General features: G+C 38.1%; 3 protein-coding genes across 3 annotated transcripts in view; 2 read left to right on the top strand and 1 right to left on the bottom strand.

The window, feature by feature from the left end:
• The window catches only part of LOC145785964 (uncharacterized), a 10,173-nt gene extending 2,504 nt beyond the window's left edge, over positions 1 to 7,669 (top strand). Inside the window, exons 5-8 of the mRNA XM_082597656.1 lie at positions 279 to 422; positions 2,096 to 2,169; positions 5,029 to 5,158; positions 6,625 to 7,669. Of these exons, the coding sequence (XP_082453782.1) occupies positions 279 to 422; positions 2,096 to 2,169; positions 5,029 to 5,158; positions 6,625 to 7,248 (972 nt within the window). The 3' untranslated portion in view covers positions 7,249 to 7,669. The remainder of the gene's footprint in view (positions 1 to 278; positions 423 to 2,095; positions 2,170 to 5,028; positions 5,159 to 6,624) is intronic.
• A 15,799-nt stretch (positions 7,670 to 23,468) lies between these two features.
• On the top strand, positions 23,469 to 36,558 carry LOC145785647 (uncharacterized). Its single transcript, XM_082597328.1, has 17 exons — positions 23,469 to 23,582; positions 24,726 to 24,813; positions 25,190 to 25,297; positions 25,538 to 25,626; positions 25,832 to 25,921; positions 26,554 to 26,628; positions 27,172 to 27,283; positions 27,636 to 27,766; positions 28,341 to 28,479; positions 30,406 to 30,482; positions 30,745 to 30,898; positions 31,506 to 31,582; positions 32,245 to 32,310; positions 32,468 to 32,720; positions 33,785 to 33,879; positions 35,011 to 35,377; positions 35,670 to 36,558. Exons 1-17 carry the CDS (start codon positions 23,520 to 23,522, stop codon positions 35,846 to 35,848), a joined length of 2,163 nt encoding a protein of 720 aa, XP_082453454.1. The 5' UTR covers positions 23,469 to 23,519; the 3' UTR covers positions 35,849 to 36,558.
• Positions 36,559 to 43,248: 6,690 nt separating this feature from the next.
• On the bottom strand, positions 43,249 to 63,013 carry LOC145785504 (E3 ubiquitin-protein ligase TRAF7-like). Its single transcript, XM_082597155.1, has 19 exons — positions 62,959 to 63,013; positions 62,604 to 62,642; positions 60,143 to 60,261; positions 58,581 to 58,632; positions 57,886 to 57,968; positions 56,058 to 56,201; positions 55,488 to 55,649; positions 55,038 to 55,183; positions 51,606 to 51,740; positions 50,937 to 51,089; positions 50,149 to 50,213; positions 49,572 to 49,694; positions 49,154 to 49,275; positions 48,746 to 48,868; positions 47,994 to 48,110; positions 47,317 to 47,439; positions 46,060 to 46,179; positions 44,990 to 45,121; positions 43,249 to 44,620 (listed from the first exon to the last, which is right to left on the bottom strand). Exons 2-19 carry the CDS (start codon positions 62,614 to 62,616, stop codon positions 44,489 to 44,491), a joined length of 2,064 nt encoding a protein of 687 aa, XP_082453281.1. The 5' UTR covers positions 62,617 to 62,642; positions 62,959 to 63,013; the 3' UTR covers positions 43,249 to 44,488.
• Between the last annotated feature and the right edge of the window lie 9,076 nt (positions 63,014 to 72,089).

The raw sequence follows: 72,089 nt of genomic DNA, 5'->3' as shown, positions 1-72,089 counted from the left end.
CTGCAGTCTGGCACATTCGTATAAGAAGCTGCCGGATTAAAGCTTTCTCAGTCCAAGGTCTAAGATTCTCACAATCAATCAACGGCCTTAAATCGAAGAGTATTATGATTAGACCACATGTTATCACTAATCTATCAATCAATCAATCAATCAATCACTAATCACTAATCTATCACTAATCAATCAATCAATCAATCTGACAGCAACAAAATTATGCAGTGAGACAACATTATTTTACAGTGAATGTATTAATCCTTGTATAAACTTTGCTCTTGTAGAGTTTGCGGAATTACAAAGTTGTGCCTGCTGATGTGTCAAATGTCACTATTACCAGTTCAATTCCGTCATGGTCAAGGTTATGCATCAGTGTTCGATTCATTGATGACGAGATTACAAAAGAATTTAAAACTTCCTTCTCAACGGTAAGAAAAATCTAGGATTATTGACAAAGTTTGGGTTAATAAGGAATGTTTTACCTTGTAAATAAACACAGTTCACAACGAAAAAAAAAACTTTTGCTTTGTTGTAGCGGATCGAGATGGCGGAACCAGTAGGGGTTTAGTAGTTATTTTCAAAAGCCTACACGGAATACTACAGTGTGATATTGTTTTTAAGGACATCTGTGTCTCTGAGCACAATCTTTGTATTAAACGAGCAGCCACTGCCATTTAGAGAGTTTTTTTTTTGAACAACACTTTATCATTGGTCAATGGTCATGGCAAGGCGGTGATTGCTTCCCGCAAAAATTTAAATGAGGCTAGATAATAAATATGATTAGCTGTCAATAGTAGCGTTCACAGGGGGGCCCAGGGGGTACTTTTGGACCAAGACCTAAAATGGTTTAAGGGCCCGGAACCTTCAAGGGGCCTGGGAACTTGAAAAAATCATCACGTATTTTTTGGATATACTAGGCTACGTTTTTCTTGGTAGTGTCTTGATTGATGAGTCCGAGGATTACATTGGTACCTGGTCGAGATCATACTCTTTACGGCCCCAGCTGTCGATAACAATAGCTTGTCTTCATTATGGTTAGAGTTTTCTTTATTTCTTTACGGAAACGGCCTGGTTAGCCTATGATAAAAAGATTATTGCTTAGAAATTAATAAAATATACTATTAATTGTTAATTGAAACCAATTTGCTGGTACTGTACAATAAGTTTCAAATATCTTTGCTTGATGTCTGAAAGATTAATTTGTTGCCACATGCAGTAAATGAGCTTGTGGGTAAGATAGCATTCATTGCAGACACAGTAGCCCGACACAATCATGCAGCGCGATAGCACCATATTGTTGCAGGTTGCTCTGTTTGTGCATCGGTAGCAAAAAATTTCTATGAAATTCTTCAACGATCGTACAGCTTGTTGTGATTGTGCAACTCTGCCAAAACATGCAGCTTACATGACATGACATGCTAGAATCAAATTTCGTTTATGCGACACTAATTCAGTCTGTAACAAGCACTTACCGTCAGCAAACCTGACGACACAAACGATGACTGCTAATTTATTTGACAACCAATTCACAGGACATCTTGTTATGATAATTGTAAAAATACGCAAAGGTCTTTCACTGATGGTTAATGATACCAATGCTTTTTTCTAAAAACATGCAGTGATATTTGCTTATAGGAGAGATATGTGCTAGCCCTACTATAGTCAGTAGCGTTGACAGGAGGGTCCAGAAAGCATTTTTAATCCGGTAACGGAATGATTTCAAAGGTATGAAATTTTTCCGGAAGCCCAAAATCTGGAAAGCTCAAATTTTTTCCAATAGCCTTGAAATTTGAAAAAGATATTGCGTATTTTTGGAGTTACGTATTTTTAAAGACGACTTTTTTTCGGAAAAGTATTTTTTTCCTGAACGATTATCCTGGGAATTTCCTCTTCTTTGAGTTAACATACCATAGACTATTATTATTTGTGTGTTTATTATGTTTGAGGAACTGGAGGCCTCCATTGGTAACGGATCCAAATCATTTTTTCAACTGCTTTGACTGCAGTCACAGTACAAATTCAACAGTAGCGTGGAGTTTCAATGTAATTATGAGACCGATTCATTTTCTTAAAGCTGGATATATTGATGTTTTAATTACAGAAGTGCCTTTCCCCAGAAGCTCCTCCGGCTGGGAATGGTGAAAATCACTTGGTTTCAGATAGAACTAACATGATGTAAGAAAAATTTCATCTTAATAAAAAAAAATTTAATTTTAATAAAAAAGCATAACAAAACTAGCCTACATAATATATTCCAATTTTAAAGGTACCGTAGCCTACTGTACCTTAAATCAATGCTTTCCAACATTGTCCGATTACAGTCAAAAGTGGCAAATGTTCTTAACGTAGCAGTAAAATTAAGAGCCTTTTTAGGGTAGTGAGATCATATGGCGATTTTGACGGTTATAGTTTAGCCCAGTGGCTCTCAACCTTTTTCGGCTTACGGCACCCTGCAAACAACCAAATAATTTGGCGGCACCCACAGTCAAACCAAAACGTTTCTGCATTAAATAAAAATAATTTTGAAAAGAGTTTTCGCAAAAACCAAACTAACTATACATCTCCGTATTATATAATGTACAATTTAATGAAGGTCGTTTCAAACAAAGTCAGTGCGAAATTTGCGCTGAATTTTAGCGCAAATCCTTTCGATGTCTGGGCGCATATTTGATAATGCTAGGCTACTCTAATAACTTGCGGCACCCTTGCGAAACGTAAATGGCACCCCGGTTGAGAACCAATGGTTTAGCCTATACTTTAACACATCCGTTTTTAGGGGGCAGCAAATAAGGCGTTGGCTTTCCAATCTTCTTCGTCGTATGAGCTGTTCTTCGGGACTATATGTTTGGGCATGATGTCATCAGCCACTCGACAGTCTCGTCATCCAGGGTCTTCAGTCTAAGCGTTCCACGTGGTGGTTGATGGATTGGGAAGTCATGGACGACATGATCTACTGTCCGGTCTGTGGCGCCACACTCGCATCCCGGTGAGAGAGCCAGGCCCTATCTGCACATGTCTGAACGAAAGCGACCGACGCCGGTTCGTAGGCGGTTAAGCCGGACCCACGCAAGTCTTGCGAGGGACATTCCCGGAGGGTGGAGATCGACGTCGGGTAGGAAATTATGGAGTCGGGAGGTGTTGTTTTGCCACTCCGTGTTCCATGTGTAGTTCGTCCAGTGTGCCGCACTTATTCCAAGATCTTCAACGTTGTTCAGAAGCTGTTGTGCGGCGGGCACAAATGGGCGTCTTGATTTCAGTCGCTGCTGTCCTCCAGGTAGGCGCTGGAGTGTACTGTGGAGGAGGTGGTCGGGGTCCAGTGCGCGACGAGCAAGGGAAATCATGGCTCCTTTAAGGCGAAGCTCAGCAGGTTGGATGCCTGCAAGGATGGGAAGGCAGTCCGTTGGAGTGGGACGCAGGCATCCAGTCACTGTGCGTAGTGCGTCGTTGATGGCGGTGTCAATGTGGCGGGTGTGAGAGCTGCGCACCACACTGGTGCGCGGTAGAATGGACGAGGGCCAAGGTAGCTGTGCGAAGGGTTTTCGCATCAGCTCCCCAGCTGGAACCCGCCAGCCGCCTCAAAAGTGCAACGCGCGCCGATAGTTTTTTGCGCAGTGACTCCAGGTGTCGTCGGTACGTGAGTGACCTGTCCAGGGTTACGCCGAGGTAGGTGGGTTCGGCACAGTATGGCAGGCGTTCGTCATCGGTGGTAATTTTGATCTCACGTTTTGCTTCCTTGTTGTTTAGATGGAAGGCCGCCGACACTGTCTTTGCCTTGCTGAGCTGTAGCTTCCATTTCTGGAGATATATTAATATAGTTGACATGTCCTGGCTTAGGTAGCTCTCCATTGACTGCCAATCTCGGGCTGGATGTAGGACAGCCAGATCGTCTGCGTAAGCATACTTCCTGGAGATGGTGTCAGGCAGGTCATAGATGTAAGTGTTAAAGAGGAGGGGAGCCAGGACAGAGCCCTGTGGGACGCCGTTCCTGAGTCGACGTAGTCTACTTCGTCGGCCGCTACCGGTGGAAAGGGTAAAGCTGCGGTTTTGCACAAGTTCCATAATCATATGGACCATGTGCCTGTCAGGAAGGAGACGGAGTAGTTTGCAGGTAAGGCCGCTGTGCCATACAGTGTCGTAGGCAGCCGTGAGATCGACAAACACGGCGCCAGCCTTCTTTTTTGCCGAGAAGCTGTCCTCGATGTCTTCGGTCATCAGAGTGACCTGGTCTACAGTTGATCTACCGTGGCGAAAGCGGGCTTGTTCCCGAGGGAGCTGAGGATCTATTATCGGTTCGACACGGGCGTAGATAAGTCTTTCGAGTATCTTGAAGGGGATACAGAGCAGAGAGATGGGACGGTAGCTCTTCGGATCCCCTGGGGGCTTCTTCGGCTTTGGGACTGCAACCACTAGGGCTCTTCTCCAGATTCTTGGGATGCGCAGGTGACGCAAGCAGCAGGAAAGGAAGTCTTTTAACCAGGACCTCATAGAGGGGGCAGCTTGGAGTATTAGTTCCGGGCATAGGTGGTCAAGGCCCGGGGATTTGCCTGGCTTTAGGTGCTGGAGGGCGGAGGCAAATTTCTCTGGGGTAAACTCACCAGAGATGTTAAACTCATGATGTTAAACTGATTAAACTCAGAGATGTTAAACTGATGATAAACTCACCAGGCTTTCCAATGATTGATGATTACAGTTGTCCGCCCCGATAGCTCAGTTGATTAGCGCGTGACTTCGTGAACAAAGAAGCTGCAAGATCAAGCGGCGCTGGTTCGACTCTCGGGGTATGCGCTTGAGCAAAGCATTGTGAGGACTGCTCTCCATTCAGCGGCACCAAATGGATGGAATAATTTTCCGGCAATAACACTTCAATAATAATCGGAAGCTTCACTCCGTCAATCTCGGTAACCGCCGAGCATAATGAAAACCGCTATTTTATCTGTAGGACTAATAGCGTATACTGAGTCGATAAATGCATAAAAGGTGTTCACGGTTTGCACACCCTTGCTGCTGTATAAAATCTATTGGTTGTGTTTTTAGTTGGTTGTACGTGCTGTTTGGCGTGGCTTCCTTTGTGTTCATCGTCATTGCCGTACAGTGTTGTCGCAAGGGACCAAAAACAATCAAAAAAATATTTTCTATCCAACCTATTCACATACCAGAAGTAACGGTAAGGGTTTCAATTTGTTTCAATTCACTATAATTGAATTTTACCTAACAACAATTTATGTTGGAAAAAACAACAAAACAATAGCCTGTTATGTAGTAGTAGTTTACATAAACAAAACCAAGATATTGGTTTACAAGTAACTGTTATTCAAAGATCAGATAGCCATGTTGTAAACACCTGCTAAATTCGCGGAAAATTGTGATATCAAAGCGGTGTTTAGCTTGCATTCAAATGAAGCTTTTTGACAGCTGTCATCGTCCTTTTTATGGCCTGTTTACTTATACAGAAGCCCATTGTGCTTTTTGCTTATTCCTGGAAATAACGTAGCCTATAGGCCTAACATACCCAAAGTTATTAGAAAGTGATAAAATGAATTTTGTATCGTAATGTAAATAAGTCGCTTTCACCAACAGACGGCAAACCAGTTGTTTTTTGCATTGATTAAACGTCTACAGACGAACGTGTAAAAAACGACTAATTTGCTGGCGGGGTCTCATCAGTTCCGTAGGCCCAACCCTAACTCACGCTAGTTTGAAAATTTTGGAAAATAAGTGAAATCTTTCATTGACTCAAAACTGGTTGGTCTATTTTTATTCGTTTTGTTTCAAGTGAAGTTCTTGTAAGAAAACTGATTTTATTTTGTTTGTTTTGAAATTCGAATAAAATTTGTTTCAGTAAGTAAGAAAGTAACTCAAGAAAAAAGTTTAAAAGCAGAAATTGTTCCACATTCTTCAAAATTTAAATAATTTTTGACAAATTAATTGGCCTAAAGCTTTTTTTTAAAGGAAGGTGTGGACGTCGTTATACTAGCAGTAGGCCTACTATAAATGCCATTATAGCGACGTCTACGCACGAGGCTACGAGACCGAATCTCTAATTTTTGCTTAAAAGCCTTTAGAGCACAGAGGTTCCCAAACCGGGCGCTCTGGTGCGCCGCAAGGTTTTACCAGTAAATCTGCGAACGCTATTGCTATATTTGTGTTTTATTTGCATATACAAGAACGTGAATCTAAGTGTATACTGTAATTAGGCACTAGGCTTTTTTTAAATAAGCAATTCAAACTCTGGATAAGTGTGTTTTATAAGCGATTGCACGATATTTGTTACGCAATACTACGGCTCCACGTTATTCCATGGGATGTTATGCTTGTTCATAACAAAGACAATGACTTTATCTTGAAAACAATTTCCAAAATTACCTGTTCCACGGTTTTCTCGTAGAGTCTAATTCTTGTTCACTTGAAATATTTGCAATTTTTGACTAATCTAGGGCGCCGTGAATGTTTATAAGCTTTTAAAGAACACAGTCAGTAATAACAGTTTGAGAATCACTGCTACAGAGAATAGGCCCGTTTTACGCAATACAGGCTGCAGTAAACGGTAGAAATAGCACACTGCACAATAGATCTATTGTCTTTAACGTTTACAGTAGATATTGCTTATGACAAGCTCTTTTGCATTTTCAGAATTATATCATAAAAGAAGAACCAAAATCCAATGCTCGTTTAATCTTCAGTGGAGTGCCAGACGTTGACGAAGTAATTGACGTCATAAAACCTCTTCACAAAAACGATGACGTATTTCACTTCAGATCTCGTTCGCCTTCAAATACTGAACCAAAGCAAAAGAGACTTTCATCTGACAGTGGCAATTTATCATCAAAGACACGTCAACGTTATGAAACAGGCTCCAGAAATAAGGAAACTAATTTACTTGACATTCAGAAGATTTCATCCTGTTCTCCTGACGCTCCCATTTCTTCTCCAAAGGAATCAGCAGAAGATTATCTAGATATGAGTGTGTCTCCGTCTTCAAAAGTTATTGTCTTCGAGCATTTGCTTGGACCTTACGTTGCTGATTGTATTTGGGATACCAATGATGAAATTGAAGTAGTTTCCGCTTCAGATACAAAGATACAAAAGAAGGACTCCATGCTGGATCAGACAAGCATCTGTTCAGAAAACAAAGCCTCACAAATAAAAAGCCGAGGAAGAGTCCCTAAACAACGGTTCCTCAGTGAAGATTCAGCATTTTACGACGATTTTCCACCAAGTACCTTTAATGGTAAAGAAGATGCCTGTTATGACTGATTGAGAGCAAGGTCTAGACACTTATTGTGACGAATAGCTGGGAGTCAGAGCAAAATGTAAATCTACAGCATTTGAAAGCTACAGCACAAACATTAGCCCACAGCAAAAGACAAGTTATTTTCTATCTGCGTGTGGTTTCAACTTTTTAAACAATTTTAGATGTATAGTTCATAGCGATCTCTATAAAGGTCGCTATGGTTTATATACTTATAGACCTGGTTATAAAACTGTAATTGTAAATTCTTACAGCAGTTAAATTTAGTAGGTAGCCTATGGCCCACTTCATTGCGTCTAACCGTCAACGTTGAGGAAAGAATTAATGTTCGAAGCAAACTATAGTGCACACAGGCCCGGATTTAGGGGGGGGGGGGGCAGAGGGTGCATGTGCCCCGCCCCCCCCCCCCGACTTTTGAAGGGCCCCCCTACGTGGAAAAATGTGGTTTTATGTTATTATTATTTTTTTCTTTCAGCCTTTGAAGTTTCTGCAAAATGCTGCGCAGTGCAGTGCTGGATTATTGTTACTGCAGACGTAGAGGTGTTTTTTTTGCGTCGTAGGAGCAACAATTTTTTTTGCGCCGAGGCCCAAAGATCTAAAAGTGCCCCGAGCCCCCCAGCAGCTAAATCCGGCCCTGAGTGCACAAACCATTTATGAAAAGGAAATTTGAAGTTTGGACATAGATCCTTCTCCCCAGACGATGGTTTCAACTTTAGAATAGGCTATAGGCTATGATCTATAGCTATACGTTCAAGCAGGAAATTACTGCAGATTATTTCTTCTTGAACAATTCACAAAAACTTTGTTAGGATTTTGTGGCCTGCTGATTCTGTCTTAAAGTTTCGTGAAGCTTTCTTTGCACCTGCTGTGGCGGGCAATGGACATTTAGTGCTGCTGCCTTGTATAGGGCTTCGTCATGAAAAGAATACAACCGCCTAACCACTATAGCAATATTGGTGATAAACAACAGCCAGTGTTTCAAAATTGCTAACTAAATATTGCATTTAAAAAAGAAAAAGTTGCCTTGTAAAATTTCTAGAAATAGCTCTCTCTTATTTATTTTGAAAGCCGTTCAAAGCAGTGAAAAATTCCTCTGCCTACAAGATTACTACGACAAAGAATGGAGACGCTCTGTGTGTGAACCTAGCTTCCTGGACAAAAGTAATCAAGCTAGGCTCTAAGAAAAAGAAATTTAGGCTACATCTACAGTAGGCTATTGGGCATGTCTATCGCAAGCGTGGGATCAAAAATTTAGTAGGCTAATGCTGGAACGACATCCTGGCCAGAGGCATCAAGGGCCTCCACGTCCAATTTTTTTTTTTAATTTAGAAACATAGACTGATAAGGCCTTCGTAAATATGGTGAGAACAATGGACGGTCCATCGTTGTGAAGAACCATGGTAGCCGACGCTTTATCTAGTCAGGGCCGATGATGTCTCGATGGATAGATAACTAATCGCACGGTACCGTACCAAAATAAATAATTGAAATTAACGTACCTTACGTCTAGTGACGACGCCAGTTCAGTGCTGGTCACAACGACTTCATTTTAATTGTTTTTTGTTTCATCATGTGCATCCTTCTATGCTCAACAAGCTCTAGAACACAAAACTTTTCTTTAAAAATTGTAGCCTACACTCTGGATATCTAGCTTTAGCATGCCGAGAGAGTCTTTTTCAAGTCAACGGTTGTGAACTGAGCACATGGCAGTTGAGCAAGTGGCAACTGAGCTAGTAACATTTCAGCAAGTGCCTAAAAATTGATAAATGATGAAGGTGAGCAAGTAACAACTGATCAAGTCAAAACTCGGCATGTCGCAAGTCAGCAAATTCTGTTTTAACAAGCGATGATCAAGTAGCCTAAGTCCGATGCTAGGTAAAAATCGCATTTGTTGACTTGAACAGTAGCTGAAATGCAGGCTTACTTGCTAAGTTGTCGAGTAGCCTAGTCCGACGATCACGTCAAGAGACATTGCGTTAAAAATCTTTCTAAGGGTTAGAAATGAATTTTATAAAACATCGCCTATCCTAATCAACAGCCAGTGATGGTCACTCTGACAGAAAACCTGTTCTGTGTCTTCATTTGCATCTAAATTTAAAACAGCTCCATGTGTTGTCTTTACAAAAGGTAGTAGGCTATAGAGAGTTTGTCACGGCCATGTTGTTTCAATAGTACAGTATCACCTGGTTTAATATCAACTTGAACTGCACCACGTCTAAGATCAGCATATGGCTTTCCCTTTTCGTTCATTTCTGAATTGCTTTCGCTGTGATGGTGTTACGGACAATCGTTCCCACATCAAACATAAAACCGTAACTAGTCAAAATTTACCTGGCGATATACGTCATGGAATATCTCTGTAAACGATGAGGTGTTGCATCATCTTGAATTATGAACTATTGCATCAGCCTGATTCACCTCGTGTGAACTTACTCAACAAACATCTTGACTGTTACAGAAGCAAGTTATGTGCGTTTGAAATATGGCAATTAGTTTCGTTATTTTGTAGATTGTCGGTGATAAAGCTGGTCAGATATTTTGTCTGTTGCGACAATAGTACGGTACAATTATACACAATACGAATAAAATAGTACCATAGCTATCTAAATACCACAACAGACAGGAAGCAGCGAAAGACTATATCAGTCATCGAGTCAGCTGCTTCCCAGTTCTTAATGTGACAAATGTCAAGCATCGGCAAATTACGTTGAAACAAGATAGGCTGATGTTCAGTAATATTAATGAAAGAAAGAAAACGTACGTAGCAGTAGCGTAGCTAGGTATTTTGAAAGGGGATGGGGTGGTTTGACAGTCGGTGGGTGAAGCCTGACGGCGTGATCGCCGAAAGCGACACCCAGCAGCGGGGGGTCTGGGGCCCCCCCACAAAATTTTGAAAAATTACTTTGAATTTGGGGCATTCTGAGAGCATGTTCAACAAAAATTTGGGTATAAATATTAGGCTACTGTAAAATGGTGCAGTCCAGTGGCATGGCAAAACGATAATTTCATGCTTTGGCATTTTTCGGAAATAAAGCTAGGCTATAATTAGCCTATGTCTTTATGTTGAGTCTGGAAGCAACCTATTTCGTCCCCTAAAAAACTCGTACCCTGAAATCGGAGTAACAAAATCAAATTTCGACCTATTTCGTCCCCTGAAAAGATCGAGAGAAGTTTTGAAATGTTTGCAGCAGCTCCGATCAGCGACTTCAGCTCTGTTGTTTTTTTTTCTCGATCTTTTCAGGGGACGAAATAGGTTGCACCAGTTGAGTCTCTATGTTTTCTTGTTGCTAATTCCTTTGTTGAATTTTTCCATTGGAAATGACAAAATTACTGCATTTTCTGAGTAAATTGCGGGCACTGTGCGATCGCACGGTTTGCACACCCCAAAGACCGACACTGCTATGGTTTACCGCTGTGACCAGATGGTCAGAAATAAAAAAAACAACTAAACTGAATCTCTGTCACGAACAGATTGTATATCACTCTTTTGCTACAAACTGCACATACTCATGCATGTCAGCAACATGTTCGCACAGCACTTTTGAAGAAAATAAGCGAGATAGGCCTAAGCAATCGGTAATGTTTTGCCTTCCTGAGACATAGGCCTACTTCCCTTCAATCTTAAAATCCAGCGTTCAATTCTAGCAATCGGCTTCGAGCGGGAAGTGAAAATGAATTTTAACGGTTTATGATCGGTCAATAGCCTAAGAGGCCCTAAGTCAAAACTGCTCCCATATAAATAAACGTGAAATCTTTCGCATGCCCATACAATAGCTAAAGCCTCTTTTTCCTTTTGCGAATATTTACATTCAATTTCGGTTAAAGTAGGCTACGGCTAGCATAGGCTAACTAATGACATATTTTTTTCATTTTGGTTTTGCACCAGCACTCCAGCTAAACCAGAAAGACTAGCATCAGCAATTACTTGAGTTTTAGCATGTTTGTCATAATAACCCAAAGTTACACAATTGCACAATAAAGATTTTAGCTTTTCAAAAGATTGCTGTTGAGTTTTACCCCAATAAAAATCAACATCCTTTATGAGTTAACATATGAAGCGGTTCCGACACCGTGGTTAAATCAGAATCAGGTATAAATCTAGCACTATAATTTACCAGTTCTAGTCTAGAAAACTTCTTACTTCCGCAGCATGTTCTGATGCTCTTGCTTGCTTGTCGGCTTTAACTTTTGCCTCTTCCGGATCAATTCCTTTAGAACGACAACACATGTCCCAGAAACACAAGCTGGTCTTTGTTGAATTTGCACTTTTCTTTGTTCAGCGTAAAACCACTATACCGGTACGGTATCTCGAACTTTTTAAGTACCGTACCTTATCGAGTCTTCGGTCATGCTCTTCTTGAGTTGACCCGGACACGATAATGTCGTCAAAGATATTCTTGACTCCTGCACAGCCTGTGACGTCTTGATCTCTCAAGATATTGGTTCTTATTATAATTACTGAATGATAGCTTCATGAAACTCGGGTCTTGCGCATAGCCTACATTATGAACTCGTGAGAATGTATATTACGTCATCGTAATGGTAACCGCACATAGGCTACATATAGGCTAGGGCGGGGGTTCCCAACACATGGGTCGCGACCCAAAGTTGGGTCGCCTGATTATTTTTTTGGGTCGCTTGTTTTTCAGGCATATTGTATCTTCGAAGAAAAAATAACAATAAAAAAAAATTAAAACGTGAAGAGATCGATCACAAAACTGGAAAATACAGTATAGACACAAGTCATGAAGCGTTTCATGTCGAGACATCGGAAAGCTTTGTAGCATGATCGTAGTGCAAGAAGTTTTAACAGTTTTCGTTTTTATTATTGTTAATATTATTATTAAATGTAAACCCAACAAAAATTTCAGTCTCAAACATAAGTTAAATTAACTTGCCAAAATTACGGGATATAGGCTACATTGTAACGTGCACTATATGTCACGAACACTATGTAGGACAAACCATGACAAATTTTTCCACACGTTGGACCACACAATGTCATAGTCTGATATGGTAAAACGCATCAAAGACAAAGCCCCAAGTGCTGTATGGACTCATTGCTTTCTTCACAGTGAGGCCTTTGCTGCAAAAAGGCTGTCTCAAGAGCAGCACGAAGTGTTGAATGATGTTGTAAACTTCATCAAAGCAAGCAAGTCCACTAAATAGGCGTTTGTTTTCGTCTTTGTGCACTGACATGGATTTTGATTATTATCAAGCATTGCCGCTGCACACAGAAGTGCGATGGTTGTCACGAGGTCGTGTCTTGAAGCGAGTTTGTAATTTGTGGGAGGAGATTGCTATCTTCCTGAAGCAACAGAACTTGTGAGATTAGCCGAGAAGTTTTTGCAAGAAGATTTCAACGCAAAAGTTGCTTACCTTGCCGATATATTTGACTCTCTGAATTCTCTAAATTTATCTATGCAAGGCAACGGTTTAGCGGTGATTGATCGCGCCGCCAAAGTTTCTGCTTACGACAAAAAACTCATATTCTGGAAATGTTATGTCACTAGAGATGAGTACGATATATTTCCTCAGCTAACGCAATATGTTTGTGGCAAGAAAGTTGATATTACGCAAACCATAATTGGACACCTGGAACAGTTTGTCAAAAAGTTTGTGCACTACTATGGAGAATTTCTAACACTTAATAGCCAAAATGATTGGATAATTGATCCATTTGTTGGAAAAGATCTGCCTCAACTTCCCATCCATGTTGCAAAACAGTTTATGGACATAACGACAAAAGCAGCAAATCGTATTTCTTTTGCGTCCTTCAAAGACAAATACCCCAAAGATTCTGCAAACATCCACTTTTGGGCTTCCATGTACAAAGTGTATCCTACAATTTCAAACTTAGTGATTCAAAAACAGATTCCATTTGCAACAACTTGGCTTTGTGAGACTGAATTTAGCGCCATGTGTGTATTGAAAACTAAACAGCGAAACCGGCTGGAAGTTAAAGCCGACAAGTGGCCAAGCAAAATAACGCCTCGATTTCAAAAACTCAATGATAGCAAGCCAGCACAGCTACAGCTATCTCATTAGTAATTTTGGAGTGAAAAATGGAGTGCACAGAACGAAAGACCGTGAATCAGACAAGTCCGTCCTCAAGGAAATGACGGACCTCTGGAAGGTCTCAACACCTGTCGAGGGCAACATCTCTGGTGAGTTTACCCCAGAGGAATTTGCCTACGCCCTCCAGCACCTAAAGCCAGGCAAATTCCCGGGCCTTGACCAGCTATGCCCGGAACTAATACTCCAAGCTGCTCCCACTATGAGGTCCTGGTTAAAAGACTTCCTTTCCTGCTGCTTGCGTCACCTGCGCATCCCAAGAATCTGGAGAAGAGCCCTAGTGGTTGCAGTCCCAAAGCCGAAGAAGCTCCCAGGGGATCCGAAGAGCTACCGTCCCATCTCTCTGCTCTGTATCCCCTTCAAGATACTCGAAAGACTTATCTACGCCCGTGTCGAACCGATAATAGACCTTCAGCTCCCTCGGGAACAAGCCGGCTTTCGCCACAGAAGATCAACCGTAGACCAGGTCACTCTGATGACCCAAGACATCGAGGATAGCTTCTCGGCACAAAAGAAGGCTGGCGCCGTGTTTGTCGATCTCACGGCTGCCTACGACACTGTATGGCACAGCGGCCTTACCTGCAAACTACTCCGTCTCCTTCCTGACAGGCACATGGTCCATATGATTATGGAACTTGTGCAAAACCGCAGCTTTACCCTTTCCACTGATAGCGGCCGACGAAGTAGACTACGTCGACTCAGGAACGGCGTCCCACAGGGCTCTGTCCTGGCCCCCTCCTCTTTAACACTTACATCTATGACCTGCCTGACACCATCTCCAGGACGTATGCTTACGCAGACGACCTGGCTGTCCTACATCCAGCCCGAGATTGGCAGTCAATGGAGAGCTACCTAAGCCAGGACATGTCAACTATATTAACATATCTCCAGAAATGGAAGCTACAGCTCAGCAAGGCAAAGACAGTGTCGGCGGCCTTCCATCTAAACAACAAGGAAGCAAAACGTGAGATCAAAATTACCACCGATGACGAACGCCTGCCATACTGCGCCGAGCCCACCTACCTCGGCGTAACCCTGGACAGGTCACTCACGTACCGACGACACCTGGAGTCACTGCGCAAAAAACTATCTGCGTGCGTTGCACTTTTGAGGCGGCTGGCGGGTTCCAGCTGGGGAGCTGACGCGGAAACACTTCGCACAGCTACCTTGGCCCTCGTCCATTCTACCGCTGAGTAAGGGAAGTGTGGGACCTATGGAATGCCGGGACCTATGGGACACCAGATTTGCTCCCAAACCAAAAGTGGATTTTAAAAAATATTTATATTTGGAAACACCGTTTTGACATGTAAGCAGAAATCAACTTCGAAAATTCTGGAAAAGGCTGTTTTGAAAGACGCAAACGCTTTTTTATGTTTTTAAGCTTGAAAATGTACCTTTGAGGTCTAACTTTGTAAGAATTCTTAAGGAGTTTAGGGCAAGCAGGACTCTTAGCGCAGAATCTCCGATGAAACCATTTATTTAAACAGTATATAGACAAGAATGCAGCACAGTGAAGTGCATCATTTCAAAGTTACAACCAGTTATCTAAACATCATGGCTATGTGGGACCTATGGAACACTGTTTCACATAGGTGTTCCATAGGTAAGAGGCGCTATCATTATTCTGGCTGGATTTGTCATTTAAATGGTAAAAAACTAAGAAAGAGACACTGCGGTTTTAAATAAGCTCTGCATGCAGTCGTTGCCGAAATGTTACTGTTCAATGTGAACCCTATTACCCAAAATTTGTTAGTGGCAACACTGTTCAATATATAATGTTCGTTGCACAGTGTTTCTACTGAAAACTTCGGAATAAGGAATTCACTTTGAAAGGTGATAACTTGGAAATGCCTGCACTTCAGTAAGAAAGTTTAAATTTGGAGGGGTAGAGTTTTTAGGTTTTTAATATTTTTAGTAGCCTAACAACTTTACCACGTGACTTTATTTTGTGGGTTTCATTTTTTGTTATTTTTCTGTGTATTCGTTTTTTTCGATTGGTGTTGAATGTTTTCCGTGGTGCTTTGTTGAAAATCTAGATTTTGCTTGACAATGAGCAGTGCTTTTGGCTCTAATGCAATAGCGTTCCATAGGTCCCATCGGGTGTTCCATAGGTCCCATCGGGTGTTCCATTGGTCCCATAGGGGTGAGACCAATGGAACATTTCGCAAAATTTTTGTTTTTTCTCGTAACAAGCTAACCAATCAACATATTTTTATTTCGCTTTATCATAAATTAAAACCACCCACCAGCAAAATATAATCCAAAATTTAGGTTGTTTGAAGTTAAAATACATAAGTTATGACCATTTCAAAAAAAGTGTTCCATAGGTCCCACACTTCCCCTACTGCGCACCAGTGTGGTGCCGCAGCTCTCACACCCGCCACATTGACACCGCCATCAACGACGCACTACGCACTGTGACTGGATGCCTGCGTCCCACTCAGAGATGGGCAAGATCACCAGTATTAGTGATCTTGAAGATCAAGATCAAGATCACCAAGAATAGGTGATCTTGAAGATCAAGATCAAGATCACCAAACTATGTGATCTTGAAGATCAAGATCAAGATCGTGATCTTGAAGATCAAGATCAAGATCGTGATCTTGAAGATCAAGATCACTTTCAAGATCACTTTTTGTGTACGGTACTTGAAAAAAATGAACTTTTTGATCAATGATGTCGCAAAAAATAATTACTATAGCCTAAGCAACCTGGGTAAAGGTATATAGTTGGTATTACTAACTTTTACTTTTAACTACTCGATCGCTGGCCTAAGAACTGTAATAAGTTAGTGACTGTTGCTATTAATTAAGCTTACCAATTTTTGACGTAGTTTGCGGAGAATTGCAACGTCACACCCAAGGCCGAGGTTAATTACAGCAGTACTGAAAAGTCGCAAAATTTGCAATTAGTTTTATACTTTTTATTTATAATAAATAAATAAAAATAAACTTTGAACTGCATCATTTTTGACCAAATGTTTGTCTGATTCATGTGGGAGTTTTTATACGTGTTATTAAGTAGTTTTAACTTTCACTGTATTTTGTTAAAGTTTATTGCACCATTTATCCATCTGGCAACGTTGATACTGTTGTCTGCTATCAAAAAAGTTCAGAGGTTTGCGGTCAGACAAACCGCTCCATACTCAGACCGTAAACAAGTCTTGGTCTGGTTGAGTTATCAAGATCACGATCTTGATCTTCAAGATCACTTGTGATCTTCAAGATCAAGATCACGCCCATCTCTGGTCCCACTTCAACGGAATGCTTTCCCATCCTTGCAGGCATCCAACCTGCTGAGCTTCGCCGTAAAGGAGCCATGATTTCCCTTGCTCATCGCGCACTGGACCCCGACCACCTCCTCCACAGTACATTCCAGCGCCTACATGGAGAACAGCAGCGACTGAAATCAAGACGCCCATTTTTGCCCGCCGCACGACAGCTTCTGAACAAAGTTGAAGATCTTGGAATAAGTGCGGCACACTGGACGAACTACACATGGAACACGGAGTGGCAAAACAACACCTCTCGACTCCGTGATTTCCTACCCGACGTCGATCCCCACCCTCCGGGAATGTCCCTCGCAAGACTTGCGTGGGTCCGGTTTAACCGCCTACGAACCGGCGTCGGTCGCTTTCGTTCAGACATGTGCAGATGGGGCCTGGCTCCCTCACGGGATGCGAGTGTGGTGCCACAGACCGGACAGTAGACCATGTCGTCCATGACTGCCCAATCTATCAACCACCACATGGAACGCTTGAACTGAAGGCCCTGGATGATGAGACTGTCGAGTGGCTGATGACCTCATGCCCAAACATATAGTCCGGAAGAAGACAGCTCAAAATTGTCAGGCTTTGTCGATATTTTCAGGGATTGGCAGACATTTTAAAAGGTTGTCGGACCCTTACCTACATTGCAGAAAGAAGATGAAGTACATTATAAAACGCGTAACTATTGGAATAATGCTGTTATTTCGAATGTATGCAATGAGCCAAGAAACTAAAGAAAGCAATTTTGAACCTAAAGTATGCAAAGAAACTAAAGCTTTCAGTAATGCGAACGGGGTCTGGGGAGCGACCTTCCAGAAGTATATCTGATGCGATAATCCAATAAGCCCCTTTAGATGTCAAAATATCGTTCCCGCCCCTGCTTAAATTACCCCCCCCCCCCCCCACTCTCGGGAAGTGTCCGGAGCCCCTGCTGACAATAGGTATTGAGAGGTAGGCCTAATTTTTCCAAAAAAAAATTAATAAAATGTGTGGCAACTCTGGTATCTCCTGGGCTGCTGCGCCTGTGCGGCTGCGGCCTGCAAGGATGCCAGAGCTTGGTTTTTCCCCCTAGATCTGGGTTTTTTTTACCACATCTGGGTTTTAAGTTGTTTTTTTTTTCAAATTTAGGTAAATCTAAGTTTTTTGGTTTTTTTAACTTTGTACAGAGCTTGCACGGTATTAAGGCACTGGGATCCTCGATAAATGGTCCACACTGCAACACAAAAATGATAAGGTAATGTTTTTTGCATCAGCTACTGCAGTCAGTGAGGTAGGCTACAGGATGTTGAAGAAATGGATGCAACCTAGTTCGTACCATGAACAGTTCGTACCGTCAGTTCGTACCTTGAAAAGATCGAGAAAAAAAAACAAAAAAAGCCGAAGTCGCTGATCGCAGTTTTCGCAATCGCTTTAAAATTTTCCCCCTGAAAAGATCGAGAGAAAAAATAGCTCAAAACCGAAGTCCGCTGATCGCAGTTTCCGCAAACATTTTTCCGCAGTTTCCGCTAACCCTAACCATAGAGTAATCTATGCTCTAACCCTAACCCTCGCTGATCGCAGTTTCCACAAAAATTTTCCGCAGTTTCCGTTACCCCTTACCCTAATTCTAATTTCTAACCATAGAGTAATCTATGCTCTAACCCTAACCCTCGCTGATCGCAGTTTCCACAAACATTTTTCTGCAGTTTCCGCTTTTACCCTAACCATAGAGTAATCTTTGCTCTAACCCTCGCTGATCGCAGTTTCCGCAAACATTTTTCCGCAGTTTCCGCTAACCGCAGTTTCCGCTTACCCTAACACTAACCATAGAGTAATCTATGCTCTAACCCTAACCCTCGCTGATTGCAGTTTGCGCAAACATTTTTCCGCAGTTTCCGCTAACTTTTACCCTAACCATAGAGTGATCTATGCTCTAACCCTCGCTGATCACAGTTTCTGCAAACATTTTTCCGCAGTTTCCGCTTACCCTAACTCTAACCATAGAGTAATCTATGCTCTAACCCTAACCCTCGCTGATCGCAGTTTCCACAAACATTTTCCCGCAGTTTCGCAATTTCCGCTAACCACAGTTTCCGCTAACCCTCGAGTTTGTTTCAAATTGTTTGGGGAAACTCCGATCAGCGACTTCGGCTTTGTGCTATTAAACTGCGATCAGCGACTTCGGCTTTTTTTAATTTTTTCTCTCGATCTTTTCAGGGTACGAACTGACTGTACGAATGGTTCAAGGTACGAACTAGGTTGCACCCTGAAGAAATGATCCAACTTTATGTAAATATGGATGACTAAAAATTGGAGTAGTACAACTATTTGTGTTACTGAACATTTATTTATTGTGAATTTGAGTTATTCTTTTCAACATTATGTTCAAATGAAAAAGGCTAAGCAGGGTGTATTGCTACGGACCAAGTTACCGTACCGTAGTTGTACACCAAACTGTAAGCACTAAGCAGGCATGTTGATTCTCCTCAGCCGCAGTCTACAACTCACACAGCAAAAAGTTTAGTTCAAAAATCAAAATTAACCTTAATGGCTAGCTGATACACTCATACATCTAGTCAGTTTTAAAAATTTTGGTTAAACACACATAGCCTACTGAACCTTGCTAGCTAGACCCTTTAGGGGACGTTCAAATATTACGTAACGCCTTCGAGGGGGAGGGGGGGTTATGCAAAGCGTTACGTTAGCGTCATATCGGGGGAGAGGGGGTTCAAGCAAAACGTTACGTAACGCTTTCGAGTACGGAATGGTAGTTTTTTGTGCTGAATTTGTAGTGAAAAAGCGTTACATGGGGGAGGGGGGGATTGAAAAAAGCGTTACGTTGGCGTTACATGGGGGAGGGGGGGGGGGTCAAAAATTCGGAAAAAAGTATTACGTAATATTTGAACGTTCCCTTACCATAAAAGCAATTTTGAACCAAAATCTTTGCTGTGAGCCCATATAGGCCTACCAAGCTCTTGTTTTTGTATATACGGTAGTCATATTCCATATATATTAATACCATTGCCAACATAAGCCTGTGCCTGTGTTACATTGCTTTGCATAGGTGAGATCTTCTGCTTTGCAGGGCTGGTTCAATTGTAAAAATTGAAGCAGAAACAAGCAAATCACAAATAATTTACTAAAGGCGGACACTTGCATGCTTTTTATCGTCATGATTGACTGATTTCACCCCACTTTTGTACTATTTTTATGGTGGATACCTCTTCCGTGACGTCATTGCCTTTTTAACCAAGTGGGAAGCTTGTAAACCAGCTCCAAATTGTATATACGGTACGTGTTACTATTTGTAGCTTTCTGAGGCTTCTGTGTAATGATTTAAAATGGTGCTAAAAGCACATGCAGGTTTTTTTAACCGCTTTACTACATATTTTCTGGACCTGTTTTTTTTTTTGCCTCATCTGGGTTTTTTTAGCACACAATCTAAGTTTCTTGCAAGTTTGTCGCTGGCATCCCTGGCGGCCTGTTGCGAGAATAGTCTAAGGTTCAATTATATACACAATGCGAATAAAATAGCACCAATCACCATCCATAACAATCTATTATAGACAGAAGCAGCGAAATACTATATTACCGTAGTCATCGAGTCAGCTACTTCTCGTGTATTTAGTGTGGCAAACGTCTAGCATGGGCAAATTACGTTGAAACAAAATTGGCTGATGTTCAGTAAAAATGAAAACAAAAAGTTGTTTACTGCTGCGATAGCCTAGTCAATTCAAATCCTGTAATTTTATTGAAATATCAAAAAAATATCATGCTTTAGCCTAAAAAAGTATATGATATAGTATGAGAAAAAGCACGGTACAATTATAAAACAACATGAATAGAATAGCACCGTAGCCATCTGGGTACTACAACAGACAGGAAGCAGCGAAAGATTATATCAGTCATCGAGTCAGCTGCTTCCCTGTTCTTAATGTGACAAATGTCAAGCATCGGTAAATTACGTTTTAGTTATTTTTCCAGTTTCTCTTTTGTTAATTTGCCGTTATACGTGTTTGCGCCAACAATTAAAAATAAAATTGAAAAGAAATTAAAAAAAATTACAAGTTTTCTGAACTTTTTACTTTGAGTCTTCAATTCATAGGCAAGTTAAAAAGCTGGTACTCTAAAAGTAATAATAGGTCTTATCATAGTTTATAAGTTCATACTCTAACACAGTCAGTTTATAGGCCAATTTGAATACTGTCGATGACAGTCTATAGCCTGTAGTATAGCCTAGTACAACAATGTTCATTGCGAAACAGTCGTCAATGTTGTGGCCATAGAAACAGTCACAAACAAACTTTATTAGCTGTGGATATATTTACACTATATAGTGTAATAATAGCCTCAATAGTGTTGCCAGATAAGGAACTATGCCCTAATTTGAGAAAAGTTTAAAGCTGTTGAAAACAAAAACTTGTATTTTGGAAATTTATTTTAGTCTTGGTCAAAGATCAAAACTCTAATCTTATTCTTAACTCTAACCCTTATCTTAACTCTAATCCTTACCTTAACCCTTCCTAACTTTAATCCTAACTCTGGCAACACCTGATTGTAACCATGGCATTAAGTGTGGAAAAATAGCCACTTCCAAGTTTATTCATACAATGAACTTTAAGTTTTTTTTGTGAAAGTTTTTGTACTCGTAGACCTAACTATTTCTGAAAATAAATCGTTCCATATTTTTTGGCCTAAGAATTTCAAACTGCCTTGACCTTTTCTTGAGCTGACACTAGGGATGGGCAATATAGAATATCGAATAGTTACAATCCGAATATCTAATTATTCGAATTGAAATGACATTTCGAATCGAATTTTCCAAACCGAAATGAAAATATCCACTTTTCAGACTACTAAAATTTTTTATCGATTTTTCGCCGATCAATTACATTCGGCTCAATGAAAGCTAGCCAGCTCTCTTTACCAGTGCGGTTTGTAGACGTCGGAAGATCGTTGTGCTATGGATTTGCATCTATTTTTATCGTATGAAACACGAAACACAGTTCAACTCTGGGTGAGGCTACCGCTACACCTAGTGTCATAATTTCCGCAACAATGCAGCAATCCAATGAAACGGATGATCTATTGACAGTATTGAGCTCCGGTGTTGAGGCGACAAATACTTCAGCATCAAGTAACCATGACAACGAACAGCTATGAGTTGCCATAGAAAGCCGATCCTACCTTAAGGCAAAAGTGTCATATAGCGATGCAATTGAATTGTGGAACAAAAAATCAAGAAAAGTTCCCCCTGTTGTTTGATCTTGCGAGGAAGTATTTAGCCACTTCTGCATCCTCAGAAAGACTCTTCTCGAGTGCTGGATTAACAGCATCAAAACTGCGATTGCGGCTCACTGGAGAGCATTTAGAAGCTTTAAACATTCTTCACTGCCACAAAGACATGCTCGCCTAGGCAGTTACTATTGTTTTTCGTTTAGTTGCCACTTTCCATTATGTGTCTTCAATAAAACCAGAATAAAAACTAAGCTTTTTGGCATTTTCTGACATTGAAAAAAATTATTCTAGAATAGGTATTCGAAATTCTAAATTCGAAAAATTATTCTAGAATAATTTTAGAATAGCTTACTTTTCTATTTTGCCCATCCCTAGCTGACACTACGTAAATGTGAGAGTTACATGCATTTTTTTGAGAAGCTTCCATGCGATGGCAACATACTTTAGTAATTTCCTGAAAGTAAGGTTCAAAATAATCAGGTAATAGCATATTTTTAAATTTAAAGACAAATTTATTTGTATATACAGTATAGTACTTTAACTTTTAACTTAACAATTTCAGTCCCTTCTACATGTTTGGAAAGTGTAGCTAGATTGCTAGGCAGATAAAAACTTGTTAAATTCTGATAAAGAATAGCAAAGTCACTATTTTGTGAAATTGTTCATTAAAAGTCCAGTGAGTGATGAACATTGACTTGCTCCTGTTCTTATACAGCTTGAGATGGAGCTGGTGTACAAGTTTCCGCCCAGGTTAAACATGTTATATATATATAATGTCATAGATTGAAATCAACCAAAAAATATAGGGTGAAGTATGTGAATGGCTTCTTCACAACTTTGCTTTGCTACCAGGGCTTTGGAGCCAGCATAAAAATGAAACTGCTCCAGCTCCCGAGTTCTTTCATACCACTGCTCTAGTTCCATTATCTTATTTTCTTAAATAATATACGAGGTTATTAATAGTTGTCCTCGATCAGTAATCATCCTAAATTTAAAGTCTTACAAACTAGCAGACACACAACAATTATCCAACAATTAAAAATACCAGCCAACAATTACCAATTTTGTGATGGGTTGCTGACATTAAATTATGTGAAATCAGCCAGTAGCAAAAGCATCTCATAAAATTAATTAGAGCTGGAGATGTCTATCAAACAACTGGCTCCAGCTCCACCTGAATTGTACAGATAGCTCCGGCTCCAGCGTCTTTTTTTTGAGTGCAAAGCTCCAGCTCCAAAGCTATGTTTGCTGTCGTATTTTCTAGCCCTAAACCCTGAAGGTTAGGGTTTAGGTTGAGAAAATAGCTAAACCAAGGTGAAGCAGTAAAGGCATAAAAACAGCTTTCATATTGTTGATTGGCAATGCTATTCACATACTTCACCCTATATTTCTTGGTTGATTCCAATTTATAACATCATAGTGTTTTGACTAGGGCGGAGACTTGTGCACTAGCCTCGTGAATAAAAAAAGGTTGGGAAGCACTGGTCTAGTCTGCATTTAGTAAATTGCTCAATGTTCTGTATGGTACTACAGCTACTGTAGCCTAACAACAGCTTGCAGATGCATTGAAACATGTGAACTGCAGATTTATTTTATTGGAATTATTTTATGCTGTTTGTTATAAGCTTGTAGGTCAATAATACTTATGTTATTGAACAATTTATCTAAGGCATTTACAGTTCATATCTAAATTAGTTAATCTAATCTTGGAAACTGATGGCTGAATCGGGTAATGATGCTGAAAACCCATGCATATCAAGTTTCTTCGTGGAATCGTTGGTATGATTTTTTTTCCAATTCCAGATACATTTTAATGTGCATTCTTTTTATGATCTAGTACGGTAAACAGAAATTTTTGTTTCTTTTTTTTGGTTTATGATATACATTGATTGGGTACAAACATCTTTACGTTTGGACTGAAAAAGCCTCTTTGAAATTTTGCACAATTGTATACAAATGGCTTTGGGCCTGCTGTGACTGGCTTTGCTACCAATGTTAATTAGTGTGAAGTTTCTGTAGCCTATGTATTGAAGTGTTATTGTTTGTAAAACTATTCATTCTATTGAGTTCTACAAAGTAGAGATTAGAGAACTTACATCTATTGCTGTCTGATCTAGCAATGTCATTATTTTCAGTTACTGCAGATAGGAGTGTTTACTGTTTATCCATTGAGCTGCCATGAGGAATATAAAAAAGTTGACAACATGTTGCAAATTTGATTGCATTTTTTGTGTATATACATTTTTAATTTTATAAGTGATGTTCAGTTGTTCACCTAGAATGTACGATTGTGCGTAATTTTTCTACTTATTGCTTAAAGAAGATGAATGGTGCTTTGGATTGGTGTTTGTAAATCACAAATTCTAATCCTTTTTATTTTCTAACTTAGTTTATGTTACAAGTGCAATAGTGCATATATATGATATACATATACTGTATAATTAAAATTGGACTTTCGACAGATTTTACTTAAAGCATCTATTTCAGTTAGATACATTTTAGTGTGTGAAGCATATTATATTTCAATCCAAAGGTTTTTACAAATGTAACACAAAGGAGGTGGGATGGCGCAGCAGATAAGGCATTGGCTTTCCGATAATGCAAACATGGTTTGACTCCCGGCTTAAGCTGGTTGTTGAAAACACTGCTCAGAGCAGCAGCTCAGAGCAAACACTGCTAGAGTGTAATAAATTGGGTGGGCATAATTGCTGAAGGAAAAGCGACCGAGAGAAAGAAATTGGCCACCCTGCTCTCGTTTTGTGTCAAAGGCTTAGTACAATGTGAAACTTAGCTTCTCATCTCTGACATTTGTAATCAATTATGAAACAACCTTTACTTACTGTACATGTTTAAGCTTTACAAGTTAAAATTTCAGCTCAGTTTGTATGTATTATAATCTATATGTTTATTGGTTTCAAACAGGAAGTTGGTTCATCAGCAACTGCGTTAGTTAGTGAGCAACCCCTGCTGGAATCTACCATCGCCAGCCAGATGGCGCCACAACAAGAATGTAAAGGAATTTGTGTGGCTTGATATTTGTTAACATTAAAGTGTCATTAAGTTTTCACAATGGTGTATTTGTATGTGGAGTAGTTTTCATTATTTAAAATTGTTGGCATTAACCTGCAATAATGTTTCCTCTACAAAAATATTAAGTTTATTTAAACAAGCGTTCTTATATATATTCTTTGATCATAGTTTTTGCAGAAACAGTTATTTTGTCATTGATTTTTTATTTAAATTTTCAAATCTATAACCAACGGTCTGTTTTAATTTAACAAATTTTTCAATTCTTTCCTTAGTTGTTTTTGATGTGCTTTGGTAATAGTAGCTAATAACGATATTTTGAAAGTGGAAGTTTTTCATTGCTGAGTCTTTGCATTTAGATAATGCAACTGATACCAATTGTACTGAAGCTGTGACTTCTTTTCAAGACGGCCAAGAAGTAGAACTTGATGATGGATCAACAGCTTACATTTTCCACCAACCTAAAGGTGAGTTTGCATGACAGTATTTTGTTCAAATTTTTTTTTTTTAGAAATTTACATTTTCTGCATTTACTCAAGAGCTTGTACGTTTCTTTAATGAAAACATAAAGTCTTTTGGCTTTATTTGAAAAGTTAGCACCGAGTCAGATCAAACCCTGTAATAGATTCAACCTCACTGCTTAGCATGATGATTGATGAATGATGTTGATACTTGATAATACTATGTTTTTGTACCCACTTGTTCAGACAATTATCCAGCTGAACTTATTCAGCCAGTCCAAGTTAATGGTGTTATGACAGCTTATATTTATCGACCCAACCAGGAAAATTTGTCGGTGAGTACGATAATACTCTAAGTATGCCAAAGGAACGGTGTAACATTTTTGCCTTGTTTGACATTGGTGTTTAGTTGGTTAAACTTGGAGATTACGTAGTCACAATGTATTTATGAAAATGTTTCAATGCTAAATTGCTAATGGGTAATGGTTAATTTTACGTTACATAAATGTGTGACTGTGTGTACTTGCAACTCTCATATAGGGAGAGGTGCAACCTGGCACCTCAGACGATGAAGAGCCGCTAAGAATTCCTATCCAAACCCAGACCAATGTTGAAATCAAAGAGATAAAGGTAAAAGAAACTTTTAGTTTTATTGCAATTAATTAACCCTAAGTCTAAAAAAGAGTATTAAAGTCATGTAATTTTGCTTTTTGTGGAGTTAACATTACATGTTCTTGAGAGGCTGCTGACTTTTTGTTTTATTTACTGTGATTGCCTACTTTTTGAAAAATGTATCGAAGTTTGCTGTTGAATTAAACCTGATCAATCCACCGTCCTGTCTTCAATTCATCATTATCGAATTACCTCGCTGCAATTTTAATAATTTGCAATCTTCAAATTTCCTTTTTTCTTGTATTTTTGCTGCTGTTGTTTTATTTCTATTATACATTCAAATGCATTGTAGTTCTTAAGCTTCGTTTCCTCAAATAGTTCTTTATTTAATTATTATTTAAACTTACTTGAAACAGTTGCAATGCTAAAGTGTTACCAACAAAAATTGACTTTTCGTTTTTGTATCAGTAGTGTGTCCTTTTTGCTTTTTGTAAATGTCACACGGCAGGTGTTTTTTATGTTCTAGCCAAGGTGCAGTTTGCATAATTATATATATATGATATATACATACTGTATGAAATGAAACGTGATGCAACCTTGAAAGTTTGTATCTTGTGAACTTTGCCGTTTCAATAATTTCTTCTTTTTAGTCACGGCCTCCCCAAACGTTTCAATGTGATCGCGCCAATTGCAAGAAATTTTATTCTTCAGCTCATCACTTGAAGGTAGGCCCTTCGACTGAGATAAATTTTGTAAATTCTAAGGCTTACAGTAACGTGGAATTTACAAAACTGATCTCGTTGAAAGTTTTGACTCTATCAGCAGTAGCAAATCTAACCCTGACCTCCAGGGACTTTTAATTAAATTCTCTAATTTCAGTCTTGACATAGTTTGTCTTGAAATTGCGAAAACTAAACAAGAAAGACGAGGTTAGAAAATAAAATAAATGTATTCAATTTATTTCAAAGTCCCATCCATCCTGCATCAGTTGTTGATAGTGAACGTGCTTCTTGTGTATTTTGATTAGCAATAAAACTTCAAAATCTGAATAATAATAACGCTCTCACAGCATTTGTGGTAAGTCAGTGCTCAATAGCATAACAAAGTTGGTGTGTTTAGTATGTTGTGCAATATGTACATTTTTCTTACTGTGTTAAATCTTAAAGAAACATCGATCCAAAATTTCCTTTCAGTCCCTAAACTCCGACCCCATTGCTCGTGTGTTTGATTATTTTGACTAAATTAAGTCCACATCTTCCTCGACTTAGGTTCACAAACGGAGCCACACCGGTGAGAAGCCATACGTTTGCCGCTGGGAAAATTGTAAAAAAGTTTTCACGACAAGTTATGCACTTAAATCCCATCATCGAGTTCACACCGGTATAAGAATGTTGCTTTCGTCTACGCTTTTTGGTTTGTGCTTTTACTTTACTGAGCTGCAAACAATTCTGTAAAAATGCCAAGAAAGTTTTTCAATTTGTCTGATGTGACGCTAATTGTGAAATTTTTTTAAACATGCTATGAATATGATTCGAAGTCAATAGTGAATATACATTAATCTTTGTTAAAATTTGTGATGATGCATTGCCTGGCACAGTTTCTTTTTTCTTCATAAACCTTCCATAGTGCTTTAACTTGTAAAGATAGATAATCTAAGCTCGATCTTCTAAAGTCATCTGTATGTCGAATCGGAAACAGTTTCTGACTTAAACTTAACTGCTACTTCATTTAGGTGAAAAGCCATACAGGTGTCCGCTACCTCCCTGCAAGAAAGCTTTCAAGACATCTGGAGACTTACACAAACACATAAGGACACACACTGGGGAAAAACCATTCAAGTGTCCCTTTGAAGGCTGTGGAAAGGTAAGGATGCTTGAGTCGTACAGTAATAATTATCCTGTGACACTGTGTATTAAATTTTAGTAATTTTAACCTCAAACCTACCGGTTAAAGAAGAGATGTGTATATCCCAGACAGCAAAACCATTAGTTTTTACGTTGATTCAACGTATGCAGACGCTGTTGTCCTGGATATACCATATGAAGTGGTTTTTATGCTTTTTTGTCCTTTATATGTGTTACCAACCTGTGACGCAATATAGCTGTCCCGACACTTCCCCTCGAAGGGCCTCGTATGATACTTGAACATTCTCTCAGACCAAGTGAAGTTAGTCTTTGTGTCCACTTTCGATCTATTTTCACACACTTTGCCGACACATCCAGGCGTGCTGTTGTAGGCGTCACTTTAGCAAACAAATCTAATGGTATTCAGAACGCACTGGCCATTTGATTACATGAGCTAGAATTCGCCAAATTCAATCTACAACTTTTTCACTATTAGGTTTGCTTTGGTTTTTTTATGTGCGCCAATGACCGGCTTTTGTTAAATTCGGACTGTAACGGCTGTCTGGTAAAATGTTTCGATTTTACATTCACAGGCGTTTACGACCTCAAACATATGCAAAATCCACATCCGCACTCACACAGGAGAGCGACCCCACAAGTGTCCATTCACTGATTGTCCTAAATCGTTTGCAAATATCACTAATTATAAAAATCATGTTCGAATCCATACAGGTATGTGTGATTAAGCATTCTTAGATGATGAAACCGTTTTTTTTATCATTGCTTTGAATTGGTTTTGTTGCCAGTCTTCCACAACGGTTTCATGTATAGTGATGAATCAGCTCGTCGGAGCACCGAAAATAAAACAAGACAAAACGATCTTCTTACTGCAAACGACCAATCTAACAACAAAGATTAACTGAGCTTATAATAGTGTTGGGCGATATATCGAATTTTCGATACGATACGATATCTTTTCAATATCGATATTTATTTCAATATCGTTCGATATTTTGACTATTACAGCCCTAACTCGTAACTGCAAACTCTTACAAAAACGTTGCCAAGGCCAAACGGCAAAAGTTGAAATTGCCTCGGCAATTGCTGTGAACGTTTATTACGAAAAAAAACTGTACCAAAACATGTAAAACGAGAAGCGAAAAATATACTAGAGTAGTCTATCACGACCGCACTATTGGATTTGTTGTGATGTAATAATATCAAAAGTAGCGATAAAGCGAACAACGCGATACGCACGCCGTTACGGTGATTTACGTTGAATAAAAGTAAGTTAATTTTGGGTTGATTCAACGTTCGAGTCAACACAAATCGATTTAATTTTCCCGGCGGCTTATATTGGTTATATTGCGTAACAACAATGCCCAATAAGAAATTTACGTTTGTTTTACATTAATTCGACATCTAGCGACGTTGAATTATCATAAAATAACGTTAATTGCTCAACCAAGTACCGGTAACAAATTAATAGCTCCCTGCGAGAAGATTGCCTCGATTTACGTATGCACTAACACTGGGTTTTTTTTCGGTCATTTATCGGTCATTGACCGATTATTTAGCAAAATGTCCGAAAAAAATAGTCAATTCGGTCAAAATGTCCGAAAAAAAGTTTGGTTGAAGTTTCGCTGATGAACGTTGAAGAAACGTTTGTCTGTTCCAACTTTTCTCAGATAAAACACGACAACGTTTCTCAGCGAAACTTAATGTTGTAGCTAGTCAGGAAGTGCAAATTTTGGTTTGTATCAGCTACTTGAAAGGAAATATATCAGAAAAAATGACCGAAATAAATAAAAAATGACCGAATTTTTTCAAGTCATTTCGGACAAATGACCGAAAAGTCTCGACGAAAAAAATCCCAGCACTAACATAATTTCGGCACAATTGGGATACTGCGAGCAACACAAAGTCTGTTTGATGAAGAACTAGTCAGAATCGGAAGCATCAGATGCTGTATCGGAGGATGAGGTTGTCGCGTCATCACTGGAATCGGACACATCAAGAGGCTCATGGCTTGGCTGTAAATCTACACTGTCTTCGCAATGAAGCGTCCACGTTTTGCTGCTTTCGTTCTTTGATACCCATCCACACGCCTCTTTCGCAGAGCTCCATCAGGGTGTTGACTAAGGAGCAAATTTATGGCTGTGGCATAACGACCGGGAGGAATGTCTAACCCTAACCTTACAAGCGCTCATTTGGCCTCGGCATTTTCATTGCCGACGCTAATGCGCCATTCATGCATCTGCGTCGGCAATCACCTCGGCAATTGCCGGCACTAATTTCGAAGACTGAGAAACTCTTTTCTTAATTAGAACAAAAATATCGAAAAGTATCGAAATATCGAGTATTTTTTCAAATATCGTATCGTTTTGTTTTTTTCAATATCGCCCAACACTAGCTTATAACATATCCTGTCATTTCTGTGCGTTTTATTTTGTTCTACCAGATAAATTAAAAAATTTTCAAAGCAGAGATATTAAATGTAAAGCAAATTAAAAACATAAGTTTTAAAAAATAATTTTTCTGCCAAAGTGCAAAGTTAGGGATCACTCAATGATATTGGAATGAAATCTTGATGAGCTTTAATTGTTTTGATTCTCAAATTAGTTATTCAGGCGAACTTTAACTACAAACACTTTTTAGGCGAAAAGCCTTACGTGTGTACGGTGGGAAACTGTGGAAAACAGTTCACTGAGTATTCATCCTTGTACAAACATCAGGTGAGTTGTGTTGCTCTTTCATTGTATCTGAATATTTTTCTTCACGACAAAGTAGTTTATAAGCATTTTTCGCTATGCTTTGAACATTGCACTGACAACAGAGAGACATTTTTCTCAAAAATTCTCCGTTTATTTTTCATTGTGTATGATCGTGACCGCGTTATTTGCAAGAAATCCCAGTTTATAATACGTCATATGCTTGCTTCAATATTCGTGGTTTGTAGCTTTATGTTTAGAAAAGTTGAACATCCCCACGTTTCAGATCGTTCATTCTGTGGACAAGCCATATTCTTGCCCGTACTGTGACAAGGTGTACAGACAAGTAAGCACTTTAATGCTTCATAAGAAGAAGTCCCATAAAGAAATGGAGGACAAAGATCTCTCTGCAATCAATGCGAAGCATTCTACCATTTCAAGTACGTATGCTTGAACTTAAAGAAAGTAACTTTGATATTGGCATGCTTAGATGACAATATCATGCGTGTTTTCTCGTGTCTGAATCCGTTTTACTGTTTGCATTCGTGAGTGAGTTTTGCCTGGGATGACTCTTTCTAATAAAAAAACTTTAAGGTTTCAGTTTTTAAAAGTTATCTCTGAAAACATTCTCGAATCTGTTCTCATGCTTATTTTGTTACTTTTAATAAAACAAATTTTCACAAACTGTGGTAAGAATTAATTAATTATCGTAGCCCAGTGTTACAAAATTATAGTACTCGATTTTCACCATCAGCACTGTGAAATCTTAAACTAAATTGCAAAGTGAATATTTTTGCACAATGGCATCTAGCCTCGCGGTATCCTATATAACAGTTTTGTTATTTACCGGTATGCATCATCTATACATCTTTCTAAAGGTAATATTTGCATTTTGTCAAAACAGAGTTTTAATCTTCGGAAGCCCATGTGTGCAGAAATTAAGTACGATTTGAAACCGCAGAAAAAAACGTCAAATCATTAAGTATTCCTTTTTTCAACATACAATTATAACGTATCTGATATTAACACTTAATATTTTTCTTGTAGCATACAATGCCAATTTTCTGAACTCCAAGCTTCATACGAACCAAACAAATAATTCCAACAAATCTGATTCGACAAAGGTGAGGCACTCGATGCAGTAGTCACTTTTATTGCTAGCTTAATATTGAAGGTAATTAACTATTTTTTTGTAATCTAGTTTCGATACAGCGGTTGCTTTCTAAGTGAACCATAAGCAGGCTAGACCAAGCAACATGGAAGTACGTAGGTTTGGAGAGTTTGAATAAGACGGTGTCACTTACGATCATACGCTAAATTTTCCATCTTGTTCGAACAGTAAACGTTCGTTGGACTTGGAGTCACAATATGGACAAGTCTCTTGTCTTTCAAATGCTTTTAGTTTACCGCCGGCGTTCGCGCCTTTATTTCATTCGTCACGTGATGCATCTTTGTATTTCTCGTACGAAGATAAATGCTCTATTGTTGCTTGGTTTTGTTTACGCACGCGTTTCTAGCTTACGCTGCACTGAATAGGCACAGGTTGAGCTAACTCTTTATATTGACTTTAACTGCATTAAAACAATCACTGCGGATATGAATGTGATGCGACATGGGATCACGACAATTCAAAGCCGATGATTCAAAGACGAAGGGTTAAGTGTTAGGGTTAGTATTAGGGTTATTGTCTTTATCGTAAATAAATTATCGTCTTTGAATTGACCGTTTTGAATTATCGTCTTTGAATTGACGCATAACCATGTGACATATAACGTCATACTTGCAGACATCGTCAGTTGTCGTTGTTCCTGTGAAGGCTATGACATCATCTTGTATCGTCATGAACTCCCAGGTGAGATTTTAAAATAAGTCGCACAGATCTTATCGTGTTTGAACCAGTGTCACCAGTCGTTTTTTTCTGATATTTTAATTTAGCTGTTTTTTAAAACGGTTTAGTTGAACTCAATTTTTGTGAAACCTTCATGAACTTTAGTATATTCTGTCGTTAGTTTTCAGGGTTGCCGACCCAAGAAAGTGAATCGCAACTTAAGTTTGTAACTGGAAATGAAAACCCTGAACCAGTCATGGTATCCGTAGAACCAGATGGCAGTGACATCAGTAACACGCGTCTTGAATTTCAACCAAGCGTCCAGAAGAGTGATGAAGAAACTCTGTACATCAATAAAGAATTAACTCCAAAAAGCGACCAAGCAACTGAATCATATTCTTCCATGGTGCTTCCCTCCGCCGTTGTTGCTGCAGGTTAGAAAGCTAATGTAAAAACTTTTTTGTCGTATCGAGGTTATTACGTCCGGTAGTTGAAGATTGAGAGAAATAAGCGTCATTGTACGCACCTATTATGACATGTAGAGAATTGCAAATCACATATGCGGGAACGCAAAGAAGCCAACCTTCACGCATGTCTTTATGTGTGTTGCCAAACATACAGCTCAGTGCTCTCGGCAACCATCTCACAGAAGCCCTTTTGAGCGCCACGTAAGTTTCTCACCACTCATCAACGCAGCCGACAAAGCGTTGAAACAGTTGTGTAAAATATAATTTGTTATGAGTACTTAGTGACTAAAATGACGTAGTGTCCAGGATAGGTGAATTAAGCCTACTGCAGGTCACAAAGGTTCTTTTTACAAAATGTTGCCGGGTCTCACATGACCTGTCCAAGTGTCCATAAGGTATCTGGAGGTTAAGCAAGATCTTTGGAAGTACAACACTGCATTTGGTTTGTTTCTTACATTAGTTTTAAAGCTTATTATGTTACCCTGCTCGAGCTTGGTTTTAGTTCTTTTAACTCCACTACCCGTAGCTTGGTATTATGGAATTGATATTATACAAAGAGAACCTACTTACCTACGTGATATGCAATACAAGGCAAAGTCATTAGCACTCATTAGTGCAGTGAGTATGTGCGTTTCGCCAGCTATATCGATATAGCATCGGCACCGAGAAGGAAATCAGCAAGGTCGGCTTCGGTTACGACAGATTGATATTTTGGCAAAGTGTGAAGGCGATTGCGGCACGTGGAGGTGGATCCGGCCACCCTCGGTAATGGGAACATAACCAGATTAAAACTGGCTCACACCATTTTTGATACTTCCATCGAAAGCCTACCATGCCAAGTTATATGCCAATTGCTACACTTGACTGCCCATGAATAAGTTCTATCAATTTTTCTTCCCCAAGTAAAACCTGAAGTAAAATGCGACTTAAACATTTGACACATCTAATCTTGATAAAAATCAACTTTCACATCAACAATAATGTACTGATTCTTGTCAAAGCTTCCGTTTTCTCAGGAAATATACTTTCAGAAACCAATCAAGAGCCTTGCAACACTGCTGCATCGGAGCTGTGGATGAAAATGAACTTCCCCGATCCGTCTTTGAATCCAGAAACGGCAAAGCAGGTTGGTTGACAGGTTACATTTCAAGCAAAACTTTCTACAAAATCAGTTATTTTGTGTCTTTAACTTTTTCTTTTTTCCTGTTTTTTTTTAATAAATTCAGTCTCCTTAACTGAAAAGTTAAGATTTCTTGTGATGATGTTCCACTGCCTGTATGGTTTCTGCTGTACATTTTGGATTATCACATAACAGGAAGATAATCTAGATCAGTGGTTCTTAACCTATGGGTAATTACCCACATGTGGGTAATTTGAAGATAGCAAGTGGGTAATCAGCTGAACCAGAATATATAGAATTATAGATGTAACAAACAATGTCACAGCTGTAAGTGGTAAAGTTGCTTTATTACTTACACTTTTTTTTATGTTTTGAGTCCCTTCAAAACATCCAAACAAGCACAGTGATATTTTATTATTTTTAAAATTGTTTCGTCATAGTAATTTATTTTCTCATTATTTTTGTCCATTGTACACAAAAAACAAGAACAAATGTCTCACTGACACTATTGATGTCGTTCTTTGCATTAAACGTTATTTTTGTTGAATAACGCTGTTCTATATTTTTAATACGGCAAAATAGATAAAATTAGATTTTGGGTAATGGGACTTTGATCTGGAGAGAAATGGGTAATAAGGGAAAAAAGGTTAAGAACCCCTGATCTAGATGCACCCTGCTATTTGAACCGTGTCTAATTAAACTTGTTAAACAATTTTATTGTTATTTGGTGTGAGATTTGTGCATATTAATAAGCATAGTCTTTCAAAACGACTATACTTCATAACTTAGCATCCAAAAATATGTTTTTTTAATTGTTTTAAAATAAAGTGATGGTAACTGATAAGGCAAATGGGATAGTGCAAGGCAAACGAACAAAGGGACGGCAAAAAATGAAATATTTTAACAATATCAAGCAAATTGCCGAAATAAAAAATATGCCAAAAGTGCTAGCAAAAAAACAGACAAAAAAAAAACGGAGCAAAATGAAGTGAGTTAGTATGGGAGGCCACAGCTGATCAAATATGATTAATTTGTTGAAGAAGAACAGTTAAGTATATTGAATTTCCAACTCCACTCAAGCATGAAACCATAACAGTCACACCTTTCTAATAATATTCAAACGCTGCTTGCATTCAGACAGATCAACAATTCCAAGTTGCGACTTTGGAGATCAATGGGACAAAATATTTGGTTCAAGTTTTTGACGATTCCGCTTCTGAAGGCAACATTCCTCTCGCCAGTTCTGTCAACGCCAGCAACATTCTCACTGCTTGTCAAGGCACAAACTTGACAGACAGCTCTGCAGCGGTTTCCGGCTGCACCGTATCCTCGTCCGATCACAACTCTTACTTCGTTTCTGCTGATCAAGTTCCTGTCGAAGGTTTAGTGCCGCAGACTGTGCTGGTTGGGAACTCGGCAAACGAAACCTCACTCATTTCCCAGGATGGTTTACAAATCTTGCAAATGCCGGTAACAAAATCTCATCAAGTTACACAACTTCAAGGTGGGGATACGATAACTATGTGTAATGTAGTGACGTTTTAAAGTTTGTTAAGTGGATACTAGTATCGGTAATTTTTTTTTAATTATCTGAAATGATGCAATTTTTATATGACAATTTATTTTCTAGTAGTATCACTATCATGTCTTCCCAGTTTTGAAGCATGTTAAGTAGTTAGGCCTACTATTAGTGACAATAATTTTGTCAAAAAGAAAGCAATACAGGATTCATTATACATCAAGACAAGATTCAATGTAACATTGCATTTGCTAACATTGCACCCATATCATTTCAGTTCAACAAACGAAGAAATTAGCCAATTCAAATGAAGCAACGAAGTTAGTCCCGATTCTTCCAGCCAGCAAGCAACGTATAACTGTCAAGTTGCCGAGGAAGATCCGACCAGCACTTCACAAAACTCAACCAACCACATTGAAACGGATCGTGCCAAAGTTAAAACCAAAATCTCCTTGACTTAATATTACTTTTTTTAAATTTATTTTATATATTAGAGCTGGGTGTCCTTTGGTGATGACTTATCGCCTCGCTTCACTTTTATTTCATTTCCAACAAAGGGTTTCTCTATGGAAGCACACAAAACTGAGCACACAGATTTAACATCTGGTTGCGTTACTCTTTGCTTTGTGTGCTTATTGCAAGTTACATGACAATTATTTTCCGAAGCTCCATGATTCTCTCAAAATCTTGACAAAAAAGCGTAATTTCACAGCATTACAAATCAGTGAAGCATTATCACTGCTCTGGAAAAGTTATGTTTTATACTTCGAAACATCGGAATCGTCTTGTCGAGTTTTGTAATGCACCTGAGTTGACTGTCATCTCTGTCGTAGATTGTTAGGAAATTTATTGCTTATTCAACAACGTTTACTTAATGTTAAGCAGATGGAGTTTAACTGACTTGCGGAAGCTTCACTGCCTTGTCGCGTCTTATTTTGTTATCAAATTAAATTTGTAACCTATACAACATGCATGTGCATTGCATCCAAGCAGGAAACTAGAAATGTTATGGGAAGTTTGGGAGAGCTTGTAGCTAAATTTTACTTCCCAACTTTTATAATGAAGATTAAACAACTGGTTCTTTTTTCTGGTTGCCTCATTGTTTTGGAAGAAAATATTGAACTGGTTTTTCGACATCATAATCGCAATTCAATGGTCTTACTTAGCCTGGCATAAGGACTTACTTTTTTCAACAATAGGATTAGGGTTGTGAGTCGTTTCTTTTACGCTCGTCTTTTAAAAAAAACAATCGTTTTTTTTTTTTTTGCGGAAATTAGCTGTCTAAAGTTTAAATGCTGGAACAAAATTTGCAGTTTTGCTTCTCTGAAATAATCAAGACATCGATGAGTTATAAGATAAACCTTTATCAGTCGACTAGACTGCAGATTCACTAATTAGATTTGAAAGCATCAATGAAAGAAATAAACAGTTTAGCTTAATTTTCACCTGAAAAATGTTTGGTTTTGAATCTTTATTCTCGGACTGACAAAGTCTTTGAGGGTTATACCCAGAGATGGGCAAGATCACCAGTATTGGTGATCTTGAAGATCAAGATCACCAAGAATAGGTGATCCTGAAGATCAAGATCACCAAGCTATGTGATCTTGAAGATCAAAATCACTTTTTGTGTAATTGAAAAAAAATGAAGCTTTTGATCAATGATGTTGCAAAAAATAATTACTTTAAGCAACCTGGGTAAAGGTATATAGTTGGTATTGCTAACTTTTACTTTTAACTACTCGATCGCTGGCCTAAGAATTGTAATAAGTTAGTGACTGTTGCTATTAGGCCTATCAATTATCGACGTAGTTTGCGTATAGAATCGCAACGTCACACCCAAGGCCGAGGTTAATTACAGTATAATACTGAAAAAGTCGCAAAATTTTCGATTAGTTTTATACTTTTTATTTATAATAAATAAATAAACTTTGAACTGCATCATTTTTACCAAGTTTTTGTCTGGTTCATGTGGGAGTTTTTATTCGTGTTACTAAGCAGTTGTAACTTTCACTGTATTATGTCAATGTTAATTGCAACATTTACCTATCTGGCAACCTTGATGCTGTTGTGTGCTATCAAAAAAGTTCAGAGGCCTGAGGTCAGACAAACCGCTCCATACTCAGACCCTAAACAAGTCTTGGTCTGGTTGATTTGCTGCAATACACCACTTTACATGACCAAAGTCGGCGTCTTAGAGTCCAGGTTTTTTAACACCGCCATTCTAGAGTTTTGAAACATCTAAAATTGGGTCAAAGAAAGAAAACATTTCTTTAAAATTCACACATGGAAATTGTGAACAAATTTAAATCATTTTTTATTATAAGTCAACATAAAGTACACGGAAGTTGACTTCTTGATTACGACCAACACAGAAAACTTTTTCAATTTTGAAATGGCAACACTAATGGAGACTTTAAATCGTCTTTTGTTGGACACATATCATATTAACAGTGGCTTAATGTTAGTAGTTGCCACTAACTACTTTGTACAGTACGAGTTCTAAAAAAATGCCTCTATCTAGGAAGTAAAACTCAATTTTAAAGTGATCTTGATCTTATTGTTCTTCAAGATCAAGATCACACGAAAAAAAGTGATCTTAGATCAAGATCACCAAAAAAAAGTGATCTTCAAGATCTTGATCTTCAAGATCACGCCCATCTCTGGTTATACCTGGCAGTTTCGCATAGCCTACTTGTAAATGCTTTGAAGCATGGCCGCTCGCCAAGATTGGGCAGAGTGAAGTTGTCGTCTGTGAGTTGTTCCATCTACTAGGTGCCGCTGAATGGAGAGCGGTCCTGAAATGGGTTGCTCAAGCGTACACCCCGAAAGCCAAAACAGCGACGTTTGATCTTGAACCATTGAGCCAACAAGGCGACCACTGCTGCCTGGTGAACAGCTTCATTCAAACCACAAGAAGGTTGACTGCTAACATGGTCACCACTGTGACAGGCCTGCTTTGGAATCTAGATTGTTATGGTGCTATTTTATTCGCATTGTTTATAATTGTATCGTATAATATTTTCACAACAGACGAAATAAAAAAGTTTCTCTCTCTGATAAAATATCAATAGATCTAAAATGTTAGCTTACGGTAGCCTCTTTCCACCATGTTACCTCGAAAAAACTTTTTTTTGTTGTTTATAGTTTTAACTGTCCAACGTAGCAGCTTCAATTAAAAAGTTAGGAAATCTACCTCGATCTATTGACGTAGAACGCCAATAGGCCTATTTCGAGGTAGCCTTTTTGTCTGACTTTTTGATGGCTTCTTTTCGCCTTTTCATTTGTAGGTTAATTGAACAGTGGTGATACTGTGTTGCTTTGTGCAGTTGTGATAGGCTACACCTACACCTGTGTACATTGGTAGGCACTTTAAAGAGATAGACCTACTATAAAGGAGAAACCTGATGGGCGTGAGCAGCGAAGCGTGCGACTGCACCGTCTACGTCACTATCGACTAGCAATCAACTGATCGGGTAGCCTAATAGTTTATACTGCAGGCGATAAAAAAGGCGAAAAATTTGTCGAGAAAAACGCTCACAATATCACGAGTCACACGACTGCAATCAGCTGATTCGGGAGGAATCGTAGACTGTCACGCATGATTGCGTTATTGTTCGTTAAAGTGCCTACCGTGTACTTTGAACAGCTGTGAGACTGTATGGAGTAGAGTAGCTTATTTCTTTTACAATTTTTTTCTTTCTAGGCTTGAAAAAGGTTATATGAATAGCCGAAAACCTTCCTTGTTGTTTCTATAATGTTAAATGTAGTGTTGTTGCTTAGTTATATCTGTTTATGGTTTAAAAAGTAACCTCTCTACCCAAATTGGAAATAATATTGAACAAAAAAATCGACCGTATGGTGGAGACATTGTCGACAATCCAACACTACTTCTAAGTTTCTCGACATTCAACAAAAAGAAATGGATCAGTTATTATAGAACTTTATCCCGTCATGCCTGAACTGCTACCACTCTTCATCGATGGGCTATCAAAACACTCCAATGTCCAAATTGCGAAAAAAGTAGGCAGACTCTTGAGTCTTGATCATTTGATTTTAGACTGTCCATGAACTGCACTATTCGATGGCTTTATGGTTTAAACACAGTTTACCAATGGGGAAACATATTTAAAAACTGGCTAAAAGACAACGAGCTTCAGGTGTCAAAACGCCAAACGAAACTACTGCTTTCACTTGACTGAATTAAATAGTTTGTTGAGTTTACCTTTTTAGATAAAAATTAAGGAAGAATTGATAATTGTGTGAATAAAATGTACTTTACGTTTAAAACTTTTGAGGTTACAGTGAAGTTTCGATGTGATGTAAAATTCGCTTTTGTCCTTTAACTATGATGGTTTTGCCATCTTTTTGTTTTGTTGTTTCTGATTATTTTGACTCCAACAAAGCAAGCGCGCCCTTTAGCGATGTATCACTTTGCGTTCGTGGCAACATTGGTCTCTCGAATAAGAATATTACGATTAATCTGTTTGTTGAATTCGGACATTGGAGCTATACCAGACAGCACGCAGCCTATGTTAAAATGTAGACTTTTCTTTCAGTGTGTTGTGTAAGTCTAAAATTACAAACACAAAGCTAGAAAATGGACAATAAAAAATATGTGAATACGTTTTTTTAAATGTTGTTTAGGCCTGGAGTGGTTTGGGATAATTTCTGTACATCTCAAATAAATGCCTGGAGCTACCGAAGCTTAAAATGTTGAATTGTTTATAGAAACAACTTTTATTACTTGCTGCGGCTTTATTTTACAAGCTTGATTATAGAATGAAAGTACCTAGTTGGCCCATACTCAGATCAAGTTTGTTATAATTGATTGATTGATAATAAACGGTAGGCTATTTGTTCATTGCAGATTGTTTCAGGTCTATTCAGTGTAAAATTGTTGTGAAGCTGCTCTCTATTCCATTCACTGCAGGATTAATTTATACTTAGCCTAAATTCACAGGTAAGAAAATTTTTCTCTATCATGAAATTAATAGTTAGTTTGTTGAACATTCTAGTCTGGAAGATAGGCTACAATATAGGCTAGGCTATGGTACTTCGGCTAACTCTCAAATGCCCTGGTGTTCCACTATTACAGTAGCCTACCTGACTGGGTAGCTAGCGACCTTATAGGATTTTACAAAAAAAGCAAGGGTAAGGTGCTCATTTTTACAAGAAAGTGAGCACTTTATCCGTTATGCCATCCTATTTTATTGAATTATGATGGTTGTCAGACCACTCGGGATGCAACAACTCAGCAAGTACATTTCAGCTACTGTCAAGTCAGCAGATGACATTTAGGTGCTGTGTGCGGACTTGTTGAAATATTGCTAGTTTAGTTGTCACTTGCTTAGGGAACGTTCAAATATTACGTAACAATTTTTTTTCCGAATTTTTGACCCCCTCCTCCCCATATAACGCCAACGCAACGTTTTTTCAACCCCCCCTCCCCCATGTAATGCTTTTTCACTGCAAATTCAGCACAAAAAAACTACTATTCCGTACTCGAAAGCGTTATGTAACGTTTTGCTTGAACCCCTCCCCCCCCCGATGTGACGCTAACGTAACGCTTTGCATAAACCCCCCCTCCCCCTCGAAGGCGTTACGTAATATTTGAACGTTCCCTTAACTGCCATTTGCTCAATTCACAACTGCTGACGTATAGGAGACTCATCAGTCTTGCCATAGTCATTAAAATTATTATTAAGTCCCATCATTGTATTTTGTCACTGACCAGTAATCTTTTTGTTTCAGTATACAGAAGAAAGACGAATCATGATCACAGACATTCAACTCGCAATTTTCACTAATATGTTGGGAGTGACTTTGTTTCTGTTGGTTGTAGCATATCATTATGTTTCAGTCAATAACCCTAAAGTGAAAGCTGATTAATGGGACTTCAAACTGTATACGTTTCCGGAGCATTTTTTTTTACAAGTAAGTGGTTTTATTACAAGAGAGTGATTTGAACACTTGAACAGCCATTGAATAAATCTAGTATTTATTGTAGGCCATACTCAAATGTGATGATCTTTCTCTTGATAAATGAAAGGGAATGGCAAATAAACATTTCTTCTGAGAATGATGCATTTTGACTTTTGAGTAATTTATCAATGAAACCAGAAAATTGAAGTTTAATTTCGATACACATTTACTTTAGCACCATGCATTCTCAGTAGCAGCCGATTTTTTCCTTGCAGCAATTGCCTTTACTTCATTTTAATTATTCTCCTTTTTTACTCTGATCTTTTCAGTTTCACCTTTTACTTCTTGTTTCTGCATATTTTTAGTGATGGAACATCCTCCGGCCAAACTATGAACTTTGTTTGGTCCAATCTGCTTTAACTTGTTCAATCACTCATAGAATAGAACAGCGGCGTGCCATGACTACTTTTTGGTGTTGACCTTTTCTATAAGATTTCAAACACATGCTGGATTTGCACACTGACTCTTTATCAAGAGTTTCAAACATGTGGTATTCATTGGGTCCCTAGAGCAATTTGAGATTCCTGCTTTATATCATATCACATTGTCAGTTTGATATGATCTGTTCAGCAATTGAGCAAACCTAGTCTGTTTGGTTTTGAGTCTATATCCTTGGACTGACAAAGCCTTGATAGGTTATTCCTGGTAGTTCTGCATACTTGTAGATGCTTGTGACATAGAGCCAGTCACCGAGAAAGTTTCTGATTGTTGTTGCCAGGGAATTACTTTATCCATTAGGTCCCGCCAAATAGAGAGCAGTCCTTAGAATGCGTTGCTCAAGCACTCACCTCAAGAGTAGAACCAGCGCTGCTTGATCTTGAAGCTTCTGCACAAAGTCATGCGCTAAAGTTTGAACCCTGCTAAAAAAATGTAAACACCCAAAAATTTGGCCACCATTTGCCACTGGAACAGATGTCTGCCACTGCGGTGAAACCCTTCATCAGGTGGAGGCATGCATTTGATTCAATTTATAAATTTTAACAGAGTAACACTTTAATACTGTGCAACAACTTTTGGAGCGGGCAGTTTGCATACTTTTAAATAGTCTAATGGTGCATGCTATTTCATTCTTTTTACTTCCCTTGGTTACAATTTCGGCCTTGGAATTTGTAATATGTTGCCGGAATTCCCACCTTATTGTCAATATTTCACAAAATAATTGGTGGCGCAATGTACTAAATTTCAATATCTGTGTTTAGACACTTGACAGCTGGAGAACGGTATTGACATGATGCATCCCATTGAAGCCCTCCGCCTGCTTAACAGTGCTTATACCTATCCATAATGGACAGCGTGCAATATTTGCTACCATGGTTGCAACATGAAAATACAAGTTTCTCGTGGCTTTCAGCATTGGTCTGTGGCAAGGCTGAGTTTTAGTTGGAGAAAGTCTTCTTTGTCAACGAAGTTTTAAATACAACTTGTAAGGAAATATGTAATACCGTAAAGTATTCCAAGGAGCTCAACTAAAATATATTTCGACACATTCCATCCCAGACAGCAAAAAGCCGTCATTTTACATTGATTCAACGTCTGCAGACATGTAGAAATGACGGATTTTACTATCTGGGATGGTTCGGCAAAGTGTGGCACGAAACAAACCTAACCTAAGTTACTCCTGACAGAATACAAGGGTCCACTTGCCTTGCTGAGCAACCCCAAACTTCGGGTGCGCCCACTCTTGCATGGATTAATCACCCTCCCCCACAAAGTCATCTGAGGCCACAAAGATAAGTTTTGATCTTTTTGTATCCTCAGTTGCACAAGGCGTTCTCGTGTAACTTAGATATTTACCTGAATAGCACAAGTCTTCATTTAGCAGAGCAAAGCATTTGGAAGACAACAGTTTAGTAGCAATCAAGAAATTACGCTACGAGAATAAAACGCAACATTTAAAAGTAGTAAAAGCTGTGTTATCAGAACAATTTCAAATATTAACGCGATCGATACTGATTTATAAAAAAAATCATCATTATAGTAGGAACATGATTGAATTGAAAAGTGGTAAAGGAATAACTTCAAAAGTTTGACTGGTCAAGCAGCACTGCTGGGAACCAACAACATCGTAGTTGGTCTTGTTCATTGCAGGTCCAGGAACAAGCCATCCTGACACTGACCAGAGAATATAAGTAACACAACTCAAAAAGGTTGATAAGTCGCTACAACGAAAACAATTAGATTAAAACAAGCAAGCTCACTTTTCTAAAAAAAATTGACGCGTTTCAGAAACACTGCTCAAACATTGAGTTATAAAAACTTACCGCTATTGTAGGTTATGTAGCCTACTCAATAATACACCTTGTATTTGGCAGAATTGTCATAACCTATAGTACGTCGGTTACGTATGCAGCATTTATCTATGAAACCGTTAGTGATTTCATAGATGTGGAAAAATCCAAAGTGAATTTCTTAAAAAAAAACAACAACAATCGATTCAACACTTTTAACAAAACACAAACAAAATAGCGGCTTATGCATGTAGGATTGTAGGCCTACATAAAGCTGTATGTGAGAGCATAGAAAGCAGTGCAGCCATATCTTTCACCCCATCAATATTCGTCAGCAAAAGAAACGATATGGTTGAAGAACTCGAAGGTAAGAAACAATCTCATTTGAGAAAACTGCTTTGTCAACAAAACTAAAATTTACTCTAATGCAAAAACACAAGTTCAACACTTTACTGCGATAACTTACTGCATAATTTTGTTAACACCTTTTTGGTTAGAAGGTAACATTACCTTCAGTGCTCGCAAATTCGTGATTATTACAATGACGCCAGAAGCTAACACGGTGTAAAAATGGCAACTTGTGAGCTGAATAAAATGACACCAATTCGGACAATTTCTAGCTGATCCCTTTTACATTGGTTCTGCAGGCAAGAGCAACCTTTATCTACAGGCTAACAGATGGTATGCCTTTTACTACCACTTGTAATGTTCGATCTCATATGATCACATTGTTTGAAGTGCAAACTGACTGGTTTCTCAGTCGGCCTTACTCAGCAAGTTTTGTGCAGTGAAATGCAAACCTTCAATCATGCCCTTTTAAACTCGAACGCGCCACGAGCTCGTGCGTGTAAAACACGTGGACCAATGGCTATCTTTCAAAGAAGATTTACTGCCACACTTTCACAGTGAAATCTACTCCTCCAGAAAAGACTCTTCCTCTGGACACAGCGAGAGCTACAACACTTCCCTGATGGCGGATCAGAGTCTGAGTACAAATCATGTTTTCCATACTCCAGACCTGAAAGCAAACTACAGTATGAGGAGCTGCCATAACAATTGCGACCCCTGAAAAAATATTATCAGGCAAAGCCTGCAACATGATGGTGAGACTTCGAATCAGGGAAAGAAAAAAATTAAACGAAAAAAGAAAAGTGTAAAAGTAACAATACACACGCGCCTGGGTCTGTCATTTTCAGAGCATTCGATGCAACTTTCGTTTTCAATATGTTTCTCGGCAGCCGATTTGTAGCAAGAACTAGTGAGTGCTCAGCCTTGTGCTGATAGCCGGGAAGAACGCCCCTTTCTTCACAATTTCGTTTTCAAATCTAGCAAAGCAACAAATTCCACGGCCACCCGTAACGCTTTTGCTTAGGCTACTTAAACTTACTCTGAGAGAACGATCATACGATGCACTGAACACCCTGGTTTGCTCTGGCGTGCTCAACACAGCGAGGGCGTACACTATCCCGACATGGCCGGTTAGTTGGGCCACAGGTTCATGCGTCCGAAGATCCCAAACCTGCAAAAGATCAACGATCACTTTCGAACTAGAAATGATTGACTATTTCTTTGTATTTCAGCCAAGAAGAGTAAGCAGAGAGCCATATTGCCTTTTAAGGATTTCCAACACGGTTGAACAAGTTCTCTCAATTCATGATTTCGGAAAACATAAATCAGATCTGAACCAAACAATAAATAATATTAATACTACAAAAAGTGCTCAATGCCAAGCAGAGCAAAGAACATCAAATATAGTTATTACTCGCTAAAAACCTCTACAGCCTGTTAAACCTCTACAAAAGGTCCTGAAAAATATGCAAAAGCAATAAATCGGTAATACCTGAAATGATATTAAATATTATAACATCAGAATTACAAAGGGCTACCTCCACCAGTTATCACAAAAGTCTCAATTAAGACGTCCAAATGGAAACTAACCAGATTGATACCAACACATGTGGCGTTACAGGTGTTGGTATCAATCTGCTTGGTTTCCATTTGGACGTCTTAATTGAAGCTTTTGTGACTTTAATATCTTTTCAGGTATTACCGATTTATTGCTTTTGCATATTTTTCAGGACCTTCTGATGATCCCCCTTTTAGAGTGAAACAGGCTGTAGAGGTTTTAGAGAGTAATAACTATATCTGATTTAAATCCGATCTGAAATATTCCACACTCCATTTGTAAAAACTAACACCACTTCCGACTTGTTCTCATGATTGTGGTCAAAACGTAATGTAGGAACCATGGCAAGAGAAGAAGGCTGAAGAATAACTTAGTTGGTAAAATTAGATTGAGCAATAATAAAATCTAAAGAAAATCTAAAAAGAAAAATCCCAAACAGCAAATCAACCGTAGGCCCTATTGTTAAAAACGGTTGATTTGCTGCCTGGGATGCTCCTAGGCTATTTACTTAAAGACACAAACTGAGTGCTGTAGCCTATACCAAGACTCACATGGATGCAGTTTTCGTACGTGCCGCACACAATATGGTGGTTAGTCACTGCTATGGAATACACGCTTCCTCCCGATGTCTCAAGAACGTGGAGACATTCCAACGTTTGAGAGTCCCATATCTAGTAGACGATAATTAACATAATCCAAATACCACCAACAGAAGATGTTGTACTATTTTTATGAGTTCTTTCAAATTGGCATAATTTGGTGAATTATTAAAACAACTTGCGATTCAAATGACAAAGTATCATTTTTAATGTTGTAGGTCTTAAAACTTAAAAAGCAAAAAAAAAAGTCACTAATATTACAGAACAGCTTTCGTCATGCTCTCAACGCTCACAGACTGAATCAAAACTGAAAGAAGCTCGACACTTGTAGTCTCACGCAATTTCGCTTTCATCAACAGCAAACACACCTATCAATCGAACTTATGAAATGAGAAGCTGAGTTGGCACATAAAAAGCAAACTAAACTTATAATTAGCGCAGCGTACAAACGTATCCTCTGCTCAGAGGAAATCATTGAAACTAGCAAATGTCATTGTTCCGCGTTCGAGTAAAGACAGATTTATTATCCATCTAGTCACGTGTGAAATGCTTCCATACGAATTTTAAGTTTAGTGATCATACAAGTAGAAACTCCGGGTTAAGATTTAAAGGGGTACTAAAGGAAAAACCTGACTTGGCGATTTTCCACGTTCTTTGTGTTTAACTTGCTACCATAAAACGATTTTCAATAAAATTTTGCCCCATTGCGGTCTGACCATCATTGCGCGCGTACTTTTGTCAGAGCTTTCAAAACCAGAATGGGCCTGAGCAGCGAAGCGTGCCACTGTACAGTCTACGTAACAAAAGACGAGCAATCAGCTGATCACGCAACAGTTGTTACTGCCGGCGATTTAACTGTAGGCTATGTATGTATGTACATCAAAACATCAGATTTCAACGTCAAAATATCAGACAGTTTGCTCAAAACCTCAGATCTGATGTTAAAACATCAGATGTTGTAACGTGGCTTTTGTTATTGCTGTCTTTTGTGACGTATTCTCGAGCTGTGTTTGCACTTTTTGGTCATTTTGAAAAAAAAATGAAAATAAATGAAACATTGGACTTTGGGCCTTGCCAGCGCCATTGAAAACAAATTTTTTTCGTTAATTTTTTTTTAAATGTATTCTTGAATGTTCAGTTTACGCATTTTAATGCATAATTCCCGTTTGAAAATTTCATTTAGTATGCCTTTAATACAGCAAAACTTGCCTTTATAGTCTGGTAAGAGCCGCTATATATGAAGTTATGCTGCTCTACCAGAGCTCGCACCCAGTGATTCAGTCCTTCCAACTCCTGTTTGAACTTAATTCCCGTTCGCTCCACTTTCCACACCTGGTAAAGGAATAATCAAAATGAGAGTGTTTGTCATGCGATGTATGTGACGTAAGCACAAAGAAGTCGGTGCGTTTTCTCAGCGGTTCATAATCAAAGAAGATTCTGAAAGCACAGTGTTACATTAAGTCAGTGATGGATGACAAGTGTTATAGAGGTGGAGCATTATCAATCATGCACGTAAAAATTAAAAAAAAATTTTAATTACAAAAAAAAGTGGAAAATATGATCAAAATTCAAAGCTGAATGACTTTACCTTCGGCCATGTGGACCAATGGATCGAATTATCAAGTGTCGATAATAGAAGTCTCAAAAATTGAAACAAGCAAATGCCTCTTTTTTTACTGACCGTACCAGCCAAAAATGTAAATTTCAGAATTACCGGTATTTCTTGTATGTGTGTTCATGCGGACAGTTGCTAAAATAAGTCTCGGAAAAGGCTTTCTCGGTTTACGAAAAAACCATTACAACTTTATTTATAAAGAAATTTGGTTTGCTGTGACACAACGCATAGTGAAATTCCTAAGTAACCCACTGCACAACACCCGACTAACCTTTATTGACTTTAAAGACCCGCTAAACAACATATTATTAACGTAAACCAAGGTGCAGACGGGATTTTCATGGGCTGCGATTGAAAACATTTCTTCCAAAGAGTCTATGCTCCACACCTGAATGATAATAAAAAAGTGGAGAGTGGCAGGAACCTCATGGTGTCGTTATTATACTACTGACGGATTCCAACACTTTTGACGAACAATCTATAGTATTCAAGTTACGGATATATTCGAGCTTTTCTTAATTGCAAACACTCAACGAGAGCAGGAACGAGAGATTTTAAAATCGATCAAATACACACTACTTTTGTAGCAGTTGAATAGGTCTAGCCTACCATGACATTGATTGGCAGGTTAATAAGTTTGTTGTGTGATAAAACTATGGATAACAGGTTCTACTTCTAACTGGTTTCAAAGCTTTAGTGGAGATATTTCGCTTATTCGCTATTGCATCAAGAGTCAAATATAGACATACGATGCTAAGTAACATCACAGCGTTTATATATCACTATTGCAATTTGAAGTAAACATACAAAAAGTTGAATTTCCTTATGCTAAATTAAAATACGGTAACGCGAGTTAGTACTTGACGTGAACGCAAAAAATTGGGCCCAAAGCCGAGCAACAGAGGCTTAAGTTCAAGTCAAGCTTTCAAGTTATCCATGGAAGGGTTTCCTGAATATTTTTTCAGAAAAAAATCACATATGTTTCGCTTGAGATACCACAGCACATATTCCCAGCTTGCTAACCTTTATGGTACAATCCGCCGACCCACTGAACAGCATATCACCATAAGCAGCCAACGCCAGTACAATATTGTCATGGCCTTCGAGAGTTTTTTGGCACTTGTAGTTGGTAGCGGTATCCCAAACCTAAACAAGAATAAATATGACGCAAATATCTGTACAGCTCCCAGTACAGTAATTTATGACTTTTACAGAAAACATTAAAAAATACGAAGCATAGAAACGAAAGTTAATTATAGAAATGGAAATTCCCTGCAAAGTTATTTGTGATACATTATTGATGTCAAACTTTGCTAGAAGTTCTTGCCTTGTGTAATGCTTCACACATTACTGTGCAATTTAAAATTTGAATTGTACTTTTAAGCAATAAGCAGACGAAACTACCTGTAATATTATGGCCACACACCTTACCTTGATTTGTTTGTCAGATGACCCACTAAACAGGAAGTCGCCGTGAACACATAGACACCACACTGGCCCGGTGTGGCCCACAAAGGTTCCTTTGCATTTAAATATTTGCTGTGGGTCATATGCTGAAAAAATAATTTGAATTTTATAAACTTTTTGTTTGTCCCCCTTGCATTGCAAGCTCTCCTGATACCAAAAACAAATAATATATTTTTCATTTTATGGTAACAGCTTATAAGTCTGCAGATGTAGTAACAGTATAACTTATAATAAAAATAAGCTTTGTCTTTGAAAGTGATATTTAATTTAAAAAAAATAATCATGCACTTCTACGATGTTATAAAATGAAGGCAAACTGTTACAAAAACTAAAAATCAAATAAAAACATCGCTTAAAAAATCAAATCATTTTGTGAACCTACAGCCAAGATTGCCCATATGTAGTCTCGTATTGAGGTCTTGCAGCTGGCTATTGATGACAGCCGTATCTTGGCGAAACTGTCTCAGTTCATCGACCAGTTTAGCCTGGTTATTTCCCAAAACATCTGAACAATCAAAAGATCGTAAACACGTTTTTTAGCATTGAAAGAACGAGTTTGGGCAGCAGCGGACTTAACTATTCCTGTGCAGCTACAATGTATGTAAATCAAATCGTGGCAAAGAAAAAAAACTAAGTGATGAAATAAGTCGCAAATGCAACAGACTGAATAGTGAATACACTCTTGATGTAAGTGATGAACGTTTGTTGGCTTGCGTGGTTTCCGATACACAGACATTTCACTTATTTGCAAAGCGACGTAATGAGACGTTGAATTAGCGTCGATAAGCACAATTAAAAGTATGATCTTTTCAAGAAAATAATGATTAATCGCAAACAGGGCCAGCACTTGATGTGGTTTCTTCCTATGACGAGACAAATGTACAGAACGTGTAGTGCAGCATTGAATCACACGGGTTGCCATTTAAATATTTAAAAGTGATGCCTGCATTTGAACTTACCCAGTTTCAGCTCAATATTCTTTTCGAGTTCATCGACACGTTCGGCCGTCTTCGATAACATTGACCTAAGTGACAATTTATATTTTGTCACTCCACATTTTACTATGATACCCACCCAGCTAGCAAAAAGCTGCTGTTTTTACATCGTTTCAGCGTCACCAGACGTTGAAATAATGAATAAATGACAAGTTTCGCTGAGTGGGTAATGCGCCATCGACAGAAGGTTTTCAATATTGTCATTTGCAGTGTAAACGGAATATTACCTTGACATCAAAACCCGTCATTTTCAGTGATTTAACATCTGCAGACGTTGAAAAATGACGGATTTCCCTGTCTGGGTGCCTATTACTGATGTTGGATTTCACGACAACCCAGACAAAAAACTAAGCACATTTGAACGTATAAACAGTCTGATTTATGTTGAAACGACTTTGTTGCATGGTGCAATTTCGTAAAGAACTCATTACGAACCCAAACGTTATGCGTCACTATCAGAGAATAGCAAGAAAAACGTTCTTTCAAATGTTAAGTGTGCTAAACATAAACGGAGAGCAAATTTCGAACATTCATGTTTTATAGATTACAACAAAAACTACACACTTTGAATCCTCGATTCATTCTTCTGCATCTTAGATTCATAATTAAAGGAGAAAAGTTGTTTAAAAGAAAAACAAGTTTCCTCTCGGACACGATAACTTGCAATTGAAACATTTATGATTGTTTTTGAAATGAGACATTTAAACTAAAACAAGTGAGACATGAGTCGTGAAAGGTGTTACGTCAATCACCTTAAAAACTTGTTCTCTTCGTCTCTGTGTTTCATAGACATGTGAAGCTTTTTGATTTTGTCTTCTGTAGACTGAAGGAAATCCTTAACAAATTCATACTTGCACTCGCGCAAGTGCGAAGTGAAGCTGTCATTGTCACCGACAAACGTACACCTGGGAAGAACCATCACACCTTGATGAAAGCGGTTCGAAAAAAGACCTTCCATGTTTTAATCTGGACAATACTTTGCAAAATCTGCCATATCATAAAGTGAAGGTAATCTTATAAACGGTAACACTAAGCACAGCGTCTAATAGTAACCAGAACTGCATTTCTGTGAAATAATCCTTCGCCTGAGCCTACGTGGCGTTGCCACATGCACAAAGTTCCCAGCTCGCAAAACCCGCCCTTTTTACCAGGGCTGTGAAGTCGGAGAGATTTTAAAGTGTCCGGAGTCGGCTAGTTAGAGGAGTCGGAGTCGTTTATTTTTCGTCCGACTGCATAGCTCTGCTTTTTACAATGATTCAACGTCTGTAGACGGACGGATTTTGTTGGCTGGGCTGTACGAGGCTGTATAAATGACACGTTTCTTGCTCTGTTAATTGTTTATTACTTTTTCAAACATTTAAATCTCAGTAAGAAAAAATACGGTGACAACAAATGCAGACTAAACTGAGTGCAAAACATACCCATATTTGTGGTTGTGGCACTGGATGTTTTTGCAGGTTTCAAGATGGTCAGACAAATGCATTTTAAGCATGGTAGGGCACGATGGATTGTTAGGACAGGTGACAGGTGCATACTGGCATGTGTCTTCATGCTTTCTGTTCAACACAATAACACGGAATCAATATTGAGTCATAAACAGATGATTGGACAGCGAAGGGATTGGGTCGACTAAAACTATTTGAACTTTTGGAAACGAAAAAGAGACAGTACAAGACTAGAAAAGCAACGAAAACTAGGAATTCTCCACAAGGACATGGGAAGCTAAGAGCTTTTGGTTATGAAAATCTTAGGCCTAGTTGAGAAGGGTAGGGTGTGACAGCCGCCCGGACCTTTTTAGAATTTGCCTACCTTTTTTTTGGTGGTGAGGTTTTACCTGTATAAGATTCCTGTAAAGTTTCAAAAAAATTGGTCAAGGTTTAGAGGTGGCCCGTGGCCACTAAAGTTTTTGGGGGGTGAGCGATGTATTTTTTGTTTGTTTGTTTGTTTATCTTTATCCTGCATTGCGGGAAAGCGGACTTGAGCGCTATGCATCGGTGTACGCCTTCCGACGTACACCTGACCCACGCTGCAGCCGACGGCAATGTCTGTTTCCGGTTGTCTACTTTACTTATGACTTAAATTTGGTACTACCCATTACTCGAAATCGATCACTGGGTAGAGGCAATTATCGTAAAGTTTCTTGCCTAGAGAAACAACAGCAAGTGCGGGTGACTGGAGTCGAACATGCAGGCTTTCGACTGTGAGCCCAACGCGCTAACCACTCGCCATTGCTGCCGACTGCCGACTCGACATTGCTGCCGACATTTTTAGGGGTGCTTTTGCTATATCTCGGCTCCTAGACATGATAGAAGGTCGTTTTATAGCTCAATCGATGCAGAATAAGCAAATTTGTATTAGACTTGTGAAGAAACTATTTGCCTAAAATGTTTAGTTTTGAGTTATTTAAGAAAAACCCGTTTTTTGCACAAATTTTGTGAAAAATTGTTACATATGAATTGAATATTTTATCATTTTCACTTTTTTTTCTTCTTAGGAATACCTGGAGAAGTGCAGAAGCTGTAACTCTTCAAAGTTTAAACCTAAGTTACCTCATGTTTTGTTTTGTTAGAAGCATAGAAACTGAACACTAACATTGTGTTTACTGTTAAGGCAATTTTTATGGTGGTAAGTGCTAATTTATATTACATGCTATGTCACAGTTTAAAGATCATCATCATCAACCAATTTTGATTATACAGGCCATGAATTAATCCTCATGTCAAGGGTGTGGCCTGTCTGTCGAGAGCAAAGTCTTCCTCTCCACACCTCATTTATTGGGTTGACAGAGTTCATGTTCAGGGCTACAAGGTCATGTTTTACAAGTTCTTCCCAAGAAAGTTTTGGTCTACCTTGACCCCGCTGTGCTGCGATGTTAACACAGCTGACCTGTGAGATCCAGCTTGAGCTGCGCTCAACGAGACCAAGCCATCTCAGTCTGCCTAATTGGAGGACTTCACTGATGTTTTTTATTGAGCTTTGATAGAAGTGTCCCAAACTGGATGTTGTCTTCAGGCTTGACTAGGCGAGTCCATCTTACCATCAGAGCGATGGCCAGCAGATATGAGGATCAAGAAGGGGATGATTGTGAAGATCTGCTATGAAGCCCTAGCACAGGGATTTGTGATGGATGATTATGAGGAGCTAGTCAAACTAGTGCTTTTGCATCTTGGTGAGGGAGCTGAGACCTTTGGAGGTTTTCTACATCCGGGTGCTTGTCACCACGCCAGATGGATGGCCAAGATTTTATACTGCATCAAGATCGTTCTTCTCACTAAAGTTATTACTAGAGATCTTCCTGCAGGTTTTATATGTTCAAAGCAACAGCTAAAGAAAATCCAAAAATTTGTTCAGCTTGTTGTATATTCCTATGTGCCATGGTGGCTAACCACTTTTGTGTCAACTTCTGCTCCTTGCAACGCACCTAGAACTTATCAACGTCAACGAGTATGAATAAATCGAAAGCAGTATGGCCAAAGCAGCTCTTAAAGCTCTAAAGGGGCACATGTGATATCTTAGTGAAGAACTTATCCCCCTTACCCTTTTCGATAGCAGTGTGTCTGACGGGACAAAGCAGAAAATTGTTCAAAAGCTGACAAGCTTTGAAAATCCTGGACATTCTTTGAAAAGAGAAGGAAGTGATTTTGGCAAACCCTCCTTTCCTTCCGTTGCTACAAAACCAACAGATGACTTGAGCTCCTTTGTTGGAGAAGAATCTTAGAGCTTCTTCAGAATCTTGAGGATTGACACAACCTTTTTAAGTGTTGGTGTTGTCGATTGGTGCCAGAACGGCAGCTACTGTGAAGCAAAGAAACGGGTTTCAAATCTTTGTGTTGTTAATGATGCAGCAGAAAGGGGTGTCAAACTGTGCCAAGACTTTATAGACGCTACTAAGACAGAAGTTTCATTTCAAAATATTCTTCAAGTAGTTGAGAACAGCAGAAATTCTATGCCCAATCAGCGTAAACAATACTTACATCCATCTCGGTGTTGGTTTCTTACATTGTGATTTTTATCATCGCTGTTCCTTGCTATCAAATGTATTTTGTGATTTTGTTTAACATTAACTAAACATGTGAATTCATCATTTCATTGATTTTCCATGTGTTTTAACCCAAGAAGAAAACGTGCTAAGAACATTTTTCTCACAAATATGCAAAAAACAGGTTTTTCTCAAATAACTCAAAAACTAAACATTTTAGACTGAACATTTGTTCACAAGTTTGATATAAACTTGCCTATACTGCATCGATTGAGCTATAGCATGACCTTCTATCATGTCTACGAGCTGAGATATAGCAAAAACGCCCCTAAAAATGCATCCCGCACCCCCAAAAACTTTAGTGGCCACGGGCCACCTCTAAACCTTGACCAATTTTTTTGAAACTTTACAGGAATCTTATACAGGTAAAACCTCACCACCAAAAAAAAGGTAGGCTCTGTGAAACCAAGTTTTAAAAATCATGGGGCGGCTGTCACACCCTAGAGAAGGGTTTGCAGAAACCAGTCGGGATTTGCCACACAAGCATGTCCTAGAAACAACGCATGGCGCTTGTGGGGGCACTTTGACTAAGATAAGCGCATGTTTTTTTCAGCTTCCATACCAATAAAAGTAATATATTAAATTTTCTGTTAGCTGTACATTGAAACGAATGTGGAGCTATGCTAAAATAAACTTGATTGATTGAAACAGTATTGACAGAATAAAATCTTACAATAAAAGATTAATCCAATAGTTTACTCCATTGTCATGAATACAATACAGCATCAACAACTCGCAATTGCAAAAATTTAAAAGAATGTTAAAATCCAAGACAATTAGTGGAAAAGTTATTAGATATAAAACAGAGACTTACTTTCTTTCGCTGAGTTTAATTGTAAATGGACAACCGGCAGGATTGACTTCATGTTCGCCAGGTTTTTCCTGGTTCAGCCGGCATCCGTATCTGCAGTGAATGAACAAAGCGCCAACCTGCTCACTGACAGCCAAGTTGGCGACAATCTGAATAAGCAGAAAAAGCGAGTCAATAAATCAGTCCTTTTTACATTGATTCGACGTCTGGTACTGAACAACCAAACCAGTGATAATATCCTTCAAGTTCAGATAACAACATTCCAGAGTTATCACTTTGGTGTGCAATGGATGGAGCATTGAAGCAAATACAAATATTACTTTGCCAAAAAACTTACATGCTCTAAGACTTCAAAATCTGACTCCAACATAAATATTTAACAAAGGATTCCACACAGTCACTACTGTAAACCACATTAAAATGACCTGTTCAAATGGAGTGACTGATACGTACCGATGACATTTTCTTGTTATCCACTGGACAGGCATCAACAGATAAAGAGCAGCTCTTGCAAAATGAGTGGCCGCATGACATTATAACAGGACTTTTATATACATATTGACATATTTTGCACAGCAGCTGTACGGACGGAACTTCCACAAATACGAGCGGCGCCTAAGCAAAATTGTAATTTATTACTTCAGCCATTCAGAAAATTTGTTACTTAACGAACGATTCTAAGAAATTTAAAAACTGAGACAGTTTTTAAGATACAAAGTAACATTTGAATAAACAAAGTTAAAAATAGTAAACACTTTTAATGCGTTACGGCAGCTTTGCATGCGAAAAAATTTTATTGTCTTTCATGACTTCACACATTATATATCAACAGTAGTCAAAAATACTAACTAAATACATAAACAGCCAAAAATACATTTGTCACTTCTGCTTTAACAAAAAGAACCACAGTCACTGAACTGGCGACTGTACTTTTCTTTGGAATTATTGCAATATAAAAATACAACTTTGAGATGAAATCATACAGTAGATTAAAGATACGGTACAATAAAAATAATATCTTACGCCATCCTCAATTGCTGGAGACCGATACGAGTTTTGAGATAACGTTGATGTGGACGAATTTCCTGACATTGATCGAAAAAGTGAAAATGAATCACTGTGTGCTAAACTTCGAGGCAAACTGCTGTGAGCACTGCTGCTTCGTAACTAAACAGTAGGTTAAATGTTACTTGACTTTAAGAAGGGCATGTACCGTACTACAAAAACATAAACTATATAAAGCGCAATTCTACACTATCTAAAGCTAAAGCAAATTTTCAGTTATTGAAAAAAAAATCATGGATTATTGCTGTTGCATCACATGATGGTTGGTAAACTATCCCAGAGCCACCTTATTGTGCACAATAGCCAATCCCTGACAATAGCTGGAGTGAAATTGCACAAAAGATTTATTGAATATGTTTTACAAAGTGTAGAGTAAACAACATAGGGACAGTACATTACGGGACGTGTAACTCCGCTGTTCAGTCAACATTAGAAGGGTCAATTGCCAATTTGACGTTTTTTACGCTTTGCTGCTGGCTTGCTTTCAACTAGAAACCTTAAATTATTTTAAAACCAGCTTTATTCCTCTTACTATAACCCATAAAAAGCAGGGCTGTGGAGTCGGGCGAAAAATATGCGACTCCGACTCTTTGATTTATAACGGGCCTACTCCGACTTCAGTGTTGCCAGATTTTTCTGAAATTTTGTCCTTTTTCATTTTTTTAAAAACTAAAATCATTAACTTTGTAATCAAAGTTGAAACGGCGGGTTTTACAACTGACAAAAACCAACAAACTTCTATTTTTTGGTAAAGGTTTGGAGCGCAATACAGAAAATAAAAATCAATTGAAAAAGTGTATTGCAAATAAAAATTTGGACACCGCACACACCAAAATCCCACCGATCCCGACTCCACAGCCCTGATAAACAGCACAATATTATGTAAATTAGAAAAAAACGTATGATAACAATTCTAGTGTTGCAGATGAGCCAAAAGCGGATGTATTTGCGCATCCCCATGATATACAATCCCGAAGTAAACAGTGTAGTACAGTAGTATCAATCAATACCGGACACCGGTACTTATGCAAAATTATCAAGTCATACATAATTTTGCAACTTAATTTCAGAAATACAATTTGGGTAGAGAAGTATTTTTTATACGATAAACAGACAGAACACAGCCACAACACTACATTTAACAGTACAAAAAAATAAGCGAACATTTAGCACCATACCGGTACTTTGGTGCTAATTATTATCTGACTTGGTTTTTCAATAGGCATCTTAAAAGGGTTTTTGAATTCGGTTTCCAATACGTCTGTCCATCTTGTATAATCTGCTTGTCCTTCTCTGAATAATTAATTTTACCTCTCAAATACTTGACCCGTTGAGCTGCGGAATTTTTTAGTTATCATTTGTGTGAGCAAGTTAAGCAGTTTCTCAAATGTTTAGATTTGACCATATGTTTTGCTGTGATACTGTATGATTAAGTGTTTTTTTTTAAATATTTTTCTTATACATAGGCTTGAAAAGAGCTGTATGACTAGCCGAAAACCTTCGCTCATTGTTTTTTTTTCATAATGTTAATTGCAATGTTGTTGCTGAGTTATGTCTGTTTATTTTCAGAAAATTTGAAAACTGCATTGAATAAATGCACATTGATTCCAAGGATATAATTATGATACTCATTGCTTATTTAAGCTAAAAAGATGTTTTAATTCAATAAGGACAATATTTTTACAAAGAATTTACTTAAAGGTGATAAAGTATACACGACAAAATATCAATTAGCTTATATATCTTTTTCTCTCTACAACATCTGATTATGAAAAACAAATCTTACATCTTCTCTACTGTCACTGAATGACTTGAAGCCTGGCAAAGAAGTAGGTCGTTGGAGTTCATCATATTCAATATCATTGTCATCTGTATATTACATAACAATGATGCAATGAAACAAACTAGAGTTCTATAAAAAAATAACTGATAACAATCAGACTTAAAATTGAACAGAAACATGACTTCCACTTTTCAAAAAAGGATTTAGAAAACAAATAAACATATTTTTGTACCATATGCTGTCATAAATTTAACAAAGATATATACACAAGATAACAGCTAGAATGTGAACGGAATTTAAAATCTTGAATTTGAAGACAGGTTATTGTAAAAAAATACATCAATCGCAAATTAGTGCGGAATATACTTAATAAGCTGCATAATCAGAGATGTAATAACAATAGTAAAACACTTAGAAACATGAAAAAACCATTAAACAATTAATAGTTACATACTTCATCAAGACGCACTTCTAAAAGAAACAAACAATAGCACAAAAAGTCTTTAAAATTCCAAAACATGGGCATTGGGCATGCAATTAAGACAGTGGACCTACTAGTTTTTTTGATTTGTGTAAAATCATTTGTGATTGTAATCACGTTTTGCCTTTCAGTTTTACAATACTAAACATTCTAGTTCTTTTAAATGATGATGTTCGTCAATTAACGTGTTGAAAGTAAACAATGAATACAAACAAACCTGCAGACAAAGGAGAAGCAAATGACGGACCAAATGGTGAATCCAATAAAGGCTGAAATACAATTAATTAGTTTAGGTATGCAGGACTTTGAAATTAAGCTAGTCTTAGAACTAGAGTTATCAAGTCATGAGTCAGTCTGACCATACTTCTAAGTATGCAATTCTTCAAAATTGACGTTCAAAATTCTGAAATCCTTCTGACTCTTGCCTTCATAGTCTTGTTGCAACTTACAGCAATATCCTGGTTAAGTTCACAATGAATCTAAGAAATGCTAAAGCTTGCACGTACATAGTCTGGAACCAACAAGGAATGATATGATTTTTCATGGATCAGGCACCATGATAGTCCAAAGTGTACAATTGGCAGGGTTCGATCTTAACGCCAGTCCGCTAGCCAATGGCTAGTGAAAATTTGTGCGGACTAGTAGAAAGGTTGCAGTACTAGTCCGATTGGCTAGTGAAAATATTCGCCGGTGAAAAGTTTTCGTTTACAAAATGGTGATTGGCGACGTCACTCTGCAATACTGCAAACAAAGAAGGCTGCAAAGTCGGTCAATTGAGTACAGGACTACTTTTTTCTCGCAACTTTGCTAGACACAACACGTGGTAGTAGTGAGCACTCCAGCACTAAGAAGCCAGCATCCCAGCAAGCAGCAGTTAGCGAAACAAATTAACGTTTTTGTTGTTGATATTATAGTGATCAAATGCTGTTTCAACGTTACTACAAAGTGTCTAATGCTTAGTGTTAGCTGGGTAGTTGTCTAACGCATGTGCCACTGTGCCTCCGTGACTTAAAGAGTTATGCTGACCCAACAAGCCAGACAGATCTGACGATAGAGGCCTAACCAAACGCAATCCATCCAAATCCAATAGTCCACTTCTTTTGACAGTGAACGAATATTATGTATTGTACCACCCTGGCAAGTGGCATGTCATCTCGTACTACAGATGCACACAATGTAATATTAAAACATAAATAAATATTAAGCACACACCGCATGCCACATTTATTTTTTATGTTTTAAAATTGAATTGTTTGCGTCTGTAGTACGAGAAGGTGTTTTTGTGCGTATTGTTGCTCTCTTGTGCGTACTGAAATCTGAAAGCCTTTACTTTAGTTAGTTTCAGTCTAAGCCGAAACACTTATTTTAATACTTCATCAGACAAGTGAAAAGTCAGTAAACTGGTCGAACTAGTGAAAAATCGTGCGGGCTAGTGAAAACGGGGAGCAACTAGTCCGGTGGGCTAGTGAAAAAAAAAGTTAAGATCGACCCCTGATTGGGCAGTGTAACTTTTATGGAGAATATAAAATTTGAACATGTTTCTGTCTCCTACTTAAAAAGTATTAGTTGCTTGAAAATGTATATTATTATATATGGTTCATATAAGGCTGTTTATAAAAATGTAATAAATTGACTATTATTATGAATGCATCAAAAAAGACTTTTCAAAAACTAACTTAATATAAAATTAAAATATTAATACTTCAAAATCATTTGACAAGACATTATGTTTTTAAAAAGTACAAAAAATAAAACACTAAATAAGGTACGGTAACCTACTGTTTGTTGCTGACTGCTTTGACTCGTCCCTGAGCTACGAATTCTTGCACTGGAAACTGATACACTTGATCGTGGAAGTAATTGACGTTCAGCAGAAGTTGATGAACAATGACCACGACCTGTTGAGGATTGAGAGGAAAGTCTTTGACGTGACATGACACAAAAACTTATACTAGCACACTGCACACAACCTGCAGTGTTTTACATAAAGTGCATTAGTATATATTGTGCATATTTTCTTCTTTTAATGGCATAATAAGCTTTTCAATATTAAAAACACGACTGGTTACAACAATATAGAGAAACTTCATTAAATGTATTTTACAAGATTAAAAGTATCAGATTCCAGCCAGGCCATTTTAAAGTAGGCCTATATCCATAGGCGCCTAACTATTTTTTTGGCCGTGGGGGCGAAAGCGTGTTTAATCAGCAGCAACTTAAATTCAGCAAAATGTCACGCAGATGGATGACGTAATTATGTCGTCACACTAGGATTGCTTTTATTACCACACTCGGAGTTATCGCTACGTTCGACCTACCGTTAATTATTATAAATAAAACTTGACCAAAACACATGCCATGCGTCTGCGTTGGCTAGCGGTTGATGGACTGTGACTCTTTAAGCTAAGCACAACATAAAGTTTAGCAACGAACTAGATTTATTAGCATGAAACAAGAGACGAAAAGGTTTACTAAAATGTATAATACTGTGTAAATGGAATTGAAAATACTAACTTGATCATACGCTTGAAAATGTACCTGTTGAAAGCAAAATTATTTATGTTTACATCAATCAAAGCGCATCAATTCAACAGCACGTCACCTTGAATAAATTTAAAAGTTGCTGACATCGGTAAACAGCTTTTGAAAAATAGTTACGGAGAGACGTTTGATTAAGTTTTCGACTTGACATTGCTTCCTTTTCACTACAATATCGCAACTTATGACTGACCTGCTTTCAATTCGCTGTAAAACGCCCGTTTTCCTGTGGCAGATGAAACAAATAATTCCCGCCTTTGATCAGGTTTCAATGACAACAGTCGTGTGTGCGCCATGCAGTTTGCTCGAGTCCGTTGTTGCGTTGATTATGCCGTGTGTGTGCAATGCGATTTGTACCAGCCCTTGTTGCGTTGGTTAGTTAGTGGTTACCTCGGGCCCAGACTTCAAGTTTATTTTCACAGCGAGCGATTCACTGCCGCGACTATTCACTGCAGAGGTTTGGACTTTCGAAAACGACATCGATTCTGTTTGCAAGCGCATTAAGCCAAACGCACGCTGCGTCTACGTAGCAAATTATGTTGTTTTTGGGTGCATTCAACATCTGATGACATTGAATCGACGCAAAATGGTAGATTTTTGCTATGTCCCAGGCATCAAATTCAGTCATTTTTTGTCTGGCGTGGGATTGTAGCATCGCTACTCGTTCTGGTGATCATTTATCACGAAGCTGTTGCGGTTTGCATTTAAAAAATGTTTTCCTGCTGCCGATCGCTAGTTCATCTATTGTTTTATGTATCAATACAGCATAAAAAGTTGCTCCCACGCAGAAATATGCGTGGGGGCCTGGCCCCCACACCCCTACGGGTTAGGCGCCTATGCCTATATCAAATTTAATTTCAACTGTGGGAGTTGGTATACAAGTCCCACCCCCCTTGGTAACTCATGACAAAGACAGGACTCAACCAAACATATAGCCTAGGGTGAAACTACTTTACCTTTGCTTTACTGTTCAGTGTTCACACGTTTCAATCCACATGTTTTGGTCAATTCCTCTTTGTCATGAGTTGCCAGGGGGGGGGGACGTGTATACCAGCTCCCAATTGTGTTGTATAGGCCTATACACTACAGGTACAGTAGCCTATGTTTTTTCATATAAAGGACTTTGGTAAGTTGTATTATAATATTATTATAATATATATAAATTCATGACTATAAATTCATAAATTCTTCTATAAATTCATGACATGACATTCATGACATTTTCTTAGAAAGGCACTAGATCTAAAGGTGGATGGGAAGAGGAAACTCAGTCGTCCAAGAAGAACGTGGAAACAACAAGTGAAGGATGAATTTAAAAAAGTCGGACTGAAGGAGGAAGATGCAAGGGACAGGGTGAAATGGAGAAAAGGGATAAAAACAATTGCTGCGCGGAAACAATCGGCCACCCCCACTAGTGGGGAACAAACCGACGATGGATTATGATGATGATGAAATTATTACGGTATTATATATAATCATTAATGAATCATATAATAATGTAGTTACGTATTACTCTCTAAACCCTTGACAGCCTGTTTCATCTTAAAAAGGGAATCATCAGAAGGTCCTTAAGTTAAAGCACCAAAGGGTTTAGAGAGTAAAAACTATATTTGATTTAATTCACTCTGCTTGGCTTTTTGCTTGATATTTAGCACTTTTTATAATATTAATAGTATTTATTGTATAGGCTAATCATTATTACCGGTATAATCCATATTATAAATGAACAATCTGATTTGATCTGAAAAGCAGCAGAAGAAAAATTTAACAACCAGTTACTATGAGCAGTGTTCCCTCAAATGCAATTCCTTAAATCTAATTTAAAATTTGACCTAAAGTAGACTAGAAATGAAATTCTCAATCCAAAGACCAATTTTCTGGAAAGAAGTGAAAAAACTGATCATGACTTGAAAACTTCACATGAATCATGGCCAGTTCAGTTTATTTGTTTTGTTGGCAAAATTACCCAACACACATACTTTGCACAACAAGCATGGCAACAAATACCAAAAATTCACCAAAATCAGCTGCTACCCGAAGACATAAATAAACAATACCGAAAATTATTCCACTTGTTTCCAATTTCGTTTCCAAACTATTTTGATTTTTGACCAAGGCACAACACCAGCGTTGCCAGATTACTTTTTAAAATCAAGTAATTTAATCTGAAAAACCAAGCCCAAAATGCGCAAGTCGACAGAAAGTGGTGGTTTTCTGCAAAGTCACAAGTGAAAAAAGTTTTCACCACTCATCAGCGTGATTTTTACGTCTGCAGTTATGCAGGTCTCTGAGCTGCAGTTACGCAGATAAGAAAGGCATCATGCTATGTTGTAATGATGAACCGACTGTGTTGTGTTGCAAAATTTTGTGCCATGAATATTATTTTGAGGCAAAAATGAAAGATTATAATTAGGCTAAAAGCGAATAGCAGAAATGGTTATATTGCAAAATGTGCAGTAGCTTACATGACCTTAAAAGGGCACCATTGCCCCCCTGCCCCTCCATCCACAGAAAAATTGAGGGGAAGGGGAGCATCCGCCACCCCTCCCCCCGCTTCCGGCGCCCCTGGCTATAGTGATTGCAACGCTCTCAGTGATGCATTTTCAATCAAAACTAGGGTTATTACTTATAGCTGCAACTCAGTAGTAATGTAGTGTAGTACGCTATAGCGTTGTTGGGATTGTTAATTTCTGGTTTCAGGGCTGTCGGCGTTTTATTTCTTGTGTTTTCCAATCAATGTTCCTTTCTGGATTCTTCCTATTTGACATCATGCTTTCTGAGTTATATCTTCGCCTCCACACTTGGATTTACAATAAATCAATACGTGTAGCACTGAAAACTGCGCATCCTGGTCACCCCTCGGCCCTCGCCACCATCTTGCCCAGGGGTGTTGTCGTCGTGACGACGGCTGTGTATGAGCTGGTGTCTCAATATTAGGGCTACCATACGTTCTTTTTTAAGAAGATTTCTCCTCTTTTTTCAAGCAAAATGAACTGTCCTGCGAGGACACTAAAAAATTCTCAAATGTCCTCTTTTTTGACAGTTTGAGTTTTCTTGCTTAGGCTATATTTTCAACGGGATTATATTGCTTGGTGACGTTTCAGCGACGGCTTGTAGGCTATTTGTTTTCTAAACATTTTGTGTAGGCTATAGCCTACCAATGTAACATGCTGATTTATAAATTCTACAAGAAATTGGCTCATTTTAAGGAACTGTTGTTGAACGTTCATTGCCTGGTTCACTGTAAGATATTAAACGACATTTTAAAGGCCATGCTCACACTTTCACAAAAAAATATTCATTTACCTACATACGTTTTATATTGATACAACGCCTGTAAACATTGTTGATTACCAACTCAGTTTGATTCGTTTGGTACTTGAAACAAATCGAAACGAATGTTTATAAGCAGTGACGATCGGTGAGGGAAAGCAAGGAAAGCAGTGCTTACCTTAGCAAAAACTATGCAAAATATAATGACTGAATTCTAGGTTTAACTTATTATTTTTATCACGTCTATTTTAACTTGAAAATTACTGTATTCGAGACTAGAATTACTCGTAACGCTTGTGAGTAGTCTAAGTCCTCACCAAACCGCATGTCTTGCCTATAAATGCCAATTGACGCAAACGCTTCTGTCAGAAACAATCACTGAGGCTCCAGGTAAGCAACTGTCAAACTTGCTTTTCCAGATTCAAAAATGTCAAAAAACGCCTTCGTTTTAACCAATCCTCACCCGTTTTGCAAAACGTTACCAGCTGCTTAGCCAATCAGATGTGTTATGGTTATGGTAGGTTAGTTGTGCTTTCTCAGTGACGTCAATGCGTACATTCGCTAGAGCGACTAGACTAACTCGTCAGAATGGTATCTCGTCACGGTACACGCACAGCATCATAATGCCAAAAAGCTTGTTGCTGTTTTTTGATGTCTCCTCGCCATGTACTTTAGCCTACTGTACTAGCTTTCATAGTCATGCCTTTGCCCTTTTTACAGCGTTGATATAACGTTACTTCGCCAATGAACGTTCAGGTGCGGATGCAATATTTAGTTTGTTAAGCTTCTATACGCAGGAGGCAAACTTATCCAGCTTTTTGTACAAATTGCTTGCGGTTGTAATGTTTAGGCCTAAGTGTTAGTTTTTGTAATGTAGGCTTAACTGAATATCTGAGAATGAACATTCATGACGAATTAAACATTTAGACAACTATTATTCCATGTCTAACACAGGATTTTGATCCTGCAACGTTAAAATTAAGATTGTTCATGACTTCTAAACATTAAATGGATGTATGATCACGACATAGGCGAAGTAGCCTACAATTAATCAAAAGTAGCGCGAGCGCGTGGAAATACCGATCAAAGAACGGCTTTTTTGAACAACCGCATCAGCGTCAACTAGCATTCGGAGAGCGGTAGTCTAAAACTCTAAATCAGTAGTTCTCAAACTGTGCGTCGCGACGCCCTGGTGCGTCGTTTCACTTTTCCAAGGGCGTCGCAGAATAGTTCCGTTTCTAGGCTGAACTCAGTTTAAGATTATAAAAATGAGGTTAACCCTTTGATGATTGCTGGGACACATGTGTCCATGCACTTAGCTATTACACCGCAATTAACTAAAAAATTTGCCACTGCTGATACCCTAACGCAGTATTGGATGTCTATCCTTCAAAAAAAATTGCTGACTCTGAATCATTTTTCTTGGTGTTATTTCAGTTTGAAAACAGTGAAGAGTTGAGGTTACAAGTGCGTTTTTTTCCCTTCAAATTTGCAAAGCATATTTATTACATTTGTCCAAGCTCGAGCGCAGGCCACGGCTCGAGTCGAAATTTGCAAAATACTTCCCGGAAAATTTTTTAAACTACGAATGGATTCGTGATCCTTTCGTGGTAGAAAATCCGGCAAATTTTTGGATTCAATGAATGACGATTATCCAGGTTTGGTGAAAGAAAGCACTGCAAATTATTATCCCATTCGCCACGTCGTATTTATGTGAAGCAGGATTTTCTGCCTTGGCGGTGATAAAACGAAATATCGATCACGAATAAACAGTGAAAGAAAAATGCGTGTGGCAATTTCAAAAATTCTCCCTAGATTCAATGAACTTTGTGAAAACAAACAAGCCCACACGTCACATTATATAATATGCATTGTTTTTTGTTGTTGTATCAATAAGCAAAACTTTAATAATAAGTTTCTTCATTTACTTTTATTTGCTGGTGCGTCGCAAGTCAAGAAAACTTTTCTAGAGGCGTCGCAACAAAAAAAAGTTTGAGAACCACTGCTCTAAATTATGACGATTGTCCGCCATTTTGTAAACTCTTGTTTAGTAGGCGCAAGATCAAAATATTTTCTTTCTTTGAAATGACGAAAAACGTTCAAAGAGAAAATCAGACCAGATAAAATATAAAAGTTGAATGATTAGTGATTACACAACGGTTAGAAGTTGAAGGAGAAATGGATTATTACGTAATAGTTATTAGCTTGCAGTATGCGAGGCGCTAAAAGCAAGAAGAGAAAAAGCGAGAGAGTATAAACTTCAAAGAAAATGAGAGCAACTGTCTGAAAGATTCAAAACGCTTTTAGAAAAAAACAAAGGGCGTCAATGGAAAACAACGTGTGAAGTTGCAAGTTATATCTTTTCAGACGCTGAATTGCAGTGAATTAATCTTGTCACTTATATTAGTAAACACGTGAAAAAAGATTACCTCGTTTGCGCAATAATCACTCGATTGTTTGTTCAACCCATGAAACGGACTATGTTGCAGCCAAATGCTGTCCAAGCTCTAGTCGGCATTCGGCAAAATTAGGGAGTTTTCTTTGATCTGTAGAATATACCTTAATAATTTTACGCCCCAACGGAACAGACTTACTTCAGCAACTGGAGAAAAGTTGATGTTATTGCATTTTAATTTACGTGCCTATAATTTTGAATATTAAAAAGCGGAAATGTTCTTTGTAATTAGGCTATTGTTTAATCGTTTTAAATTCGTAGTCACTGAAATTTGCTTAATGTTAATTTACTAAGCAGAGAGAAGTAAATTCCAAGTATAGGCCTATTACGCTTAATGCGTTCAACCATAGTTAATAAATATACCAAACTAGGTATATTTATTAACTATGGTTCAACAAACAATCGTGTGATTGCGCAAACGTAATCAAACCAGCTACCCATTCTATTTGAATAAGGTTTAAGGAATTATATAATATAATGTAGTGTGGTTTTAAAATTTTAAAGTTTATGAAGCTGCTCTGAAAAATCCTATGGATTTCTTGGACTTAACTTTTGGTTTCTGTTTTTGCGCTATCTTATGGCTGCAGCAGACCTTGAGCTTGGAAAATTAAAATCAAGAAAGCAGCAGTACACATATTCAGGATGCAGTTTGTTACAAGTAAAAAATCTGTCAAGTGGAAAGTACAGTTTAGAGAAAACAGCTTGGAATGAGTTATTAAAATTGAAAATCAACAGGATTAAGACAACCAGGAGAGGAAAGAAAGCAGGAAAGTGTTTCAGAAGACCAATTTCAGTTGTATGTACAAAGTCATCTGGTAGGCCTATAACTTTTCATCGAAAACAAAGTAACTTGAACTTAACTAATCTAATTCCAGTCCAACGTTTTCCCACTTCCAGTAAATTTCACTCTCCCTTAATTATTGGATGTTTAAATATAAGATCAATCAATAATAAATCACTTTCCTTAACTGACTTTATTTTTGACTCCAAAATTGATGTGTGTGCCCTGACTGAAACTTGGTTAGGAAGTTCAATTGATGGTCATGTGTTAAGTAACATCACTGCTAAAGGTTATGACATTTTGCATGTTCCCAGATCTCAAGGAAAGCGTGGTGGTGGTGTAGGTTTCTTATACAATGTCTCTGCCAAACTTGACAAGAGTAAAATTTTTGCTAGCTATCAGTTTTCTCAGTTTGAACATATGGAATGTATTTCAAAGCATGGTAATATTCCAGTATTAATTTGTGTAGCCTAATTTATCGACCTCCTCCCTCCATAAAGAATGGATTTAAAACAAGCATATTTTTTAATGAGTGGTTTAACTATTTGGAACAATTGTCTTTATGTAATAATGAAATTATTGTTACTGGAGATATAAATTTGCATCTTGATAATATTGGTTCAGTGGATGTTGTGCATTTTAACAATATTTCATCTACATTTGGTTTGAAACAATTGATCAATGATCCAACTCATGCAAAAGGTCACACACTAGACTTCATGTTAGTGCGATGTCATACAAACATTGTTGTTGATAAACCACTAGTCATTGATCCATGTCTGACCAATTTTCAGGGTATTTTCTCTTCTGACCATTTTGCATTAATATTAAAAACAAATCTATGCAAACCACCTCGTCCCAAGAAGGAAGTAAAATTTCGCAAATGGAAGAACATTATTGATAAAGATTTTGCTTCTGATGTCTGTCTTGCTTTTCAATCTTTAAAATTGAACTGTTCTTGTGAAGAACTTGTAAAATTGTATAATTCAACTCTTAAATCTATTTCTAATGATCATGCTGCCATCTGCTCCCAATTGCTCACACTCAAAACAAAATCTCTGTGGTTTACTATGGAACTCAAGAAAGAAAAACAAATTCGAAAAAAGTTTGAACACAAATGGAGAAAAACTAAATTATCTATTCATCGAGATATTTACAAAAAACAATGCAAATATGTGAACATGTTAGTACTTAAGGCCAAGAAAAATTACTATTTTAAGCAAATCAGTAAAAGCAAAACTCCAAAACAATTCTTCAAATTTTCTAAAACATTGATGGGCAAAGATAACAGAAGTGTTCGTCCAACTGGAAAGTCTGCTCAAGAAATTGCTGAATCATTTAACCAATACTTTTCAAACAAAATTAGTTTAATTAGGAATACTCTTCCATGTCTTCACCATATAGCCTAACTGGAGGAACTCAGTCAGCAGATCCTTGTAACCATATTCACATTGATTTTTCATTTTCTAGTTTTCTTGAAACAGACAAGACTGAAATTCTTAACATTTTAACTGCATTATCATCTGCATCTTGTGAACTAGATCCAGTACCCTCATGGCTCCTCAAAAAGCATTCATCATCTTTTCTGTCTATTCTGACCTCCATCGTAAACAAATCCTTGACAAGTGGTCTTGTTCCCCCAAAACTTAAACATGCCATTGTTCGTCCACACTTAAAAAAGCCTAGTCTAGACAAAGAAGAGTTCAAGAACTATCGCCCTGTGTCCAATCTATCTTTTGTGTCAAAAATATTGGAAAAAGTAGTTGGCAGACAGTTAAATGATTTCTTAAACGTGCAAAATTTATTTGATATCAATCAATCTGCTTATCGTCAACATCACTCCACAGAAACAGCTTTACTAAAAATCCATAATGATATTGCTACCGTACTTGACTGTAATCACAGCGTTGTTCTACTTTCTCTTGATCTTTCAGCTGCTTTTGATACCATTGATCACAAAATTCTTCTAAATCGTCTCAAATCAGATTTTGGCATTACAGGAATGGCACTTGACTGGTTCTCTTCTTATCTTTATGATCGAACTCAATCTGTAGCAATTGAAAACTCAATGTCTTCTGCAACATTCCTTTCTTCTGGAGTTGCTCAGAGTTCTGTTCTCGGCCCTGTCCTGTTTTGCCTCTACATAAAACCTCTGTTTGACATCATAAAGCGACATGGGCTTTCATACCACTCATATGCTGATGATATACAATTGTATTTGCGTGTTACTGATGAAGATTCATTGTGTTGTATTAAGTCAAAATTCCAAAAATGTATGGTTGATATCTCAAATTGGATGTCTTATAATATGTTGAAACTGAATCAAGAAAAATGTGAGTTTATTGTATTTTCTCCGAAACGGTGTATTTCAAAGTTTAATGACATGACCCTTACCCTGAGTAATATCAATCTTTCTTCTTCTAACTCAATTAAATTGCTTGGTGTAACATTAAATCAACATTTGTGTTTAGAAAACTTTGTCAGTTCCACTGTTAAATCTTGCTTTTTTCATCTTAGAAATATTGGTTCCATCAGACAGTTTATTAATGTTGATGCTTGTAAAACTTTAACTCATGCACTTGTGACGTCCAGGCTTGATTATTCAAATTCATTGTTAAATAACATTCCATATTGTACTATTTTGCGTCTTCAAAGAGTTCAGAATGCTGCTGCTCGGCTAATTACTTTAACACGTCAACGTGAGCATATCACTCCTATACTAAAATCCCTGCATTGGCTTCCAGTATTGTATCGTATTCGCTTCAAAATATGTCTATTAATTTATAAAGTTTTCCATGGTTTTGCTCCGAACTATCTAGACACTTTGCTTGTTCATTATAAACCTGCCAGAACTTTGCGTTCTCAACATCAATTGCTCTTGTGCAACCCTTCGTATAAGACACAGTATGGAAATCGTACCTTCCCAGTTGTTGCTGCCAGTTGCTGGAACTGTTTGCCTATTTGTGTGAAAGAAGCAGAAAATTTAAATAAATTCAAAACTCGCTTGAAAACGTTCTACTTCAATGAACATTATGACTGAAATTACCGCATTAATTATCACCATTGTCATGTACAGCGCCCAGGAGCATAGTTTGACTGTGGATGTGGCGCTATATAAATATTGTTATTATTATTATTATTATTACCCGATAATCTTCACGTGTTTGCTAAGCAACAAGATTGTCTGCAACTTTGCGTTCGAAAACAATAGTAATTTCTTCACAAGATGTTTTTCTTTTTTCGCCTATTGATGCACTTTGAATGCAAGGCTGGTGTGTTACTTTTTTAAAGGTTTTTGTATAGGCTATTCAATACCGCTACGTTCATTTTCTTTTACACTCTGGTCTTTTTCTCTTCTTGTTTCTGGCACTTTCTTGAATTCTGCGAGAAAAATACTGCAAACCGCACAAGATAATATATTGCACACTGCATTAAGCTACGTTTATTTTGCACTCTGTGAGCAATGGCGATTTTTCTCTTTTCACTGATTTCCGCGACAAATAAAACGCGTGTCTATCACCACTTTGTAGCGCGCAAGGAGGGAAGAACTACCGTAAAAAATCACGCTGTCTAGAGCAGGCGACAAAGTGAACGCTTTTAGACACTTCAAAGGCAGCAACTTGTAACAAAATCGCAACCACTTGTAGAGCGCCAACTAAAAGCAGCTTTTATCATTTAACCAAAGAATCGGCATCGGAATCGGCATCGGAATCGGAATCGGAATCGGCATCGGCAAAAATTTTGTAATCGGCACATCCCTAGCACTTTGCTAATTTTCATCTTCATATTTTTTGAACTTTCATTTCAATAAAATGCTTGATGACAATAATGACATGACAAGACATGAACAAGACATTTCCCATATATCACTTTGAGCGATAAGTAAAATGTAATAACGCTTAAGCATTACGCACAAGAAACTTGTGAAATTTGATAACGGATTTTCCTAGCGTCTTATATATAGGATGGCTTTTTTCTCAAAAAGTACAAATACAATTAGGAAAAAAATAATTGTGATATATTTTTTAGGTCATAATTATGCAATATTTAAATTTTCCGAAATTTTTTTTAAAGGGGTAGGCTACTAAAGGAAAAACCTGACTTGGCGATTTTCCACGTTCTTTGTGTTTAACTTGCTACCATAAAACGATTTTCAATAAAATTTTGCCCCATTGCGGTCTGATCAGCACTCTGCGCGTACTTTTGTCAGAGCTTTCAAAACCAGAATGGGCCTGAGCAGCGAAGCGTGCGACTGTACAGTCTACGTAATAAAAGACGAGCAATCAGCTGATCACGCAACAGTTGTTAAGCCTACTGCCGGCGATTTAACTGTAGGCTATGTATGTATGTACATCAAAACATCAGATTTCAACGTCAAAACATCAGACAGTTTACTCAAAACCTCAGATCTGATGTTAAAACATCAGATGTTGTAACGTGGCTTTTGTTATTGCTGTCTTTTATGACGTATTCTCGAGCTGTGTTTGCACTTTTTGGTCATTTTGAAAAAAAATGAAATGAAATGAAACATTGGACTTTGGGCCTTGCCAGCGCCATTGAAAACAAATTTTATTCGATAATTTTTTTTTAAATGTATTCTTGAATGTTCAGTTTACGCATTTTATTGCTTAATTCTCGTTTGAAAATTTCATTGAGTATGCCTTTAAGTAGGCCCTACT

This window comes from Aplidium turbinatum, chromosome 16, assembly GCF_918807975.1.
Source record: "Aplidium turbinatum chromosome 16, kaAplTurb1.1, whole genome shotgun sequence".
NCBI classification, from domain to species: domain Eukaryota; kingdom Metazoa; phylum Chordata; class Ascidiacea; order Aplousobranchia; family Polyclinidae; genus Aplidium; species Aplidium turbinatum.
The sequence above is the reverse complement of the archived record's forward strand: the minus strand, read 5'-3'. Positions and strand labels throughout refer to the sequence as shown.

What these genes read in the sequence shown, in the direction of transcription:
- LOC145785504 (XM_082597155.1), bottom strand. An exon ending in TCAGTGACAGTAGAGAAGAT is followed by an intron (nt 56,202 to 57,885) that starts GTAAGATTTGTT and finishes CCTACTGTTTAG; the next exon opens with TTACGAAGCAGCAGTGCTCA. An exon ending in CATCTGACAAACAAATCAAG is followed by an intron (nt 48,869 to 49,153) that starts GTAAGGTGTGTG and finishes ATTCTTGTTTAG; the next exon opens with GTTTGGGATACCGCTACCAA.
- LOC145785647 (XM_082597328.1), top strand. Translation starts at nt 23,520, where the DNA reads ATGGCTGAATCGGGTAATGATGCTGAAAACCCATGCATATCAAGTTTC. An exon ending in CTTCAGCTCATCACTTGAAG is followed by an intron (nt 26,629 to 27,171) that starts GTAGGCCCTTCG and finishes TCCTCGACTTAG; the next exon opens with GTTCACAAACGGAGCCACAC. An exon ending in CATCCTTGTACAAACATCAG is followed by an intron (nt 30,483 to 30,744) that starts GTGAGTTGTGTT and finishes CCCACGTTTCAG; the next exon opens with ATCGTTCATTCTGTGGACAA.